The sequence below is a fragment of the Chaetodon auriga genome, chromosome 13 (assembly GCF_051107435.1).
Source record: "Chaetodon auriga isolate fChaAug3 chromosome 13, fChaAug3.hap1, whole genome shotgun sequence".
Lineage (NCBI taxonomy): Eukaryota > Metazoa > Chordata > Actinopteri > Chaetodontiformes > Chaetodontidae > Chaetodon > Chaetodon auriga.
In genome coordinates, this window is record NC_135086.1 from 23021859 (window position 1) to 23092653 (window position 70795).

The following is a 70795-nucleotide window of genomic DNA, read 5'->3' on the forward strand; positions in this document are numbered from 1 at the left end:
AAAGCCCATGCATGCCAGCAGAACCTCTGCCTCCACCATCTTGAGGTGGGGCCCTGTCTTTTCTGTTCACATAATAAACATCTCAGATTTTTCAAATGATCACATATGTCTCGGGGTCCTGCAATGGGTTCTCTTTGTGTGGCCTCCCAACCATCAAACAGAATAAGAGAAAAAATGGCAGTAGTGTCATTCCAGCCCAATAACAAGTTCAGACACTGATACTAGAAAAAAAATGTCACCAGAGGGAAAGAGGGAGGAGGATGTGGAGAGAGAAAAGAGATAAATCATGACACATGACAGAGAGCTTCAGGCAGAAAACTGAAAGACCTCAGCAGCTTTTTGTCTCCTCCTCCTGATGATGAAAACCCTTGAAGAAGCTGAACTCTGCTTTCCACAACTCCTCAACTCCTCCTGCAGGAAGACTATGCATCCTCACTCTTTATCCATGCTCACTTACATCATACTGTCCTCCATCTCTCTCCTCACTGCGTCTCTCAACCTGCTGGTCATCATCTCCATCTCACACTTCAAGTAGGCAAACATTTTATCAATTCTTGACAGTGGTAGCAGGACAGAAAGATGTGGTGGAATCTCAGAATGTGAAGAAAGTGTCATGTTTCTTAATAATGTATTTGTGTTTCAGTGATGGCTTTTATCTGCTGTAATAAATAACACTCCAAATAGTGATAAATATATTGCCCTCTTATCACTCCAGGCAGCTCCAAACACCCACCAACCTCCTCCTCCTCTCTCTGGCTGTCTCTGATTTCTTCGTGGGCCTCCTCATGTTGTTTCAAATTGTCCTTATTGATGGCTGCTGGTTTTTGGGTGACCTCATGTGTGCTGTGTATAATGTTTTTAACTATATTATTACCTCTGCCTCAATAGGAACTATGGTGCTCATCTCAGTTGACCGCTATGTGGCTATTTGTGATCCTCTACATTACCCGACCAAAGTCAATCAAAAAAGAGTTCAAATCTGTGTTTCTCTGTGTTGGATGTGTTCTACTCTCTGTCACAGTTTGCTGTTGAAGAATAACCTGGAACAACCAGGCAAGTATAACTCCTGCGTTGGAGAGTGTGTGATTGTTATCGATTATGTTGCAGGACTTGCTGATCTGTTTTTGTCCTTTATTGGTCCTGTCACTGTCATTGTAGTTCTGTACATGAGAGTATTTGTGGTGGCTGTGTCTCAGGCTCGTGCCATGCGGTCCCACATTGCAACTGTCACTGTCCAATGTTCAGTGAAAGTAACCGCTAAGAAATCTGAGCTGAAAGCAGCTACTACTCTTGGTGTTGTTGTCGTTGTGTTTCTGATATGTGTCTGCCCATATTTTTGTGTTACACTTACAGGCCAGGACACCATGCTCAATGCTTCATCTGCTGCCTTTGTAATGTGTCTGTTCTATTTTAACTCCTGTCTAAATCCTGTGATCTATGCCTTTTTTTACCCCTGGTTCAGAAAATCTATCAAAGTCATTGTCACACTGAAGATACTGGAGGCTGACTCCTGTGATTCCAACATTCTGTAAAGAAAGAATGTGGTGTGAAGAAATTCTTTTGGCACTTTTGTGGCCAACAATGTTCTTAGGTAACTAACAAGACATTTTCAATGCAGAGAAAATATTTCTTCATGGTTGGTTCTTGTGGTTCAATGGTTCTTCAATGCAATCAACTTTCTAAAATGACACTTAATGTTAACTGTCAAAATAAAATAGCAATGTTAGTCAGCAAGGTCAGTAATGAATGCAATGTGTGGATGAAAGAAGTATATGTTGTGCGTGCAAACAAAACAAGAAATCCTATACTGTTTAGGTAGTGGAGGCCTGGGAGGAGGAGAGGACAAAGATGTTCACAAGAAAGTAGTTTCCCACTGACTACTGGCTCCTGAGCCAGGAAGCCAAACCAACGCAAGCTGAAGGCAGAGACAGAAAGATGTCCCAAAATTGAAAAGAAAAAAACAAACAAAAAACAAAAAGTCAGCAATTTAACTATTGGGGATACAATTCAGGAAAAAAAAAACAAAAAAAAAAAAACCCAGCAACCTGTAGTAATTGAAGCTTGTATAATGTCTGCAGATCAAATGCTCAGGAGAGAACAGGAGTTTCACATGTCACAGTGTCAAAGAAATCATGCACTCCACACCATACTCCAGACTATTTTCATACACTGTAAATCATTTTATTTAAGGAGTTGCCTTCCTTTATTGTGGTCTGTGTCTATGTCCCACCTCAGGCATTAATTAGTGAAGTATGATTAGACCTGGCTGACCAGATAACTAATATGGAGCAGAAGCACCATGGCTCCCTGCTCAATGTTCATGGGGACTTTAATAGAGTAAAGCTCAGCCATGAACTTCCAAAATACTTAGACTTAGAGTTAGACTGTTACTTCATTGATCCCAATTTGGAAAATTATTCCATTGCAGCAGCAGTTTAAATGTACAGAGAAACAAAATATGTACAACAAGAAGAATAAGATTTGAGAACGAAAAACTAAGAGAAAAAGAATGTTCTCAAAAAATATAACTACGTGTATAAACATGGAATAACAGCAATTCTTAAAATATAACCAAGCATATAAACAAGAATAACAGCATTTGTTGAAAATACAAATTAGTAGAATGAAATATATTGTTATATAATAGGTATTATAATATATAATACCTATTATATAATAGGTATTATACAATATAACCAAGTATAAAAACAAGTATTAGCAGCATATTGTAAGAGAGACAGTGAGCCAGCGCTATAAATTATGTACCAGTTAAAAAAAAATATGTGCAAGTTGCAGATGATAAATAAATGTAAACAATAAACAGTATGTGCAATATTGCAGTGGTGCAAATAATATGTAACATTGAAATATTGGGGTTTGTGAGGTTGGTAGTGATTAAGTTACTGTTGTACAGTGTGATGGCTCATGGCAGGAATGATTTCCTGAAGCGGTCCTTGTGACAGCGGAGCTGGAGCAGTCTATTGGAGAAGGAACTCCGCTGTCTGTCCATGAGGTGGTGAAGAGGATGATCAGGGTTATCCATGATGGATAACAGCCTGTCCAGTGTCCTCCTCTCCACCACCTCCTCAAAGGTGTCTAATTTGCAGCCAATAATGGAGCTGGCCTTCCTGATCAGTTTGTTCAGTCTGTTGGTGTTGACGGCTCCAATGCTGCTCCCCTAGTACACTGTGGCAAAGAAGAGTGCACTGGCAACAACAGACTGGTGGAGGATCTCTAACATCTTGCTGGCCCCGTTAAGCATCAGGTGATTTCTACCAGACCATTCCACAAATCTTCCACCACTGCCACTTGCTGTTTTCCTCCTCTCATCCATCCTTCATAAACCCCACCACCGTTGAGTCGTCGGAAAATTTCTGTAGGTGGCACAATGAGGAGTTCTACTGGAAAAATACAGCCAGAACATTAAATGTTCCACCAGGTATAAACACACTCTGGATCATTGCTATACCATGTTAAATTATGCCTTCTGCATTGTCCCCTGTGCAGCTTTGTGGTTCTCGTTCATTGTCTCCCCTTTTACAGGTGGAAAATAAAATGTGTTAAACCTGTGACCAAGACTGTGATCAAGACTATGAAAACATGGACCATCAAGGCAAAGCTAGAAATACAGGTCTGCTTTGCCTGCATTGATTAGGATGTTTTTGAGGCTGCTGCTACAAACCTGTGTAAGCTACTTGACACTGTGACAACTTAAATCAGCTTTTGTGAGGCCATGTATGACTAAAACCCTCTACAGATACAAACAACAATAAGAAACCCTGGTTTTCAACAATGCTTGAGAAAGGGCCTACAGAAGTGGGGACAGAAGCCTGTACAACTAAGCCAGACAAAAGGACAAAGGAGATCAGAGTAAGAAAGAGGTGCTGTACTGAAAGGTTGAAAAACAGGTTTTCAGAATGACCCTGCCTCAGTGTGAAGAGGCCTGCAGAATATCACCAGTGACAGGAAAACATTCCCCACACTGTGGAAAACCATTACCTTTGTGACGACCTGACTGTGTTTTACTGCAGGTCTGACAAGCCATCACTCATGCCTCCACTTCCACTCAGGATCTTTAAACTGGATGTGTTTCAACTCTTTCAGAGACAGAATGTCGAGAAAGAGTTGAAACGCTCAGATCATCACACAAATTAGACAAACATAACCCAAGTAATTACAAAATGCAGTTTTTAAATAATGATTTTATTTATTAAGGAAAAAAAGCTATCCAAACCTACATGACCCTGTGTGAAAAATAAACTGCCCCCTAAACATAATAACTGGTTGTGCCACCTGCAGCAGCAATAACTGCAATCAAGCGTTTGCAATAATTGGCAATGAGTCTTTCGCATCGCTGTGGAGGAATTTTGGCCCACTCTTCTTCACAGAATTGTTTTAACTCAGCCACATTGGAGGGTTTTCGGGCATGAACTGCCCGTTTAAGGTCACACCACAGCATTTGGATTTAAGTCTCGACTTTGACTCAGCCACTCCAAAGCCTTAATTTTGTGGGGGTTTTTTAAGCCATTCAGAGGTGGACTTGCTGGTGTGTTTCGGGTCATTGTCCTGTTGCATAACCCAAGTGCACTTGAGCTTGAGGTCACGAACTGATGGCCGAACGTTCTCCTTCAAGATTTTCTGGTAGACAGCAGAATTCATGGTTCCATCAATCACAGCAAGTCATCCAGGTCCTGAAGCAGCAAAGCAGCCCCAGACCATAACACTACCACCACCATGTTTGACTGTTGGTATGATGTTCTTTTTATCAAATGTTGTGTTCTTTTTACACCAGATGTAATGGGATGCACACCTTCCAAAAAGCTCAACTTTTGTCTCGTCAGTCCAAAAACTTTTTTTTTTCCAAAAGTCTTGGGGATCATCAAGATGTTTTTGGGCAAATGTGAGATGAGCCTTTGTGTTCTTTTTGGTCAGTAGTGGTATTCACATTGGAACTTTCCCATGGATGCCATTTTTGTCCAGTCTCTTTCTTTCAGTCTCTATTGTTGAATCATGAACACTAACCTTAACAGGGGCAAGCGAGGCCTTCTTTCGATGTTGTTCTGGGTTCTTTTGTGACCTCCTGGATGAGTCGTCGTTGCGTTCTTAATAAGTAATTTTGGTAGGCCGACCACTCCTGGGAAGGTTCACCACTGTTCCCAGTTTTCTCCATTCGTGGATAATGGCTCTGACTGTGGTTCGCTGCAGTCCTAAAGCCTTAGAAAAGGCTTTGTAACCCTTTCCAGAATGATAGATTTCTATTACTTTGTTTCTCATTTGTTCTTGAATTTCTTTAGTTCGCAGTGTGGTAACTTCCACATGAAAAAGAAGCATGCGACACGTACTGGTGTTTGATCGGCTTTATATTGAACCTGCTCAATCAATACATTATATACGAACTTCAGTCTACAACTAGTAACTATGCAGAGAGCACGGCTACACATATGCACACTCTGTCTGAGGTGCCTGAGAAAAACTCATAAACATGTCATCCCTGGAGCAACAGTGTCCTTTAGTGGGTACATGGATATACCATCAATATATTCCCCAGTATTAACAAATGGAAAAGCTGTTGACGTTACAACACTTCCCCCCCTTTAAGTTTCAGTGCCGCCCAACCTAAATCAGCACCAAACAATAACAGTGGTAACTCAGCCTGTACGTATCACTAAACTTAAAGAAGCATCACAACCACAGATTGCCAGTACAACATGTGAACAACATGGCATTTCCACACTTGGCTAACAATAACTGTCACATCAAATATTCAGTCTGTCAGGGGGTTTGCTAGTGCGCTGCGACCTGTGCAGCACCTCTTGTGACTCAGAGGGCACCACAGGTGAGGACAGTTTGGGAGAGGCCAATGTTGTGGGCATGAGCGGGGCATGTGTGTCCATGTGAGGAGCACCTTCCTCAACAGGGGTATCTGATGTCTCTCTCACTGGCATTGTCACTGGTGAACATGCTCCCACAGTGGTCTGTGTCACCTAGGGGTAATCAGTGGAACTGCCCATCTCTGAGCATGCTGTGTGACGCAGGCGTACGTGATCCTGATGTCTGCAGAACAGACGGCCATCAGTCAGCTTAGCAACATATGAGACAGGGCCACTCTGTCTGAGGGCCACTCTGTCTGAGGACAACTCCAGGCAGCCATTGCTGGGTGGTGTTACTGCTGAAGCTCCCGACATAGACACAGTCATCAAGCTTCAACTGTCTCTCACGTGCATGATGATCATGTCTCTCGTTCTGTTTTCCTTGCTTGCTCTCCAATTGTGAATGTATATCTCGGCACAGCAGATCCAACCATGATTTGGGTCTGCGTCCCATTAACATCTCAGCTGTGGTGCGTGCAGTCGTTATCTGAGGCGTGAGACGGTATTTGAACAGGAAACTTGATAGCCTCATTCAGGGAATCTCCTGTCATCCGCTTCAGGCACTCCTTCACTGTCTGTACAGCTCGCTCCGCCAACCCATTTGAGGCTGGATGGAAAGGGGCCATCCTGATCTGGTGAATGCCATTCTGTTGCCTGAACTCACCAAACAGATCACTTGTAAACGTCGGGCCATTATCCGTGACCAGACTGTCAGGCAACCCATGGACTGCAAACACCTGTCTGAGCTTGTCATCGGTTGTGGGGGCTGTGATGTTGCTCATGATATGGGCTTCGATCCATTTGGAATGGGCATCCACCATAATCGGCAACATTTGTCCCATGAAGGGGCCGGCAAAGTCCAAGCGTAACCTAGACCAGGGTCGGCCTGGCCAGTACCATGGTGTAAGGGGGCTGGTGGTGGCATGTTCTGATTGATCTGACACTGTGTGCATGACCTTGTTCTCTAGATCCTGATCCATGTTTGGCCACCAGACGTAGGATCTTACCAGGCTTTTCATTCTAGATACACCTGGATGTGCCTCATGTATTTCCTCCACAGCCTGTTTCTGTCCAGGGGGAGGCACAACAACCCTCGACCCCCAAAAAATGCATCCATCCTGCAGACTCAGTTCTGTTTTACACCTTGCATATGGCCGCAGCTCCTCCCTTTCTGCAACACTGGGCCAGCCCTGTAAAAGGAAGGTCTTGACTTGAGACAGGGTTGGGTCCTTCTCTGTCCACTGCCTGATGTGGCATGCCTTAATAGTTGTGTCTGCTCACCTTTCCAAGGAAAACACAGTCTCTGGGGGCACATATGTAGAAGCGGGGGTCTCCGGCAAAGGCAATAGTAACAATATACACAATAGTAAACGGTCAACCATAGAGGTATTGGTGCAGCAGCTTGTATAGTGGGGCCCAAACTCTTGAGAGGTCAGGCAGAAACTTTCCATAATAACTGACCATGCCCAGAAATGATCTGAACTCTTGGAGGCTTTTGGGACTTGTGGCCTCCTGGCCCTCACTTTGTCCTCCACTGGGAAGAGCCCCTCAGCTCTGATTTTGTGCCCTAGGTAGGTCACACTTGATGCCATGAACACACACTTGCTCCATTTCAGCCTTAGGCTCGCCTCTGAGAGCCTCCTGAGCACCTGCCAGGTTAGCCAGATGCTCCTCCTCTGTGGCACCTGTGACCAAAATATCATCCAGATACACAGCCACATGCGGGATCGCCTGCAACAAAGTGTTCATTGTCCTTTGGAAGATGGCAGGGCTTGATGCCACTCCAAAAACCAGCCCGTTGTATTTGAAAAGGCCCTTGTGAGTGTTGATGGTAACATACTCCTTTGAATCCTCATCCAGGAGCAGTTGTTGGTAGGCCCATCTCATGTCGAGTTTTGTGAAATGCTTCAGACAGGTTATATATATATACTGAAAGACAGCACAGAGACACTAATCATGCCTACGCAAGAACAGGCCCTCAGTCCATCATTAAAAGGGGCAGGGGTCTACCACACCAGACAGGACCCCAGGTGCAGGCTGTGCAAAGGTGCCCCTGAGACAGGTCAGTACATAGTAGCACGATGTAAGACACTGGCAGGAAAAGTGTGCATAGAGCACCATAACCAAGTGACAGGCACAGTGTACAGGAACATCTGTACTGAGCATGGGCTGAAAGCCCCAAGGTCAAAATGGGAGACTCCTCCTAAGGTGGTGGCAGTGCTGTCATTCCAAACCAATAACAATTTCAGACACTGATAGACACTGAAAAAAAACAAAACAAAAATGTCACCAAAGGGAAAGGGGAGGAGGATGTGGAGAGAGAAAAGAGATAAATCACCTAAATGACAGAGAACTTCAGGCAGAAAACTGAAAGAGCTCAGCAGCTTTTCGTCTCCTCTTCCTGATGATGAAAACCCTTGAAGAAGCTGAACTCTGCTTTCCACAACTCTTCAACTCCTCCTGCAGGAAGACTATGCATCCTCACTCTTTATCCATGCTCACTTACATCATACTGTCCTCCATCTCTCTCCTCACTGCGTCTCTCAACCTGCTGGTCATCATCTCCATCTCACACTTCAAGTAGGCAAACATTTTATCAATTCTTGACAGTGGTAGCAGGACAGAAAGATGTGGTGGAATCTCAGAATGTGAAGAAAGTGTCATGTTTCTAAATAATGTATTTGTGTTTTTGATGGCTTTTATCTGCTGTAATAAATAACAGTCCAAATAGTGATAAATATATTGCCCTCTTATCTCTTCAGGGAGCTCCAAACACCCACCAACCTCCTCCTCCTCTCTCTGGCTGTGTCTGATTTCTTCGTGGGCCTCCTCATGTTGTTTCAAATTGTCCTTATTGATGGTTGCTGGTTTTTGGGTGACCTCATGTGTGCTGGGTATAATGTTTTCGACTATATTATTACCTCTGCCTCAGTAGGAACTATGGTGCTCATATCAGTTGACCGCTATGTGGCTATTTGTGATCCTCTACATTACCCCACCAAAGTCACTCAAGAAAGAGTTCAAATCTGTGTTTCTCTGTGTTGGATGTGTTCTGCTCTCTGTCACAGTTTGCTGTTGAAGGATAACCTGGAACAACCAGGCAAGTATAACTCCTGCGTTGGAGAGTGTGTGATTGTTATTGATTATGTTGCAGGACTTGTTGATCTGTTATTGTCCTTTATTGGTCCTGTCACTGTCATTGTAGTTCTGTACATGAGAGTATTTGTGGTGGCTGTGTCTCAGGCTCGTGCCATGCGGTCCCACATTGCAACTGTCACTGTCCAATGTTCAGTGAAAGTAACTGCTAAGAAATCTGAGCTGAAAGCAGCCAGGACTCTTGGTGTTGTTGTCGTTGTGTTTCTGATATGTGTCTGCCCATACTTTTGTGTTGCACTTACAGGCCAGGACACCATGCTCAATGCTTCATCTGCTGCCTTTGTAATATGTCTGTTCTATTTTAACTCCTGTCTAAATCCTGTGATCTATGCCTTTTTTTACCCCTGGTTCAGAAAATCTATCAAACTCATTGTCACACTTAAGATACTGGAGGCTGACTCCTGTGATTCCAACATTCTGTAAAGAAAGAATGTGGTGTGAAGAAATTCTTTTGGCATTTTTGTGGCCAACAATGTTCTTAGGTGAAGACATTTTCAATGCAGAGAAAATGTTTCTTCATGGTGTTGAATCAGTGATTTACAAAATCCAACGAAGTGAGAAACTGAAGAAAAAGGATACCTTTCGTGTTTTGTTAAAGAAATATGTAGAAATAGTGCTTGAATGAGTCAGCCTCTATGAGTCTCTGCTGTTCATTGTTGTTTTTAGTCACAAACCCTGCTTCACATTTGGAGCGAATTAAACTTTACATGTATATTTTTTTAAAACCCAAAACACTGTCAGTATCCTAACTAAAAATTACATATCCACATCCTTTTCTCCAGTGTATTCTCAAATATTTTTGGTGAATAATTTTAAAAATGAAATGAAATAGAAAATGTTGTCCATACAGTACAAACTATAAGGCCAGTGAAGAGAAGCTAAAATCAGTGTGATGTCTGGCTGCTGCATTTTCCATGTGGTATGGTTTTGGGCAAATTAAAACACAAAATAAATATTTGCATTACAAAAGAGTGGTGAATGGTGAAGCTGATGAATTTGATAATGAAGTGTTAAATTTTGAATCTGTGTTTCCTGGAAGGGGATATCACTGTCAAAGCTGATGGTAACCATCCCCTGGGAATGGAAGTCTTCTGTCAACAGCTGTGGCCCAGAGTTCTCCTCTATGTCATTCCTCCAGCTCCCCTTATTCTTCCAGTACCTCATGTACAGGGGTGACTCGGGATCTTAACAATTTTTTAATCAAGGTGATATTGAAACCTTTAAGAAAAACATTTTTTCTGTGTTGACTGATCTAAACTACTTAGAGTAAGCCAACTCCGCCAAGCACGTATGGATTCAAGAGCTCAGCAAAGTAAGGAGGTGCCACATGACAAAAAGTTATCAGTAGAATCCTAGTATAACTAAACTGAATGAGCACTTAACTCAAAATCACATATATTATCTAGTGCATTGAAGCATGCAAAAAATGGTTTACAATTGTCACCCATGACTATCATAGTGAAAATATCAGATGTCATTTTGTCATTATAATTGAAATATCTAAAATCTCGACTAAACATATTTAGAGTCTTCAATGCTGGGTAGAAGGGTGGGATTATCACATTCAAGGAGCAAACCCGAATAACAAGCAAAAGCATTGTATGATGTGGTTCAATTTCCTTTTATTGAATATCACATTCAGGTAGTTATGAAACTGTTCAGCAGCTGTACTTACAAACACCAGTTCATTGGGAATAAACCCTGATCTCTTTCATGCAACCTCTCAGTTTGCTAATAAAAGCTGAGCCAACATATATGAAGTCACTGTAGTGTACCTTTGATTCATTATGTTTGACCTGAAGCTGTTGAAGGAAAATTGCATATAAAAATATATCTTTAAGCACTGAATTATTTTCTGAACTTGATATTCAGTAAATGAGGGAAAAGAGTTGATTGAAAACATTTTATGGAAACAAACAATTAAAAAAGCTTTTAGAAAGGTGTGGAACAATAGTATTGCTTTTTTGTTGATAAATAAATAAATAAATAAATATTTGTTAAGACAGTGTTTCCCAACCTTTTGGAGCCACGGCACATATTTTACATTGGAAAATTCACAAGGCACACCACCAAACAAAAATGTCACAAAAAGTATATTTATTGAAATATAATGAAAATCTATTGTCAATCTACTTACTCAGTGTGAAACCTGGGTCTGTTTAGTTGAACACAAAGCTGATATTCTTGCAGTAGTTGAAGAAAGACACATAGGAAGATTTCACCTGATTGGTGCTCTAAGCCTTAGAGCACCAATCAGGTGAAATTGGATAATCTTCCACGGCACACTTAATGATGTCTCACGGCACACTTATGTGCCACGGCACAGTGGTTGGGAAACACTGTGTTAAGGGACTATTACAAGGCTGGACTCCAAAGGCTGGACACACATATTGATGGCTTGAATGATAAAAAGGATTTATTGTCTTAAAAAGGAATATGATCACTGGGAGATGTTCTGTGTAGATCCACAGTGGAGCAGGCAGGTAGGTGAGGTGAGTCAGCAGGTTTTCTGGAGGCGGGCTGGAGCTGGAAAGACTTGGCAGATTGAGACATGAGGAGATTATTACGAGGCACCACAGACTAATTAACTTGGAAAAAGTAGGCAAGGCAAACAATACTTCAGCAAGAACTAAGCACAAGGAGAGCTGAACATGTTACCAGGCTAGTGGCTACAACAATCTGGCAAAGATGGGTGACAAGACCTGGGTATGGATTGGCGGCAGCTGTGGCAGCTGATTGGCATGGGGAGCAGATGTAGATGAGCCATCATTTTAAAAATTTGTCTTGTCCAAAATTAATGATTTGTTTATATCTGTGTAAGATGTATGACATTTGGTTCCAACTTACTACACAGCTTGAGAACCAATAGTATAATGACTTTGGAATCACATGGTATCTCTGTGTCGTCAGCGATCAAGTATCGTAGTAGTGCGGAAAAAATATCTGATAAAAAGCGCCCAGCTTCGCACCTGTATGAATCCCAAGTGCTCACCAACAAAAGGAGGAGCAAAACCAGATCCAACACTAGTTCAGTGTTTGCATCACAGTCAATGAAAAGAGTCCCAAGAGCTGAAAAGCTGGGCCAAGGTGGTCACTTTTCTTCTTGACTGGTAAGCTAAAGCTAATGCTTGCTTGTTGACAATAACGTTAACCAACTGGGAATCTACATAGACAGATCAAGGTACACAACATAAATGCACATAATACTGTTTTCTGTCGAGTCATTTATTATCACTATTTGGAATAATAAATAAAGAACAAGTTTGTTTATCCCAAATCATGTAGGCCCTGTGTGCCATTGCATCATAATGTATGGCAAAACATGTCTCATAATGAGAATAACGTTATTATGGCTGGTACCAGAAATCAGGGGTTAAAAGTTTTCGCAATAGCACCAGCATCCGAAAACAAGTGCATGTTCACCACCTGGGGAAGCGTGAACGAGCCTACAGAGATATAATTATATGTTCTACCTGGGAGTCAGACGTTAGTGCATTACAGAAAAACTGAAAGAGTATGGCGTTTTGTGTTTATGTAAAGCCTAAATGTGTGGAATGTTGTTAAGTCGTAAAGTGTGCACCTGGCACGTTACTTGCCACTAGGGGTGGGCTATATGACCTAAAATTTATATCACAGTATTTTTTGTTTGTTTGTTTTTTACAGTGACAGTATTATAACACAGTACCACAAAAATAAAAGGGATACTCCACTCAAAATATTATTCTACATCGTTTCATTCTGTTAACAATGTAAGGGAACACATCTTGTAAAAAAAAAAAAAAAAAAAAAAAAGGATTAGAAAATGGATGTGTTCATTGGCTCCAAATTTGGATGAAAAATTAGGCACACATGTTTTTGGTGGAAGATTGTGCCCCATAATGCAGGCTAATAATTAAATGTAATGTCATTAAATTTCAGACAAGAAGTAGGATTAAGCATCTCAACAGCACTTATTTGAAAATCCAAAGTATATTAGAAAAGTACAACAGTCAGTGAACCTCTGGGAATGTCTATCAAATACATTTACACACGACAATGCAAGTCAGACCTGCAGCGCAACCAGCATGATGCAAGTTGCTCATTCAGAGCAGTACAGAGATTGGAAAGATATAAGATTACTCCTTTAGGTGGAGGACGGTATCGAATTACAATTTTTCCATTTTGTGTCAATTTTGATGAATTAAAAAATGGCACGCGGAAAACCAACAAAAAATCACCGTAACGGGAAAAACACTCTTCGAGGGAAAAAACAACTGAAAATCACCTCAACGGGAAAAGTAGCAAATAAGAGTCACAAAGGAACAAAAGACGAAAACACTTACAAAAAAGAACAGAAAGCGTCCAGGAGAAGGGTCAAACTGGAGATAATCAAAGTGCAAAGGAAATATATATCTATATGTCGATCACAGGAAACGGGAGGCAGGAGGTTGGCTCGAGAGCGAGGCACACGAGAAGCTAACGCAATACTCCGGCGCAGGAGCAGGTTTGGAGCCGGCTTAAGTAGCCGGCTTGATTACATGATGAGAGGCAGGTGGGTGTGATCAGCCTTTCTGCCGAGCCGATCACCCCGCCTCCGTGCGCTCCGTCTAGGAGCAGAGGGAGAGAGAGAAAAGAATTATTGCTGGGACAAGTGCACAGGAATGACAACATGACAATTGAGGCTCCATTAACAAGAACAGAATTCTCTGAAGGTCTGTTACATAACATTGAAGGTCGAGATGTACACATAAAATACCTTAAACATGATGACAAGTTGTTGGATGCTGACATTATTTGTATTACAGAAAAATGGTCTCAACACAACGCACCGCATAATAATACTGCAATGTCAGGATGAACATTTCACCTTAAAGTCAGGTTTCCGTCACAGTGGCACGGCAAATTTCTCACATTTTTGCTGCACAAATGCTCTAAGCAGAGAAAAACAATCATAACAAAACAAGAATATTTACCTTATATTTTAAAATGGCAGATTGGGAATTTGAGTTTGCAATTTCCGAAGCAGCACAGGATATGGAAGGTCAACTTTTAAACCACAAGAATTAACACCAGGTGGATAGCAACATGCATTTTGCATAAATGAAGTCAGCGAAACAGAAACTGTATGTGAAGGACAGACATGTTGAATGCATGTTTCATTTTTTGTAGGAATCATCATGGGGCCAGGGGCCACCATTATGACAAATTTCTGGGGGTACCACTGCTGCACACATCTAGACCAGGCATTAGACCAGAAATATTAGACCAATTAAAACAATGATCATTATTAGAGAGTGAGACTTTGTTTTAAGCCCTATTTGTGTGGGACTAGTATTACATGTGATTAAGAAATTAGAAACGTCTGCTCACACATTTAAAATAAAGCTTACTGAAAACACTTATGGCCACGTTAAGCAGCAGGTGATTTCTACCAGACCATCCCACAAAATCTTCCACCACTGAATCAGAATCAGAATCAGAAAAAGCTTTAATGCCAAGTACGATTTTACACATACAAGGAATTTGTTTTGGTGAGGTTGGTGCATGACAAATCTTCTAAAAATAAACTATTAAAAAGTCAACAATATAACAATATAAATATATGTACACAGTCTGTTTTTTCAGGCACAAAACAAAACAAAACAACGTCCGTCTGCGGCGCCATCTTGGATCAAGTAATGCTGCTCTGTATTCCTCCTCTCGTCCATCCTTTATACATCCCACCACTGTCGGTCCGAAAACTTCTGTAGGTGGCACAATGAGGAGTTGTACTAGAAAAATACAGCCAGAACATTAAATGTTCCACCAGGTATAAACACACTCTGGATCATTGCTACACCATGTTAAATTATGCCTTCGACTTTGTCCCCTGTGCAGCTTTGTGGTTCTCGTTCATCTCCTCCACCTTTACAGGCAGAAATTTAAATGTGTTAAGCCTGTGACCAAGACTGTGATCAAGACTCTGAAAACATGGACCATCAAGGCAAAGCTAGAAATACAAGTCTGCTTTGCCTGCATTGATTAGGATGTTTTTGAGGCTGCTGCTACAAACCTGTGTGAGCTACATGACACTGTGACATCTTAAATCAGCTATTGTGAGACCATGTATGACTAAAACCCTCTGCAGATACAAACAACAATAAGGAACCCTGGTTTTCAACAATGCTTGGGAAGGGGCCTCCAGAAGTGGGGACAGAAGCCTGTACAACTAAGCCAGACAAAAGGACAAAGGAGATCAGAGTAAGAAAGAGGTGCTGTACTGAGAGGTTGAAAAACAGGTTTTCAGATAATGACCCTGCCTCAGTGTGGAGAGGCCTGCAGAATATCACCAGCGACAGGAAAACATTCCCCCTCATCCAGTTCACTGTGCCAGCCACCATCATGGAAGGACAAGCCCCTTCACAGCATGTACCACCGCCAGATAAAGGAAGTGGCTGATATCAAGAAACCCTACCAGTGGCTGGAAAAGGCTGGACTGAAAGACAGCACAGAGGCACTAATCATGCCCACATAAGAGCAGGCCCTCAGTCCATGATTAAAAGGGGCAGGGGTCTACCACACCAGACAGGACCCCAGGTGCAGGCTGTGCAAAGATGCCCCTGAGACAGGTCAGTACATAGTAGCAGGATGTAAGATACTGGCAGGAAAAGCGTACATAGAGCGCCATAACCAAGTGGCAGGCACAGTGTACAGGAACATCTATACTGAGCATGGACTGAAAGCCCCAAGGTCAAAATGGGAGACTCCTCCTAAGGTGGTGGCAGTGCTGTCATTCCAGCCCAATAACAAGTTCAGACACTGATAGTGAAAAAAAAAACAAAACAAAAATGTCACCAAAGGGAAAGGGGAGGAGGGTGTGGAGAGAGAAAAGAGATAATCACTTAAATGACAGAGAACTTCAGGCAGAAAACTGAAAGACCTCAGCAGCTTTTCGTCTCCTCCTCCTGATGATGAAAACCCTTGAAGAAGCTGAACTCTGCTTTCCACAACTCCTCAACTCCTCCTGCAGGAAGACTATGCATCCTCACTCTTTATCCGTGCTCACTTACATCATACTGTCCTCCATCTCTCTCCTCACTGCGTCTCTCAACCTGCTGGTCATCATCTCCATCTCATTCTTCAAGTAGGCAAACATTTGATCAATTCTTGACAGTGGTAGCAGGACAGAAAGAAATGGACTTTCAGAATGTGGAGAAAACTGTCATGTTTCTTAATAATGTATTTGTGTTTTTGATGGCTTTTGTCTGCTGTAATAACAGTCCAAATAGTGATAAATATATTGTCCTCTTATCTCTCCAGGCAGCTCCAAACACCCACCAACCTCCTCCTCCTCTCTCTGGCTGTGTCTGATTTCTTCGTGGGCCTCCTCATGTTGCTTCAAATTGTCCTTATTGATGGCTGCTGGTTTTTGGGTGACCTCATGTGTGCTGGGTATAATGTTTTCAGCTATATTATTGTCTCTGCCTCAGTAGGAACTATGGTGCTCATATCAGTTGACCGCTATGTGGCTATTTGTGATCCTCTACATTACCCCACCAAAGTCACTCAAGAAAGAGTTCAAATCTGTGTTTCTCTGTGTTGGATGTGTTCTGCTCTCTGTCACAGTTTGCTGCTGAGAGAAAACCTGAAACAACCAGGCAAGTATAACTCCTGCGTTGGAGAGTGTGTGATTGTTGTTGATTATGTTGCAGGACTTGTTGATCTGTTATTGTCTTTTATTGGTCCTGTCACTGTCATTGTAGTTCTGTACATGAGAGTATTTGTGGTGGCTGTGTCTCAGGCTCGTGCCATGCGGTCCCACATTGCAGCTGTTACTGTCCAATGTTCAGTGAAAGCTACTGCAATGAAATCTGAGCTGAAAGCAGCTACTGCTCTTGGTGTTGTTGTCGTTGTGTTTCTGATATGTGTCTGCCCATACTTTTGTGTTGCACTTACAGGCCAGGACACCATACTCAATACTTCATCTGCTGCCTTTGTATTATGTCTGTTCTATTTTAACTCCTGTCTAAACCCTGTGATCTATGCCTTTTTTTACCGCTGGTTCAGAAAATCTATCAAACTCATTGTCACACTTAAGATACTGGAGGCTGACTCCTGTGATTCCAACTTGCTGTAAAGAAAGAATGTGGTGTGAAGAAATTCTTCTGGCATTTTTGTGGCCAGCAATGTTCTTAGGTGAAGACATTTTCAGTGCAGAGAAAATATTTCTTCATGGTGTTGAATCAGTGATTTACAAAATCCAACGAAGTGAGAAACTGAAGAAAAAGGATACCTTTCGTGTTTTGTTAAAGAAATATGTAGAAATAGTGATTGAATGAGTCAGTCTCTATGAGTCTCTGCTGTTCATTGTTGTTTTTAGTCACAAACCCTGCTTCACATTTGGAGCGAATTAAACTTTACATGTATATTTCTTAAAACCAAAAACATTGTCAGTATCCTAACTAAAAATTACATATCCACATCCTTTTCTCCAGTGTATTCTCAAATATTTTGCTGAATGATTTTAAAAATGAAATGAAATAGAAAATGTTGTCCATACAGTACAAACTATAAGGCCAGTGAAGAGAAGCTAAAATCAGTGTGATGTCTGGCTGCTGCATTTTCCATGTGGTATGGTTTTGGGCAAATTAAACACAAAATAAATATTTGCATTACAAAAGGGTGGTGAATGGTGAAGTTGATGAATTTTGATAACGAAGTATCAAATCAAATATTATCTAGTACACTGAAGCATGCAAAAAATGGTTTATAATTGTCACCCATGACTATCACAGTGAAAATATCAGATGTCATTTTGTCATTATAATTGAAATATCTAAAATCTTATGTCGGAATAGATTTGAACTCGACTAAAAATATGTAGAGTCTTAACTATATATATATATATGTTAAGGGACTATTACAAATATATATATTTGTTAAGGGACTATTACAAGGCTGGACTCCAAAGGCTGGACACATATTAATGGCTTGAATAATAAAAGGGATTTATTTTCTTAAAAAGGAATATGATCACTGGGAGATGTTCTGTGTAGATTCACAGTGGAGCAGGCAGGTAGGTGAGGTGAGTCAGCAGGTTTTCTGGAGGCGGGCTGGAGCTGAAAAGACTTGGCAGATTGAGACACGAGGAGATTATGATGAGGCAAAACAGACTAATTAACTTGGAAAAAAATCAATTCAATTCAATATTCCTTTATTAGTCCTGCAAGGGGAAATTCCAAATTACAACAATATCAATAAAGCGGATAGAGTAATGTAACAAGTGTATGCAAATTAAAAACAACAAGTATATACAAAAGAGTGGGATAAAAAGAAACATCATCCTAAAAAAATTGTAAATAGCATTTGCAGACTGTCATGTACAGGTTGTATTGCACAGATTATTGCACAGATTATTGCACTGATTACTTGGAGCAGTTTTTATTGTACAGTCTGACAGCTGCAGGGAGGAATGACCTGCGATACCGCTCCTTCACACACTTTGGATGTAGCATCCTGTTGCTGATGGAGCTCCTCAGTGCAGTGTGTGTGTGTTGTAGGGGGTGGGAGTCATCCTCCTCTCCCCCACCTCCTCCACCAGTTCCAGAGGGCATCCCAGGACAGAGCTGGCCCTCCTAATGAGTTTGTCCAGCCTCTTCCTGTCAGCTGTTGTGATGCTGCTTCCCCAGCAGACTACACCATAGAAAATGGCAGAGGCCACAACAGAGTCATAGAAGGTCTTCAGGAGTGCCCCATGCACCCCAAAAGACCTCAGCCTCCTGAGCAGATAGAGTCTGCTCTGTCCTTTTTTGTAAAGTGCAGTGGTGTTATGAGTCCAGTCCAGTTGTTCAGATGAACACCCAGGTACTTATAAGATGTCACCATCTCAATGTCCCTTCCCTGGATGTTCACCGGTGATGGTGAAGAGTACAGGCGCTGGCGGAAGTCCACAATCAGCTCCTTGGTTTTACCCGCATTAATCAGGAGGTGGTTCTGCTGGCACCAGTCCACAAAATCCTGGATGAGTCCTCTGTATGACCTGTTGTCCCTATCTGCGATCTGCAACAATGGCAGAGTCATCAGAGAACTTCTGCAAGTGGCAGGTGGGTGACAGGTGGGAAAAGTCAGCTGTACAGAGGGTGAAGAGGAACAGTGCCAGCACCGTTCCCTGGGGGGCCCCTACACTGCAGAGGACAGTCCCTGACACACAGTCCCGTGTCCTCACATACTGTGGGCAGTTGGAAAGGTAGTCCACAATCCAGCATGTGAGGTGTTGGTCCACCCCCGGAAGCTCCAGCTTGTTTCTCAGGATGGCTGACCTAATGGTGTTGAAAGCACTGCTGAGGTCCAGGAAAAGGACCCGAACAGAGCTCCCAGGTGATTCCAGCTGAGACAGAGCTCGATGGAGGAGGAAGATGAGGGCATCGTCCACTCTGATGCCAGGCTGGTACACGAACTGCAGCGGGTCCACGGACCAGCTCACCAGGGGGCGCAGGTGGGCAAGGACCAGCCGCTCCAGGGCCTTTATGAGGTGGGATGTTAGGGCCACCGGCCTGTAGCAGCTAGGGTCCTTAGGATGTGGGATCTTTGGCACAGGTACCACGCAGGACGTCTTCCAGAGGCGTGGCACCCTTCCCAGTCTCAGGCTCAGGTTGAACAGATGTCCAATGATCCCGCTCAGCTGATCAGAGCAGGATCTGAGGAGCCTGGGACTGAGGCCATCCAGTCCTGTGGCCTTCCTGGTCTTTAACCTCCTGAGTTGATTCCTCACCTGGAGAGGTGTGAGGGACAAGTTGGAGCAGGGGTGCTGAGTGTCTTGTGAAGTGGATGGGGGGCTGGGAGGAGCAGTGGGGGGTGGCGTTGATGGCGGTGAGCTGGATACTCTTTCTGTATCTGTCCTTCCCCTCCCTGATATTCCTTCTTAGCTCCCTCTGAACAGTTTTCAGCTCCTCTTTGTTTCTTGACTTGAAGGCCCTCTTCTCCTCCTTTAAAAGAGCCTTAATGTCAGGATTAATCCAGGGTTTGTTGTTTGAGTGACACCGTATAGCCTTGGTGGGTACAGTGTTCTCCACACAGAAGTTTATGTAGTCCGTGATGCTGTCTGTCAAACGGTCAATGTCCTCTTAATGAGAGTCACTGAATATATCCCACACTGTTGTATCAAGCAGTCCTTCAGAGCCTCTTCAGCCTCATCAGACCACCTCTTCACTGTGCGGGACACAGTTGGTTGCCTGTTAACAAGGGGCTTGTATACAGGCAGGAGATGAACTAGATTGTGATCAGCTCTTCCCAGAGGGGGGAGGCGTGATGATTTGTATGCCTCCTTGGTGTTGGCATAGAATAAGTCCAGTGTTTTATTGTCGCTGGTGGCACATGTGACATACTGGATGAATTTGGGCAGAGTGGAGGACAGAGAGGCATGATCAAAATCCCCAGATGTCAGTAAGAGGGCCTGTGGTTTCTGAGTCTGCAGCCTGCTGATCATGGTGTTGATGACGTCACAGGCTGCATCGGCATCAGCAGAGGGAGGAATATACACAGTGTGGAAAAAATATCTGATGAAAAGCGCCCAGCTTCGCACTTGTATGAATCCCAAGTGCTCACCAACAAAGAGTCCCAAGAGCTGAAAAGCTGGGCCAAGGGGTCACTTTTCTTCTTGACTGGTAAGCTAAAGCTAATGCTTGCTTGTTAACAATAACGTTAACCAACTTGGAATCTACATAGACAGATCAAGGTGCACAACATAAATGCACATAATACTGTTTTCTGTCGAGTCATTTATTATCACTATTTGGAATAATAAATAAAGAACAAGTTTGTTTATCCCAAATGTAGGCCCTGTGTGCCATTTCACCATAATGTATGGCAAAACATGTCTCATAATGAGAATAACGTTATTATGGCTGGTACCAGAAATCAGGGGTTAAAAGTTTTCGCAATACCACCAGCATCCGAAAACAAGTGCATGTTCAACACCTGGGGAAGCGTGAACGAGCCTACAGAGATATAATTATATGTTCTACCTGGGAGTCAGAACTTAGTGCATTACAGAAAAACTGAAAGAGTATGGCGTTTTGTGTTTATGTAAAGCCTAAATGTGTGGAATGTTGTTAAGTCGTAAAGTGTGCACCTGGCACGTTACTTGCCACTAGGGGTGGGCTATATGACCTAAAATTTATATCACAGTATTTTTTGTTTGTTTGTTTTTTACAGTGACAGTATTATATCACAGTATCACAAAAATAAAAGGGATACTCCACTCAAAATATTATTCTACATCGTTTCATTCTATTAACAATGTAAGGGAACACATCTTGTGAAAAAAAAAAAAAGGATTAGAAAATGGATGTGTTCATTGGCTCCAAATTTGGATGAAAAATTAGGTACACATGTTTTCGGTGGAAGATTGTGCCCCATAATGCAGGTTAATAATTAAATGTAATGTCATTAAATTTCAGACAAGTAGGATTAAGCATCTCAACAGCATTTATTTGAAAATCCAAAGTATATTAGAAAAGTACAACAGTCAGTGAACCTGTCAAATACATTTACACACGACAATGCAAGTCAGACCTGCAGCGCAACCAGCATGATGCAAGTTGCTCATTTAGAGCAGTACAGAGATTGGAAAGTTATAAGATTACTCCTTTAGGTGGAGGACGGTATTGAATTACAGCTTTTCCATTTTGTGTCAATTTTGATGAATAAAAAAATGGCACAAAATTTAGGATTAAATTTCCATGTTAAGTGCTGTCAAGGACAAAGTGACAAAGAGTGGTGGAGTTAGATGATAGCTAAGTGTCATTAAAGCATTATTTTTTAGCTGACCAAGCACATGTAACCTTAAATGAAGTGACATCTTCACTCTTATTCAAGATTCAAAAACCATTGTCATATATTCTTATGAAGATATTGACATCCACAGGAAATGGAAAAACATATTGAGGCTCCATTAACAAGAACAGAATTCTCTGAAGGTCTGTTACATAACATTGAAGGTCGAGATGTACACATAAAATACCTTAAACATGATGACAAGTTGTTGGATGCTGATATTATTTGTATTACAGAAAAATGGTCTCAACACAACGCACCGCATAATAATACTGCAATGCCAGGATGAACATTTCACCTTAAAGTCAGGTTTCCGTCACAGTGGCACGGCAAATTTCTCACATTTTTGCTGCACAAATGCTCTAAGCAGAGAAAAACAATCATAACAAAACAAGAATATTTACCTTATATTTTTTAATGGCAGATTGGGAATTTGAGTTTGCAATTTGCGAAGCAGCACAGGATATGGAAGGTCAACTTTTAAACCACAATAATTAACACCAGCTGGATAGCAACATGCATTTTGCATAAATGAAGTCAGCGAAACAGAAACTGTATGTGAAGGACAGACATGTTGAATGCATAGGTGTGTCCCAATTCAGGGGCTGCATCCTTCGGAGGATGGATTTGAAGGCCGCTTACGTCATAACGCTGCGGGAAGGCTGTCCCAATTCGTCCAAATTCGAAGGATCCTCCAAATGCAGCCGACAAATGCGTCCTCCTTTTCCCTGTATTTGGAGGATGCGTCGCTACTGTCCTTCACGGCCTCCCATATCCCAAGATGCTTTGCGCACCGATTGTTTTTTTGAATAATGGCGACCTGTTGATATGAGGAGCTCAGTTAACTGTTAGCCTTATTAAAACTCTTCACTTACAAATGTTACAAGCTCGCATGTCAACTAATATCTTATTGTGGGTGAATACTCGATTGTGATTGGCTGCAGGGTCTCCGTTTAAAAGTGTTGTAGGACAACTATAAAAAAGTTCCGGTCAAATAGCCTGATTGTTCTAAATTATTGCGCTGGCTCAAACGCTAGTTGGTAACCGTGGCAACAGAAACTCAGAACATACGTTATTTCACAGTTTATTTAACACAACGGCAAGACAGTAGACAACATGAGTGATTTTATAGTTTCCTTTAACCACATTTAATGATCAGAGTGAATGGTGGATAATATTTCTTGCCATAAAAATGATTTAGGAAACTATCTGTGGACTTTGAGTCTTTGAAACAAAATTTGGCATCATCCTCTGGACACAGACAAGCGGTAAGAGGTGCACTTGCCCTCTGAAACGATACTTTGTATCATGTAACATAACGTTAAGCAATCATGTCACTTCCCTCCACTGATTAGGTCTAATATAACAGTTGCGCCGACCGAGCTGCAGGTTCTGTGGCCAGAGCCGGTTACCTTGGCAACGCGTCACAACGAGCGATATTAAATAGTCCACTCAGCGGCCTCTTGTGAAAAACTTACAATGTTAACGGTAAAAAAACAACATTAACGTATTAATAATTGATTTAATATTTAAGTGACCATGGTAAAAGCGGGATAATGCCCTTCGAGGTGTCCATTATCAGAAATGAATGTACGACACGGAGGCATGAACCGTCCGACGCGAAGCTGTGAAGATATTCACATCAGGTGAATTTGTAAGTTGTATAATAGGCTACATTTCGCGCCTCTTACAAGCGATAGGAGCTGTACGGGCGCACCTCTGCACCCCCTACGTGTGTTTTTCCCGGGTTAGGAGGGAAGAAGTTATGACGTCGTGACGCAATCAGGAAATACTCCGAAGGCTAGACCGTCCCATTTACCGATAGTTGATGCGGCCGACGGAGGATCCTCCGCAGGACCCAGCCTCCAGAGACCGCGTAGGCTGGGTCCTCCGAAGGATGCAGCCCCTGAATTGGGACACACCTCGCGTTTCATTTTTTGTAGGAATCATCATGGGGCCAGGGGCCACCATTATGAAAAATTTCTGGGGGTACCACTGCTGCACACATCTCATGACTCCTTGCAGAGCCAAAAAGGGGACACTGTAGCCTGTGTATTAGGCATTAGACCAGAAATATTAGACCAATTAAAACAATGGTCATTATTAGAGAGTGAGACTTTGTTTTAAGCCCTATTTGTGTGGGACTAGTATTACATGCGATTAAGAAATTAGAAACGTCTGCTCACACATTTAAAATAAAGCTTACTGAAAACACTTATGGCCACGTTAAGCAGCAGGTGATTTCTACCAGACCATCCCACAAAATCTTCCACCACTGAATCAGAATCAGAATCAGAAAAAGCTTTAATGCCAAGTACGATTTTACACATACAAGGAATTTGTTTTGGTGATGTTGGTGCATGACAAATCTTCTAAAAATAAACTATTAAAAAGTCAACAATATAACAATATAAATATATGTACACAGTCTGTTTTTTCAGGCACAAAACAAAACAAAACAACGTCCGTCCGCGGCGCCATCTTGGATCAAGTAATGCTGCTCTGTATTCCTCCTCTCGTCCATCCTTTATACATCCCACCACTGTCGGTCCGAAAACTTCTGTAGGTGGCACGATGAGGAGTTGTACTAGAAAAATACAGCCAGAACATTAAATGTTCCACCAGGTATAAACACACTCTGGATCATTGCTACACCATGTTAAATTATGCCTTCGACTTTGTCCCCTGTGCAGCTTTGTGGTTCTCGTTCATCTCCTCCACCTTTACAGGCAGAAATTTAAATGTGTTAAGCCTGTGACCAAGACTGTGATCAAGACTCTGAAAACATGGACCATCAAGGCAAAGCTAGAAATACAAGTCTGCTTTGCCTGCATTGATTAGGATGTTTTTGAGGCTGCTGCTACAAACCTGTGTGAGCTACATGACACTGTGACATCTTAAATCAGCTATTGTGAGACCATGTATGACTAAAACCCTCTGCAGATACAAACAACAATAAGGAACCCTGGTTTTCAACAATGCTTGGGAAGGGGCCTCCAGAAGTGGGGACAGAAGCCTGTACAACTAAGCCAGACAAAAGGACAAAGGAGATCAGAAGAAAGAGGTGCTGTACTGAGAGGTTGAAAAACAGGTTTTCAGATAATGACCCTGCCTCAGTGTGGAGAGGCCTGCAGAACATCACCAGCGACAGGAAAACATTCCCCCTCATCCAGTTCACTGTGCCAGCCACCATCATGGAAGGACAAGCCCCTTCACAGCATGTACCACCGCCAGATAAAGGAAGTGGCTGATATCAAGAAACCCTAGCAGTGGCTGGAAAAGGCTGGACTGAAAGACAGCACAGAGGCACTAATCATGCCCACACAAGAACAAGCCCTCAGTCCATCATTAAAAGGGGCAGGGGTCTACCACACCAGACAGGACCCCAGGTGCAGGCTGTGCAAAAATGCCCCTGAGACAGGTCAGTACATAGTAGCAGGATGTAAGATACTGGCAGGAAAAGTGTGCATAGAGCACCATAACCAAGTGGCAGGCATAGTGTACAGGAACATCTATACTGAGCATGGACTGAAAGCCCCAAGGTCAAAATGGGAGACTCCTCCTAAGGTGGTGGCAGTGCTGTCATTCCAGCCCAATAACAAGTTCAGACACTGATACTGAAAAAAAAATGTCACCAGAGGGAAAGGGGAGGAGGATGTGGAGAGAGAAAAGAGATAAATCACTGACATGACAGAGAACCTCAGGCAGAAAACTGAAAGAGCTCAGCAGCTTCTCGTCTCCTCTTCCTGATGATGAAAACCCTTGAAGAAGCTGAACTCTGCTTTCCACAACTCCTCAACTCCTCCTGCAGGAAGACTATGCATCCTCACTCTTTATCCATGCTCACTTACATCATACTGTCCTCCATCTCTCTCCTCACTGTGACTCTCAACCTGCTGGTCATCATCTCCATCTCATTCTTCAAGTAGGCAAACATTTGATCAATTCTTGACAGTGGTAGCAGGACAGAAAGAAATGGACTTTCAGAATGTGGAGAAAACTGTCATGTTTCTTAATAATGTATTTGTGTTTTTGATGGCTTTTATCTGCTGTAATAAATAACAGTCCAAATAGTGATAAATATATTGTCCTCTTATCTCTCCAGGCAGCTCCAAACACCCACCAACCTCCTCCTCCTCTCTCTGGCTGTCTCCGATTTCTTCGTGGGCCTCCTCATGTTGTTTCAAATTGTCCTTATTGATGGCTGCTGGTTTTTGGGTGACCTCATGTGTGCTGGGTATAATGTTTTCAGCTATATTATTACCTCTGCCTCAGTAGGAACTATGGTGCTCATATCAGTTGACCGCTATGTGGCTATTTGTGATCCTCTACATTACCCTACCAAAGTCACTCAAGAAAGAGTTCAAATCTGTGTTTCTCTGTGTTGGATGTGTTCTGCTCTCTGTCACAGTTTGCTGCTCAAGGGTAACCTGAAACAACCAGGCAAGTATAACTCCTGCGTTGGAGAGTGTGTGATTGTTATTGATTATGTTGCAGGACTTGTTGATCTGTTTTTGTCCTTTATTGGTCCTGTCACTGTCATTGTAGTTCTGTACATGAGAGTATTTGTGGTGGCTGTGTCTCAGGCTCGTGCCATGCGGTCCCACATTACAGCTGTTACTGTCCAATGTTCAGTGAAAGCTACTGCAATGAAATCTGAGCTGAAAGCAGCTACTGCTCTTGGTGTTGTTGTCGTTGTGTTTCTAATATGTGTCTGCCCATACTTTTGTGTTGCACTTACAGGCCAGGACTCCATGCTCAATGCTTCATCTGCTGCCTTTGTATTATGTCTGTTCTATTTTAACTCCTGTCTAAATCCTGTGATCTATGCCTTTTTTTACCGCTGGTTCAGAAAATCTATCAAACTCATTGTCACACTTAAGATACTGGAGGCTGACTCCTGTGATTCCAACTTGCTGTAAAGAAAGAATGTGGTGTGAAGAAATTCTTCTGGCATTTTTGTGGCCAGCAATGTTCTTAGGTGAAGACATTTTCAATGCAGAGAAAATATTTCTTCATGGTGTTGAATCAGTGATTTACAAAATCCAACGAAGTGAGAAACTGAAGAAAAAGGATACCTTTCAAGTTTTGTTAAAGAAATATGTAGAAATGGTGATTGAATGAGTCAGTCTCTATAGGTCTCTGCTGTTCATTGTTGTTTTTAGTCACAAACCCTGCTTCACATTTGGAGCGAATTAAACTTTACATGTATATTTTTTTAAAACCCAAAACACTGTCAGTATCCTAACTAAAAATTACATATCCACATCCTTTTCTCCAGTGTATTCTCAAATATTTTGCTGAGTGATTTTAAAAATGAAATGAAATAGAAAATGTTGTCCATACAGTACAAACTATAAGGCCAGTGAAGAGAAGCTAAAATCAGCGTGATGTCTGGCTGCTGCATTTTCCATGTGGTATGGTTTTGGGCAAATTAAACACAAAATAAATATTTGCATTACAAAAGGGTGGTGAATGGTGAAGTTGATGAATTTTGATAACGAAGTATCAAATCAAATATTATCTAGTACTTTGAAGCATGCAAAAAATGGTTTATAATTGTCACCCATGACTATCACAGTGAAAATATCAGATGTCATTTTGTCATTATAATTGAAATATCTAAAATCTTATGTAGGAATAGATTTGAACTCGACTAAAAATATGCAGAGTCTTAACTATATATATATATATGTTAAGGGACTATTACAAATATATATATTTGTTAAGGGACTATTACAAGGCTGGACTCCAAAGGCTGGACACATATTAATGGCTTGAATAATAAAAAGGATTTATTTTCTTAAAAAGGAATATGATCACTGGGAGATGTTCTGTGTAGATTCACAGTGGAGCAGGCAGGTAGGTGAGGTGAGTCAGCAGGTTTTCTGGAGGCGGGCTGGAGCTGAAAAGACTTGGCAGATTGAGACACGAGGAGATTATGACGAGGCAAAACAGACTAATTAACTTGGAAAAAATTCAATTCAATTCAATATTCCTTTATTAGTCCTGCGAGGGGAAATTCCAAATTACAGCAACATCAATAAAGCGGATAGAGTAATGTAACAAGTGCATGCAAATTAAAAACAACAAGTATATACAAAAGAGTGGGATAAAAAGAAACATCATCCTAAAAAAATTGTAAATAGTCTTTGCAGACTGTTATGTACAGGTTGTATTGCACAGATTATTGCACTGATTACTTGGAGCAGTTTTTATTGTACAGTCTGACAGCTGCAGGGAGGAATGACCTGCAATACCGCTCCTTCACACACTTGTAGCATCCTGTCGCTGATGGAGCTCCTCAGTGCAGTGAGTGTGTGTTGTAGGGGGTGGGAGTCATTGACTGTCATGGAGGACAGCTTGGCTGTCATCCTCCTCTCCCCCACCTCCTCCACCAGTTCCAGAGGGCATCCCAGGACAGAGCTGGCCTTCCTAATGAGTTTGTCCAGCCTCTTCCTCTCAGCTGTTGTGATGCTGCTCCCCCAGCAGACTACACCATAGAAAATGGCAGAGGCCAACAGAGTCATAGAGTCTTCAGGAGTGCCCCACGCACCCCAAAAGACCTCAGCCTCCTGAGCAGATAGAGTCTGCTCTGTCTTTTTTTGTAAAGTGCAGTGGTGTTATGATTCCAGTCCAGTTTTTTGTTCAGATGAACACCCAGGTACTTATAAGATGTCACCATCTCAATGTCCCTTCTCTGGATGTTCACCGGTGATGGTGAAGAGTACAGACGCTGGCAGAAGTCCACAACCAGCTCCTTGGTTTTACCTGCATTAATCAGGAGGTGGTTCTGCTGGCACCAGTCTACAAAATCCTGGATCCTGGATGAGTCCTCTGTATGACCTGTTGTCCCCATCTGCGATGAGGCCAACAATGGCAGAGTCATCAGAGAACTTCTGCAAGTGGCAGGTGGGTGACAGGTGGGAAAAGTCAGCTGTACAGAGGGTGAAGAGGAACAGTGCCAGCACCGTTCCCTGGGGGGCCCCTACACTGCAGAGGACAGTCCCTGACACACAGTCCCGTGTCCTCACATACTGTGGGCAGTTGGAAAGGTAGTCCACAATCCAGCATGTGAGGTGTTGGTCCACCCCCGGAAGCTCCAGCTTGTTTCTCAGGATGGCTGACCTAATGGTGTTGAAAGCACTGCTGAGGTCCAGGAAAAGGACCCGAACAGAGCTCCCAGGTGATTCCAGCTGAGACAGAGCTCGATGGAGGAGGAAGATGAGGGCATCGTCCACTCTGATGCCAGGCTGGTACACGAACTGCAGCGGGTCCACGGACCAGCTCACCAGGGGGCGCAGGTGGGCAAGGACCAGCCGCTCCAGGGCCTTTATGAGGTGGGATGTTAGGGCCACCGGCCTGTAGCAGCTAGGGTCCTTAGGATGTGGGATCTTTGGCACAGGTACCACGCAGGACGTCTTCCAGAGGCGTGGCACCCTTCCCAGTCTCAGGCTCAGGTTGAACAGATGTCCAATGATCCCGCTCAGCTGATCAGAGCAGGATCTGAGGAGCCTGGGACTGAGGCCATCCAGTCCTGTGGCCTTCCTGGTCTTTAACCTCCTGAGTTGATTCCTCACCTGGAGAGGTGTGAGGGACAAGTTGGAGCAGGGGTGCTGAGTGTCTTGTGAAGTGGATGGGGGGCTGGGAGGAGCAGTGGGGGGTGGCGTTGATGGCGGTGAGCTGGATACTCTTTCTGTATCTGTCCTTCCCCTCCCTGATATTCCTTCTTAGCTCCCTCTGAACAGTTTTCAGCTCCTCTTTGTTTCTTGACTTGAAGGCCCTCTTCTCCTCCTTTAAAAGAGCCTTAATGTCAGGATTAATCCAGGGTTTGTTGTTTGAGTGACACCGTATAGCCTTGGTGGGTACAGTGTTCTCCACACAGAAGTTTATGTAGTCCGTGATGCTGTCTGTCAAACGGTCAATGTCCTCTTAATGAGAGTCACTGAATATATCCCACACTGTTGTATCAAGCAGTCCTTCAGAGCCTCTTCAGCCTCATCAGACCACCTCTTCACTGTGCGGGACACAGTTGGTTGCCTGTTAACAAGGGGCTTGTATACAGGCAGGAGATGAACTAGATTGTGATCAGCTCTTCCCAGAGGGGGGAGGGGTGATGATTTGTATGCCTCCTTGGCGTTGGCATAGAATAAGTCCAGTGTTTTATTGTCTCTGGTGGCACATGTGACATACTGGATGAATTTGGGCAGAGTGGAGAGGCATGATCAAAATCCCCAGAGATCAGTAAGAGGGCCTGTGGTTTCTGAGTCTGCAGCCTACTGATCACCGTGTGGATGACGTCACAGGCTGCATCGGCATCAGCAGAGGGAGGAATATACACAGTGTGGAAAAAATATCTGATGAAAAGCGCCCAGCTTCGCACCTGTTTGAATCCCAAGTGCTCACCAACAAAGAGTCCCAAGAGCTGAAAAGCTGGGCCAAAGGATCACTTTTCTTCTTGACTGGTAAGCTAAAGCTAATGGTTGCTTGTTAACAATAACGTTAACCAACTGGGAATCTACATAGACAGATCAAGGTGCACAACATAAATGCACATAATACCGTTTTCTGTCGAGTCATTTATTATCACCATTTGTAATAATAAATAAAGAACAAGTTTGTTCGACCAGCATGATGCAAGTTGCTCATTCAGAGCAGTACAGAGATTGGAAAGATATAAGATTACTCCTTTAGGTGGAGGACGGTATTGAATTACAACTTTTCCATTTTGTGTCAATTTTGATGAATTAAAAAATGGCACAAAATTTAGGATTAAATTTCCATGTGCTCTAAGCAGAGAAAAACAATCATAACAAAACAAGAATATTTACCTTATATTTTTTAATGGCAGATTGGGAATTTGAGTTTGCAATTTGCGAAGCAGCACAGGATATGGAAGGTCAACTTTTAAACCACAAGAATTAACACCAGGTGGATAGCAACATGCATTTTGTGTAAATGGCGAAGTCAGTGAAACAGAAACTGTATGTGAAGGATAAACGGTGGCACAGTGGCACGGTGGTAATACTGTCGCCTCACAGCTAAAAGTCCCGGGTTCGAATCTCTTGTGGGCACCGGGGGCATGTCCTCTACTATGCCTTCGGTGCCTGCTGCTCGAGGAAAAGGGCCTTTCTGTGTGGAGTTTGCATGTTCTCCCCGTGTTCACCATCCTCCATAAAAAAAATACCCCCACTAAATCCATGAAGAAGATCACCACCTGACCAATGGTGACAAAAAGAACTGGGTCAGATGGCAGCCCACCGCTCCTGGTGGGTTAAAGGCATGGCGTGTGGTGTGGATGTTACTGTGTGACAAATAAAGGGGATTGTCCCTCTGATTCTTCTTCTTCAAACATGTTGAACGCATGTTTCATTTTTTGTAGGAATCATCATGGGGCCAGGGGCCACCACTATGGCAAATTTCTGGGAGCACGACTACGGAACACATCTCATGAGGCCTTGCAGAGCCAAAAAGGGGACACTGTAGCCTGTGTATTAGGCATCAGACCAGAAATATTAAACCAATAAAAACAATGATCAAATCGATTAAAAAGTGAGACTTTGCCTTACACCCTATTTGTGTGGGACTAGTATTACATGTGATTAAGAAATTAGAAATGTCTGCTCTCACATTTAAAATTAAGCTTACTGAAAACACTAATAAACATGTTGTTAACATTATGAAACGGCCACTCTTTGGCTAGGTTTAGGGACCAGAAACACTTGGTCATGTTTATGCAACAAAACTACTTGATTAGGATTACAAGAACATTGTTTGTCATTAAAATAATCACTGTATGTAAGTCACTAATGTACATTAAGTGGCTTCATTTACAAAAGGAAACAAAACTTCACTTTTTGCTTCACATGGGACACCAATCCCAGTCTCCTGGGAGAAAATACTGTGCTTGATCCATCCAACCACCCCACCTTTCCACAAACACAGATTTTTCTTGTTCTTTATGTTAGGTCATTTGATGCATTGGGAGTGAGAATGGGGTATCTATCAAAGCCCATTGGACTACCATTCACATTGATGCTAAAGGGGTAGCCAGTGCCTTCAAAACAAGGAACAAGGGGTCCTGACCAAGTTTTCGTATGTGACAAGGTGGGTGTGAGAAAAGGCTGTTTTTATTCTTGCGCTTCTGAAAGTTTATTAAAGTTTATTCAGTCAAGCAAGCTTTAATTGTGGGCAGGCAACATTACCTTTAGATTATTCAACAAACTACCAAATACTTCAGAAAGTAACCTGACACACACCTAATTGCTTGTTAGCTGCAGTCACAACCGACAAATTAAGCTTCTTACTGACTGAAACTTTTTTGGGAAAAAAAAAAGTCTATTGGACTTGCGCTTCCTTCTTGTCCGTCCTGGCTCTTCCATGGTTATCAGCCATGATCAACTGGTTCTTTTTTAATTTTATTGCAGATTGCAACCATTTCTTTTGAGGTTGCTGTTAAGGCTTAGCCTTTAAATATGATTATTTCAGGACTTGATAAAGCAGAATGATACCAGGGCAACTGCAAAGAATGAATTAATTTACAAGGAACAAAACTACTAACAAAAATCTCACAGAGTGGAAAAGGAAAACCAAAAACACACTCAAACTGAGTGGAATTTGCGAAAGAAACTACACTGGAGAAGAGTCCAAAGCTCAACACAAAAGATCCACAAGAATAACTCTCAGACAAAATCTTTGAAGGAAGGAATTTACAACGGTTCTTCTAGTATACTCATACAGAGGATTGGGTAAACACACAGTTAAGATCAGGATGAACCGGCAGCCATGTGTCCAGAAAGTCTAGTCTAAATGCTTCTGGCATGATGACCCACGCTGCAGGTGTGCAGGTAAAAAGACAGGGCCAGTAGTGAGTGTGGAAGACACGCCCAGTCTCAGACAGACAGGGGAAACAAACAGACAAATAACACTAAGGAAAAGGGGAATGAGAAAAACACTGGGAGAGACAAAAAGCATATCCTAACAGTTGCATACAGCCACCACCTTCTCTGTCAGAGGCATTCTTCTTCTCTGTGAGTCATATTCTAGTGGTGAATGAAAGTAAATAAACGTAAAATAAACATTTTATTGAGAGAGGGAAAATGCATGTGTTCTAAATATTGAGGTGGACTGAAATCTCTCTATACAGTCAGGTATTATTTCATTTGTGCACAACAGCTTTCAGCATTTTGATGCCCTTATGGCCAACATTTTACTCTGAGCTGTTCTTTCACACTTAAAATGAACAATGCCAAGAACACATTTAGTTAATTTGTAGTCTTCCAAGGTGAAAAACTTTGATTTAATGGGAAATATTTGTGAAATATTAGCCATTTTATTAGGAGGATATGTCTGACAATGCAGAAAACTTTGCTTTTCTTCAGGGACAGTGAACAGCCATTTCTTATCACACAATTCTGTGTGCCTTTTTCAAATAATTACAATAAATGAAATCACCCAAATGGCGTGGATCAAAAGTTTAAATACCCTTGAAATTTTGGCCTGAAAATATACACGCAAGTTGATACACATGATTAAATGGCTATTGAGGGTAAGTTTCCATATGTGTGACTTGTTTGATTGTAATTAGTGTCTGTGTATAAATAGTGAATGAGTTCCTCAGCTCTTGAGAGGCTGCATATATTTAATTCTACATTTATGTTGCTCGGGAAAAAAAAAAATTACAGCACCCTATTAGGAAGCTTCCACTTAGCTCCCAATGCACAAATATCCACTGTTACTGCTGCAGCCTAACATAGTGATATTGATATCACTGCTACAATATTTTTTGAAATTACAGAAGCATGTTGGTTTATAGTTTCAGATGCAGTAATGACAATGAAAACAACTGACTGGCAGATAGAGAACATGACTCATAATATTTGACAAAATAAAGATACTGTGCAAGAAAAATTCTCTTTTCTACACCTTTTCATTTTATTTCAGTGACTAGATAACAAGAGCAAATACATTTCTATATTCATAGAACATTTTATTAGTGTTACTCACCAGCCTGTCTCTACAGTATTTTAAGATCACAAGAGTCAGGCTGCAGCATCTTAAGTGTAACAATGACTTTAATAGACTTTCTAAACCAGGGGTAGAAAAAGGCATAGATCACAGGGTTTAGACAAGAGTTAAAATTCAGCAGCCAGTCTACAAAAGTCGAGGATGAGCGACTGTCTTCAATATCCTGGCCGACAAGGGCTGGAACGTAATATGGACAGAAACATATTAGAAATACAAATACTACGACACCAAGCGTCCTGGCAGCTTTAATCTCAGACTTCTTAGCTGTTGCTGTCTTTGCACGCTGTAGTGTGACAGCTGCAACATGTGACCGCATAGCTTGAGCCTGAGACACAGCCACAACAAACACTCTCATATACAGAAATATGATGACAGTAATGGGGCCAGTGAAGGTAAAGACAAAGTCAATTGCTCCTGTGATGTAGTTAAGGACAACTACACACTCTCCATAGCAGGAATTCTGTGAATCAGGTTGTCTCAGAAAGTCCTTGAAAATCATACTATTATAGAGAACAGAGCCAATCCAACACAGACAAACACAGATCTTTGTTCTGTCCAGAGTAACTCTGGTGGTGTAACGTAGAGGTTCACAAATAGCCAAATAACGATCAATTGATATGAGCACCATATTTCCAACCGAAGAAGAGGTAATGATAAAAACTACAACATAATACAGAGCACACATGAGGTCACCCAGGAACCAGCAAGCCTCTGTTAAGAGAATTTCTATCGGCATCAGCAGGAGGCCCACGAGGAAGTCTGAGACAGCCAGGGAGAGGATGAGCAGGTTGGTTGGGCTGTGGAGCTGCCTGGGGAGGAATCATCATTTATGACATTATCAACAATGGTAGAATTTTAGAAACAGCAGTAGTAGCAAAGGCATTCTTTAATTATTTTGTCACAACATTATGTTTGAATATCTTGTGTTTTCTAATGAGGAACACAGCATTAGTATCAACTGGGACATTGGCATTGAAAGGAAGACATGTAATGGTTGTAAATTTTCATTATGAAAATATATGAGCTTATGCTGAAAGTTTATCTCTGCCTGAAGTGGGAGATAGAGATGATAACCAGCAGGTTGAGAGCTGCAGTGAGCACAGAGATGACGGACAGCAGAATGTAGATGAGCATGGCATCGGACTGAGGCAGCATGGGTTTCTTGCAGGAAATGTTGACTAGATGAGGGAAGCAGAGTTCAGCTCCACCTGGAGACTCCATCTTCAGAGAGAGAAGAGAAGGCACTTTCTCTTGTAGAGCTGATTTTTTTCTCCATTCATCTCTCCTCATCTCTTTCGCTGTACTCCTGCTAATTTAGTCCCTCCTCTCTACTATCTGTGGTCATCTTCATCTCAGATTTCACCACCTCTTTCCACATCTCACTTTGCTTATTCTGTCTGTCTCTCTTTCATCATCCATGGCTTTGACAACTAACTTTCTTGATGATGGTTGCCATAATCAAAAAGTGGGCTAGTTGTAATACGAAAAAAAGTTGAGAAACCTTTTTGTTTCTTAGGCAACATACTTAAATATTCTTTGTAGCTTCCTTCAAGGGCCATACTCAGGGACGCTCAAAGAAATTTCTCTTTCCTTATCCTTTGCACTGACAACTACCTCAAAGCCCAAAGAATTTATTTCATAGGGGTGGCACACAAGGTTGTTCCTCCTTCAGAACCTGCACTCTGACAGTCTCCAGTAGGGGCATTCGTCCAAACTCACCTGTCATCCAGGAATCCAACAGACCTGAGATGTCCTCCAGCAATGGTTCTGGTGGCCCACCTTGGAATAAGATGAACAGCCCAGCCGGCCTCCTCCAGCCCCTTCCTATCCCGCATCGTCCCTGGTCTCACATCTCCTTGGACTTCTTCACTGGTCTCCCTCCATCCCAAGGGAACACGGTCATTCTGACAATAGTGGACAGGTTCAGTAAGATGGCTCACTTTGTCATTCACCCCAAGATTCTTTCTGCCAAAGATACCACAGAGCTGATGTTACACCTCGTCTTCTGTCTCCGTGGCCTCCCGGTTGACGTGGTGTCAGATCAGGGACCCCAGTTTGCATCTGTATTCTGGAGGGAGTTCTGCAGCCTACTGGGAGCTACTGCCTATCATCCAGGTTCCAGCCCCAGTCAGAAAATGGAGATCATGCTTTGCGGCATTGCATCCCAAAACCCCATGCTGGCTCATAAAAATTGCTTGCCTTTGGGCCAGATATGGTCAGGCAGCTGTGTCCAACATTTAGTTCAAAAACCCTCTGGCTTGATTATTGGTGTCTTCATGAAGGTTTCAAAAAAGGCTGCACAAGGTCTTCAAAGTATGATGTGAGGTTGTTTATTCAGTTGAGTGGACACTGGGATCCTGCAAAAACACTCAAAAGCAAAAGCTCTCTCTATGCTCTACTCTACCCTGTCACTGTTCTGATCTCTTACAGCTCTTTATATACTCCAAAAACTGCTGACAGTATTCTCAAAAACTTAGAGACCACAACCCATCCCTTTTTAAAAACCCACTAGATGCAGTTGTGCCAACACTAGGTTCTTATCTCTGGAGGCCAAGGCTGTATCATTTCTAGCCGTGGTGGACAGTTTTTAGCTTTTTTTTTTTTTTTCAAGATGGACAGTGGTTCTTTACCCATGGTAGGTAGAGGGATAGTGCTCTTCCAGCCACCTGTGGATAGGGTTGCTTTTTTTTTTTTAATTGCAGCAAACTGCAGCTGCTTTGCTTTTTTAAAAGGCCAGGCATGCTGAGGCATGCCTAGAGTTTGTCTTTATTTTACTGCTTTTACATTTTACAAAATTTGTGGCTTCATGGACTGTGATGCCACTGTCGATGAACTTGGGTTCGAGCCACAGCCTCACTCCCCCACGCTGTGGGTCACTACACCGTTGCCGCCAACTGTTGCTGCATGCAGGAACCAGAATACCATGAGGGTAGAGGGTGTGGCTGTCTACTCAAGACCTTTCACTAGAGTGGAATCGGGGAAAATGACTCCCAGGTTCATCAGACCCTTCCCCATCCAGAGAATCATCAGCCCCATGGTGATAAGGTTGAGCCTCCCCGGCTCCATGACAGTTTATCCCACGTTCCACATTTCCCGGGTCAAGCCAGTGAAGGAGGGCCCTCTCATGCCTGCAGAGCCACCACCTCTACCTCCTTGGATCATGGAGGACCCACCTATTCCATAGGTCACTTGCTGTGCTCACACTGACAGGGCCGGGGCCTTCAGTATTTGGTCGATTGGGAGGGTTACAGCCCTGAAGAGAGATCATGGGTTCCGGCTCGACACATCCTGGACTGTGGACTCATGGCAGGGCCACGGCAGGAGACATAGCTATAATCCACAATCCAGGTTCAGCAACTACCCATGTGAACCTGTGAGACGACAAAGCACAAAGTTAGTGACATACCTTGGTTGGACATGAAAATGTGCAGATGAAGAGGGAGAGAAGAACAGGGGAGTTCAGTGTATCTTTGGAAATCCCCTGACAGTTTAATTCTATAGCAACATAACTAGGGGCTGGTCCGAGGCAAGCCTGAGCCAGTCCTAATTATAAGCTTTGTCAAAAAGGTTTAAGCCTACTCTTAAATGTAAAGACAGTGTCTGCCTCCCAGACAAAGACTGGAAGATGGTTCCACAGGAGAGGATCTTGATAGCTAGATAGAGCTTGATAGTAACTGATTTTTGCAATGTTACGTAGGTGAAGAAAAGCGGTCCTTGAAATTTGTTTTACATGAGCGTCAAAGGATATATCCTGATGAAAGATAAATCCCAGTGGTGCTGGAGGCCAGCGCAATGCTATCCATACTGTGATATCCTCATAAAGGAAGTTTCTAAGGTGTTTAGGGCCTAGTACTATAACTCAGATTTGTCCGAGTTTAGCAATAGAAAATTGCCCGTCATCCAGGTCCTGAAGACACACTTGTAGTCTAGTTAACTGATTGGTTTCTTCTGGCCTCATTGCAGTGTCAATGCAGTGTCGATTGATAAATGTGGCTGGGTATCATCTGCATAGCAATGAAAATTTATTGAGTGTTTGCTGATAATGTTTCCTGAAGGAAGCATATAAAGGGTGAACAGAATTGGTCGAACCCTGCAGAACTCCGTAGCTGGTTTTAGTGTAGAGGAGTCATCATTAGCATGTACAAGCTCTGAAACGTAGGATTTAAACCAGCTTAGTGTAGTTCCCTTAATGCCAATAAAGTGTCTCTGCAGTCTCTGCAATCGGATACCATGGTCAATGGTGTCAAATGCAGCATTAAGATCTAATAAGACTAGTACAGAGACAAGTCCTTTGTCTGATGCAATTAGAGGGTCATTTGTAACTTTAACCAGTACAGTCTCTGTGGTATGATGCACTCTAAATCCTGACTGGAAATCCTCAAATAAATTATTGTTGTGTAGAAAGTCACACAGCTGATGAGCAACTGCTTTGTCAATATTTTTTGAGATAAAGGGGTGGTTGGATATAGGTCTTGTTCTGGCAATTTTGTGTTAAAAAGCACAAAGTCATTCATTGTCTTTCTGGAATTTTGACCTGTTTACCTGTTTTGCTTGGGCCACTCCCACATGTGATCAAACAGCTCAGACCACAGTAAAAGCCCTCTGGACTCATGTAATTCAGCCCCTTCCAGTCAGACCAGGGACCCAATTTTGAGTCAGCACCGATGGAACAACTGTGTGATACCTATGGTATAACAAAAAGCCGCACTACCCTGTATCACCCTGCAGGTAATGGCAGTGTGGAGCGCTTTAATGAAACTTTGCTTAACATGCTCCATTCCTCAGGGACATCTAAGCAGAACTGCTGGCCAGAATACTTGCCTGAACTAGTACATGCAAGAACACCACGCATAGTGCAACCAGTTATACCTCCTCCTTAGCGTATAGTTTGGCTCAGCAAAGGATGGATAGTGCAGCCTTCCAAAACAAACAGCACTATCACAGGAAGGCCAGAGCTCAACCACTGTTGCCAGGGAAGAGGGTGTGGTTATGGGATAGGAACAGACAAGGGAGGGGAAAGCTGTGTACTTGTTGGGATCCAAATCCATATGTGATTTTGGAACAGGTGAGCGACACAGGGGTGTTGTACAAGGTTCAACCAGAGAAAGGGGTGTGTCCTCCACCATGCCTTCGGTGCCTGCTGCTTGAGGAAAAAAGGAAAAAAGGCCTTTCTGTGTTGTCTCCTCATGTTCTCCCCCCGTGTTCACCTGGGGCATCCTCCATAAAAATATACGCCGCAAGAAGATCACCACCTGACCAATGGTGACAACAAGATGGGTCCCCGGGCGCCGGTCTGGCTGCCCACCGCTCCTGGTCTGCCGCGGAGGAGGGACGACCAGGATGGGTGAAAAGCAGAGGATAAATTTCATCTCGTGTGCAGTGTCCTGCATGTACATGTGTGTGACGAATAAAGGGGAATGTCTCCCCCCGATTCTTCTTCTTCTTCTATATAGAGACTGAGACTGATATGTTGCAGGGACTGCTAACATTAAAGTGTGGGGAGATGTCACAGGGCAGAGGAGATTTTATTGTGATTATTTGTGATTTATTGTTTCATGCATGTTTTTAATAGATAATTTATGGCATGTTTTATGCTTTTATTTGATGTGTGTTCATCCTTCTTTTTATTTTTTGATCCTGGTTTTATTGCATCTTTTTAAGTAATGTCGTAGAGTTCACTTCAGCTCTTGAATGTGACTTGATGTAAGATCACTTGCACCTGTGGAGTTGTTGATTGGTGGCACAGTTAGCCAATCACAAGAGAGGCGGAAAGACGCAGAGTGTGTAGAAGAGAGGCAGAGGCCCCTGCGGAGAGACAGCGTATGTAGACGAGAGGCACGCACCACGAGGACGGCGAGAATAGCGCCAAACGCCAGCCAACAGCAAGGGAAATCCAGAGTGTTGCGACATGATACACACGCAGCGGCAGAGCGAGAAGCTCTGCCTCCAGTGTAAATATCCCTAAGGGCAAGTGGTAACACTCTGGTAAATGAGAACGGTGTGTTGGTTTAGTTGATGTGCACATGATAGTGCCAATAGCTCTGTGTGTGGCAGGTGGACAGCCCCAGCGTGAGGGTGGACAGAAGGAGCCAGCGCAGCCGAGGAGGAGACACAGGACTGCCACTGTCAAGCCACACACAGCGACAGGTCACATACCACCATCTTTCCCCCCTCATGGACAGCTGAGTGGCTTTTAGCCTTTTTAGCCCCTTAGTTTTAAGATTTGGACTTTTAGCCTTCTCCTTCACAGTTAATTAGATGTTATTGTTCTTTGCTCATTGCTTAATTGCCCCATTTTCAAATTATTTTAACTGTTTTTAGGGTTTAGGCTGTGTATTTTAATTATTTAGCCAAGACCACAATAAATTATTTTAACCCAGTCTGCTGTTGTGTGCTCCTTGTTCACGGTCAGAGCTGCTCTCACTGTCTCTCACTGTTCAAAACAAACTACGGTACCACAGACAACACAATAGGTTGTTTGAATATGACGTCACATCACAAATTTGTTGTGGTGCAAGGTGCAGGTAGAGGGCAAGGAAGTGAATTTCTGCATTTGAATCACAAATGCCTATGTTTTGCCTTGTTTAAGGTTGCTCAAATCGATCAAACCGAGAACCCACAAGGAGCTTTTATTGAATACAAAAAAATGTCTTGTTAACCATCTGCGATCAGGAGGAGCCAAGTCGGGTTATTGAGGAAATGGTGTAATGTTAGCTATTGTTTTAAATCTATGGTGATAGATTTAAAGTAATAGCTACAACCAACAGGACTAACACTTGTCAAATCACCATTAACAGTTTCACATAAGACAGGTGAACATATTTAACATACCCTGTCTTGTTTCATCCACATCTTCAGTGCCGTTTCACCGGACCTGTGCCAGTGGTTAACACACAGCACCGCAGCGCTGAACGTTTGTTGCAAAGTTTGGTTGTTGTTTATCATGCCGTTCTGCAGATTTAACTTCAAAAGGCAGTGTGGTAGTTGTCATGGACCTTCAGCAATACCTGTGGGAGGGAAATAGACAATTGAGTGACACCAGATATTATTCCAAATTGGAGAAACCTATATTTTTAGAGACATTCACCTCAGTCATCCAAATCTTTCATAAAATCTATGAGAAAAAATTAGTAACCTCTAAACAACATAATTATCTTATTGGTGATTCTCAACCCAGAGCTAGACGCGTCTATTTACTTCCTAAGATTCACAAAGACCCTGCTACTTGGAGCAAACCCTTTTTAATCCCCCCGGGATGCCCTATTGTTTCTGATTGTAGCAGCGAAACATACAGGTCAGCTGAGTTCATTGAATACTATCTAAACCCTCTAGCCAAAAAACACGAGAGCTATATCAAGGACACATATGACTTTATAAACAAAGTTAAAAATTTAGTCATCCCGACCGATTCTATACTATTTACAATAGATGTAAACAGCCTGTACACTAATATAGATATACAGGAGGGTATCCAAGCCGTAAGAAACATCTTACGTCAAAATTATGACAAAAAAAGACCAGATAAGGAGTTATTACAATTATTAGAAATTAATTTAACACGGAACGACTTCGAATTTGATGGTAATTATTATTTACAGATAAAGGGTACAGCGATGGGGAAGAAATTTGCACCTGCTTATGCCGACATCTTCATGGCCTCCTGGGAGACGGCTGCTCTGGAAAAATGTAAAAAGAAAGCATTACATTATTTCAGATACTGAGATGATATTTGGAGAATCTGGACTCATTCACAGGAGGATTTTGCCATTTTTCTGGATACTTTGAATAACCACAATTCCTCTATTAAACTTAAATCCACTACTAGCCAAAACTCTGTTGATTTTTTGGACACAACATCTTTCAAAGGCCCCAAATTCAATTCAGATAACCAATTAGACATTAAAGTTTATTTTAAAGAAACTGATACACATGCACTTTTGCATAGAAGCAGCCACCATCCTAAACATACTTTTGCGGGCCTAATTAAATCCCAACTACTACGTTTTAATAGAATTTGTACACAGCCGGAGGACTTTAAGCAAGCCACCAAAACATTATTCTCGGCTTTGTCCACTAGAGGGTACTCTAGGACATTCCTAAGAAGCTGTTTCAACTCTTTTCAGCAGGTTAAACCAATACAGGTCTCCACAGCTCTTCCCCTCGTCATGACTTACTCATCATCCACGGTTAAGCTGGTCAGAAAAATTAAAAACAATTTTTAGATTAACATGCAATCAAATCCTAATGATGACATTAGAATTATTGCTGCCTTTAGGAAGAATAAAAACCTTCAGGATTACCTGGTGAGATCAAGGGTGAAATCCAGACCACAACGATCAGCCGGGCCTCACAGGGACTATTTTAAACAACAAAAATGGGTTTATGATGTCCACAATCGTATGGTCTTTGTAACAGATACACATGGGAGTGTTTTTTCTAAAAATTGTGTTTATTTAATAATATACAAACTATGTGGAAAGAAATATGTGGGTGAGACCAAACTTCCCTTACACATACGTTTTACCTGTCATAAACATAATATTATAAGAAAGAAAAATACTTACCGTCATGTGGTGCAGCACTTCATCCTCCACGGGTGGAATGCTGTACAAGCCCTAATCCTGGAGTCTAATCCTCACTGGTCCACGGCACATAGGGGAAGGACAGAGAGAGACTGGATAAACAAATTAGGCACAACATATCCACAGGGCTTAAATGAGAGAGTGTATTTTCGTACCTAAACTCAACCAATCTTACCCCCTCTTTTTTTCTTTCAAATCTGGCCCTCAACCTAACCATTCACAATTTCATTTAGCCCCTTCCCAGACAGTTACCCTTACCCTAACCCCTGGGAAGTGTGCCCTAACCCCAACCAATTTAACCCTTTTCAATTTTAACCCTATCTGGCCCTAACCCTAATTAATAAAACTTTCTTTATTTTCTTTTTTCTAGCCCTAAATTATTATAACCCCATCTGGCACCTACCTTTAGGGACACTGAGAGTGGGGCTGTTCCTCTTTGGAGCGGCCTGGATGGAGTGTGCACTGGTGAGTGTGGAAGCCTAAACTACAGAAGCGCAAGGGGGGTGCAGAGAAGCTGCAAAAAAAGAGGCTGAAAAGCGAAATGTGCCACAATCACAAACATGCGTGTGGCCACAAGTTCCACTGCAGCAGCGGGGCCGTCGACATCAAGTGCAGAAGCAGTCCCTAGTCCAATGGCTGTCGGAGAGGCACACAACAGGAGAAGTAGCTACACTGATTCGGAGGAGGATGCAAGAGACATGGCCCAGCAGGGACAGATTGAGGAGGTCAGAATAGCTACTGTCAGCCCGGTAAGAAGTAGCCGAAATGTTAGCAGAATGAAGAGGGACTTTTCATGTAGGGAGGGCGGAGGGCTGTTTGTGTGTGTGTGTGTGTGTGTGTGTGTGTGTGTGTGTGTGTGTGTGTGTGTGTGTGTGTGTGTGTGTGCATGTCACTCTCGATTGGCATGCATTTGAGCGTTTGTCTGCAACCTGCACCAGTAGCAAATATAAGCCACCTGCATTTTATATTGCACGTTGCGATTGTTGTCGGTGCGGAGAGGAGACAACTTCAAATAAGTTATCCACAACAAATTAACGAGTGGTCGGCATCAGAACGCCCTCAACTTTCTGAGATCTGAAGTCAGTCACAGTTGGTCGAATTTGTTGTCAATCTTGACGCAGAACAACAAACAAACCTATCAAATTTCTTTGCGCAGACAGGCAGGTACACACACGTAGGCTACACACACATGCAGTCAGAAAGATAATGACTGGAATGAAACAGAAATGATGTGGAATTAACAATGAACATGTTTTGGGATGTGTGTACATCTTCACTAAATAGTATCTGGGGAAATTGTAGGCTACAAGTGTGCAAATGCTCATTTTGACTCATTTTATTCAGTTAGACTTAAAACATTTAATAGTAGCCTATAGAGTTCTGTGCACAACCTGGTCCCTGCTGGTTTGGAGGTGGTCACCCTAGCAGTGTTTCTTTGACAACCACTTTCACTTCAAGATGGGAATTGTGGCATCTCTCCCAAGATGAAAGTCTCTGTGAGTAATGAAAGAACATATATATTTTTTAGCATGGTTACGCTCTTCCATGTAGGCTACTGTGTTTTATTTTAATTTTTGAAACAACACAATATGCGCATATATCCTCTGGTATGTCGTGTGCCTCCGCATATCTAAATAATAAATAATCATGGTGGGCCGCCATGGCCAAAAATGCCAGGGCCATTTTTTGGTCCCAGTCCAGCCCTGGCCATGGCCGATACCAAAGAGTGGACAGGACAGCCTGATACAATTGCTGGCACCTCCAAATCAGCCTCCTCCACTCCCTCAATGCATATATATAACAAGCTTCTCAGGTGCTGCCCAGAATCAGTGTCACCCCTATGAAAATTTTTTTTTAGAGCAACTGAGTATGGCCCTTGAAGGATGCTACAAAGAAGATTTAAGTATGTTGCCTAAGAAAAAAAAAAAGGTTTTTCAACTTTTTTTGCATTTACAATGAACCCACTTTTTGATTATGGCAACCATCATCAAGTGATATGTGGAAGGAGGTGATGAAATCTGAGATGAAGATGACTGCAGATAGTAGAGAGGAGGGACTAAATTAGCAGGAGTACAGCAAGAGAAATGAGGAGAGATGAATGGGGAAAAAAAAAATCAGCTCTACAAGAGAAAGTGCCTTCTCTTCTCTCTCTGAAGATGGAGTTTCCAGGTGGAGCTGAACTCTGCTTCCCTCATCTAGTCAACATTTCCTGCAAGAAACCCATGCTGCCTCAGTCCGATGCCACACTCATCTACATTCTGCTGTCTGTCATCTCCGTGCTCACTGCAGCTCTCAACCTGCTGGTTATCATCTCTATCTCCCACTTCAGGCAGAGATAAACTTTCAGCATAGCTCATATATTTTCATAATGAAAATTTACAACCATTACATGTCTTCCTTTCAATGCCAATGTCCCAGTTGATACAAATGCTGTGTTTCTCATTAGAAAACATAAGATTTTCAAACATAATGTTGTGACAAAATAATTAAAGAATGCCTTTGCTACTACTGCTGTTTCTAAAATTCTAACATTGTTGATAAGTCAAAAATGATGATTTCTCCCCAGGCAGCTCCACAGCCCAACCAACCTGCTCATCCTCTCCCTGGCTGTCTCAGACTTCCTCGTGGGCCTCCTGCTGATGCCAGTACAAATTCTCTTAACAGAGGCTTGCTGGTTCCTGGGTGACCTCATGTGTGCTCTGTATTATGTTGTAGATTTTATCGTTACCTCATCCTCAGTTGGAAATATGGTGCTCATATCAATTGATCGTTATTTGGCTATTTGTGAACCTCTACGTTACACCACCAGAGTTACTCTGGACAGAACAATGATCTGTGTTTGTCTGTGTTGGATTGGCTCTGTTCTCTATAATAGTATAAATTTAAAGGACTTTCTGAGACAACCTGATTCACAGAATTCCTGCTTTGGAGAGTGTGTAGTTGTCCTTAACTACATCACAGGAGCAATTGACTTTGTCTTTACCTTCACTGGCCCCATTACTGTCATCATATTTCTGTATATGAGAGTGTTTGTTGTGGCTGTGTCTCAGGCTCAAGCTATGAGGTCACATGTTGCAGCTGTCACACGACAGCATGCAAAGACAGCAACAGCTAAGAAGTCTGAGATTAAAGCTGCCAGGACGCTTGGTATTGTCGTATTTGTATTTCTAATATGTTTCTGTCCATATTACGCTCCAGCCCTTGTCGGCCAGGATATTGAAGACAATAGTTCATCCTCGACTTTTGTAGTCTGGCTGCTGTATTTTAACTCTTGTCTAAACCCTGTGATCTATGCCTTTTTCTACCCCTGGTTTAGAAAATCTATTAAAGTCATTGTTACACTTAAGATACTGCAGCCTGACTCTTGTGATCTTAAAATACTGTAGAGACAGGCTGGTGAGTAACACTAATAAAATGTTCTATGAATATAGAAATGTATTTGCTCTTGTTATCTAGTCACTGAAATAAAATGAAAAGGTGTAGAAAAGAGAATTTTTCTTGCACAGTATGTTTATTTTGTCAAACATTCTGAGTCATGTTCTCTATCTGCCAGTCAGTTGTTTTCATTGTCATTACTGTATCTGAAACTATAAACCAACATGCTTCTGTAATTTCAAAAAATATTGTAGCAGTGATATCAATATCACTATGTTAGGCTGCAGCAGTAACAGTGGATATTTGTGTATTGGGAGCTTAGTGGAAGCTTCCTAATAGGGTGCTGTAATTTCTTTTTTTCCCAAGCAACATAAATGTAGAATTAAATATACATGTAATAACAAAGACAGAGACATGTTTTTTGGTTTTTTTGTTTGTTTTTGCCTTATCGCTAGATTCTCAAACCAACATTATATTTGGGTGCTTCAGTTATTGAAGAATGATTGTGTATTCATCTGTTGTAATTACATGGCATGAGAGACACACAACACTGAGTCTAGTTAGCTTTATGCAGGCATTGACAAGGTTGCAGACTGCAAACCACTTGTTGAATCTATCAAATGCTACACAAAACAGTATGGTATCATTTAGTGAAATTTTCTTTTTGGGTAATTGACACACTATGAAGGGGAACGTGTTAGAAAATGTTTTTCATGTTTCACAGTGCTACATATAGTTTTACACATTAATTTACATACCCCTGACAGCATTTAAAAGATGTGTACCATTCTTGTAAAAACCATGAGTAATCAGTTAAATTACATTTCTTTCATTCTTAATTGGTTCAAAACAAACTATAAGGCACTACAGCACAGAACAGCACAATAGGTTGTGTTGGGAACTGCAGATGGAGGGCAAGGAAGTGATTTTCTGCATTGGAAGTACTAAAACACACACTCCAAATGCCGATGTTGTACGTTGTTTACGGTTGCTCAAATTGAACAAACTGAGTAATCAGGAAGAGCTTTTATTGAGTACAAAAAGTTGTTGTTTATAAGGGTGAAAAATGCAAGAAATTATCACGGAGGAGCCGAATTGGATAATTGCCGAAATGGTGTAGGTTTAGCTATTGTTTTAAGTCTTTGGTGACAGATTTAAAGCAATAGCCACAAGCAACACAACTAACACTTGTTAAATCGGCGTGAACAGTTACACATAAGACAGGTGAAAGTAAATAAAATACCCTGTCTTGTTTGGCAATGATCCATGTTTTGTTTTCGTTTCCTGCCTTTTCTCTTTCTTCCCCACCCCATAACTCCCATGTTCTCAGTGTTTCTCATCTCTCATTTAATGCACCTTTTCCTCCCACAGTTCTGCAAGTAGTAGACCATAGCGCCCTCCCCGTTTACCTCCCTGTACCTAAAGCTTGGTTTAGGCTTCGGCGTCGCGGCGACGCCGTACCTACGGCGTACACCCTATGCCGTCACTGAGCATTCGTAGTTCTGCGTCGACGGAACGCGTTGCTCCGCAATTCACCGCCAAGCCGCTAGGGGGGTGCGGCTGTGTCTTTGTATGGTTTCGGGGGCTCTTGCTGCCGCGAAGAGGAGTTGTAGAGGTGGTCGTACTTGCGTACCTCCTCGATAATTCTTTCTTCGGCTTGGTCCAGTTTTTCTTGTAGCTCTCACCACAGAAACTTTGAAAATGGCGGTGTTGTTGTGCTGCGACCATAGGGCTGCGACTGAACCGAAAATTACGTTCTGAACGGACCAATCACAGTCCTCGACGTTCACGTCACTACGCGTCGACGCGACGCGTAGTCAGGATTTTTTGGAGGTGCGCGTCAGGCTACGGCGTAGGGTCCGCGTAGGGGTCTGCGTCGACGGCGTAGGTACGGCGTCGCCGCGACGCAGAAGCCTAAACCAAGCTTAACAGTTTCTCCGTAGCCACTGCTCTACCTCCAGTACGCCCAGTCACATCAGTGCGACGATCATTCGTGTTGCCCATGCTAAGGCAACAGAGCCTCACTGGTAACTATGTTGACCTCGCTTTATTGATTTATCCATCCACATGTAATCCACATATTCCAAGGGAAATACAAATCGCTCCAGGCCTCTCCACCTCAAACAGCCAACCCCTACTTGTTCCAAACAGCTCACAATATCCGAATTTGCATTCTTTTTTCTCTATACCGTGACACTGTTCCTTCGACTGTGCCTTCACATGACACATGACAGTAGCGATCTGTTCGAAGATCAGCAGACTCCCAAAGTCCTCTCCATTGCCTAATGTTGTTTTCCGTACTCGGTTGCGCTCAGCAAACCATATTTCCCAACGCTCTAGGCCTTCAGCCTCCGACAACTCCGACATTATCAGTCTCTTGCCTACCAGAAACTCCAGAGTAACATCCCGTCCTGAGCTCTAAATGATTCTTTGGCGCTGCTCGAGGTCTAGTCTCCTCATCGACAGACGAACCTCAATGAACAGGTCTCAAGAGGCCTCAAGAATCAGATAACATTGACAAGTTATAAATCAGACATTCCTGTAGCAAACTGCTTTGTGTGTCTGTGTGTTTTCTTTTCTACCACATCAGGATAATGCAAACTATATGTTTGATTCAACTTGATGTTCCCACAGCACTAAACTCACAATTTGTATGTTATGAATGCTTTTCCTGTGTTTCTAGTTTGTAAAATGACAAAACCATGACCTTAACTCTCATAAACATTTTTGTCCGGGTTTCTACCATGGAACTGTACTGCCAACTAAGACTAGGAGCGGTTAGGTTTCAGATACGCGACATGAGACAGTTATAATTACTAGTGCTTAATTCACCAAATATAATCTGCCTTTCCTTGTTCCTTTGTTCCATTGATGAGTTATACATGAGTTATACTATTAGTTATCATATACGTTAGTATTAGTATTGAAGAATGTTGCCAATAATCAACAAAATGTGTCTGATGCATGTATATTGGTGTCAACGTTGATGTGTGATTGAAAATTGATCATTTAAACTCTGTGATTGAACATAGTGAGAAGCAGATGAGTCCATCACACGCAGTAGTTAGTTACTGTTTTCTCTCTGTAGGATGCAATAACAGCATTCTCCTGTAAGTCGGAGTCGCCGGAGATATATTCCCCTCAGCCCATGGCAAGCGCTCACTCTTTACTTTTTACTCACTCTTACCTTCACTTCTTCAATGCATTTTAGTTGCGTTTACTCACGTTTAGTTTTTTTCTGCTTCTCTTCAGCAAAACGTTTTTCACTAGTTTTTTTTCCCTAGTCTTCTTGTAATTTCAATTTTTGTTCCCCATGAATCACCTAATAATATTTTTGTAGATATTTTTGACCGGCCATCGAAAGTATTCTCAACTTTATTATTAACTGAGAAGTTTTGCCATACGGTTGTCAACCTCTTTGGACCAAGGTCCCACAGCCAGCCTCAACCTGTCTGTCTGGGTCCAATAGACACCAAAAGAACCACTCGGGACAGGCCATCATCGGAGTGCCGCTGGCACAGAAGTAGGCATTTTCCATGCTGCATTGAATAAGAGTTGGTGTCTTAGGCTATAACGATCTCAATTCTCATTAGACTCACCTTGCCATTAATTCAAGAAATTAGCATTACATTTGTGTCCTCATTTTTTTTTTCAAACTACTTCTCACTATGGCTAAACTCATCCATTTTATTATTCTGCTATAGCTTCTTCATCCAGTTGTTTGTGTTACATCACATAATCCATGTTATTCATCCAATCATTCATTATTCATATCCATTCTCATTATTGTGCCAAATAAATTATACTTTTCATTTAAGTCATTGTCAGACAGAGTCCTTTTGAGCTGGAAATAGACGATTACTGTATCAAGAGCTTTCACTTCAGATGATGGGACTGATTTACCATTAATTCATTAATTATTATTAAATCAGCATTAAAAGAAATGAATAAATAAAACCCTTCTGAGCTGATGAGGGTTGGTGCCCCTTTCGATATTAACAAATGCAAACATTATACCCAAAGGTTTAATGACCTAATTACCCTACACCAGTCCATCATTCATGCATCCCACATCCCAGGCCGCAAAGCTCAATCGTTGACTTACTTTCACTTCTCTTTCCAGAAATTCAGGCAATTGGCTCCAGCCTCCGACCCTCTTCCGACTCCAGTCCCACCATTTTCAGAGACATTCAACAAGCCCAGGCAAGGCAAGTTTCGAGGATGACTGAGCCATCCCCTCATCCAGAGGGGTGTCCCCCTGAAAGACTGTAGGGATGCTAGAATTTGCCAGGATGAACGAGTCATGTGCTGACCTGGGGAGATTGGCATACATGTTTGTCACCAGGCAATTTGAGTCACAGATCACCTGGATATTGATGGAATGGACCCTCCTTCAGTTCACATAAATGTGGGCTTGGGTCTCTGGGGCGCGCAACTGCACATGAGTGCAGTCGATTGCTCCCAGGACCCCGGGGAATCCAAATTTCAACAAGAACCCTTGCTTAGTTTCCAGCTGGCTCTCAGGTGTTGCAGGGAAAATGATGTGCTCATTTGCATGTCGGTCTAGACTGGAGGAAACTGCGTGTATAACCGAGCAGACAGCGGACTGACTGAGCCCCACCACTGAGGCCACGGTATGTTGAAAAGACCTGTTGGCGAAAAAGGTCAGAGCCACTGTCACCCTTACCGCAACCGGGAGAGCGTAGCTGGGGTATGCATCGGAGGCCACGATGCGCGCTACCACGTCAACAACCTCCCTTGGCAGTTGTAAGTTGTTCCTGTGACATGCAAAAGAGTAGATGATTAAAGAAAATTGCGTAGCCTACAGTGTTGAAGGCGTTATTCTCGTGGCCCACCTGCACTCCTGCTCACTCTTGTCTAAATATGAGGTCCTTCGATGGTAAATCTTTGGCCTCCTCCTCCTCCTCCCCATCCTCCTCAAAGCAGTGATATACTCCATTTTTGTAGATAACCAGAATCAGAATCAGAATCAGAAAAAGCTTTATTGCCAAGTACAATTTTACACATATGAGGAACTTGTTTTGGTGAAGTTGGTGAATGACACATCTACTAAAAATATAACAACATGTGATGGGATCTGGGAAAACCAGTCACATGTCAAAATTTTACCTTTTGGAGATTTTTGGAGATCACCTAGAAGCTTATTTCAAGCTCTTTTCAACGCTGTTTTTATTATTTTTATATCTGGTTTGCATCAAGTGTTATGATCACTCAAAGTCAGGTGATCAGTAGGATTTTTCAACATACTTAACAAGCGAAATATAATGAGATATTTTCAGAAATGATAGATAAGATGTTGTAAAATAATAATTTAATGAAAACCCAATTTCACCAATATTTTGACTTTCGACCTATTTTCCCGTTTTCCTTGAAAAGTGCCAGCGCGACATCCGACGGGTTTTCCCAGATTGCATCACATATAAATATATATACACAAATCTGTTTTTTTTTTTTGTTTGTTTGTTAGTTTGTTTGATTTGTCCGGAAACACAGTCTGTTTTTTCAGAAAGAAGTCCAGGCTGAGCGTTAATGTAACGTATAGAGTTGTGTCTATGTCAATGTGACAAGATGAGGCAGAGGTGGAGTGTGAAGAGTGTCGGGGGGGTTCCAGGCCTTGTTGATAAGGCTGACAGCAGACAGGAAAAAACTGTTTTTGTGGTGTGAGGTTTTGGTCCTGATGGACTGCAGCCTCCTGCCAGAGGGGAGTGACTCAAAGAGTTCGTGTCCGGGGTGAGAGGGATCAGCCACAATCTTTTCTGCACGCCTCAGAGTCCTGGAGACATACAGGTCCTGGAGAGATGGGACATTGCAGCCAATCACCCTCTCTGCAGACCGAATGACACGCTACAGTCTGCCCTTGTCCTTGGCGGTGGCAGCAGTGTACCAGATGGTGATGGAGGAGGTGAGGATGGACTCAATGATGGCTGTGTAGAAGTGCACCATCATTGTCTTTGGCAGACTGAATTTCTTCAGCTGCCGTAGGAAGTACATCCTCTGCTGTGCTTTCTTGATGAGGGAGCTGTTGTTCGGCTCCCACTTGAGGAGATAATAGTTCCCAGGAAGCGGAAAGACTCCAGAGTGTCAATAGTGGAGTCACAGAAGGTGATGGGGGCAGGTGAGGCTGAGTTCTTCCTGTTGTCCACAACCATCTCCACTGTCTTTAGAGCGTTCCAGGTTGTTCTGGTTGCACCAGGTCACCATATGGTCAACCTCCCACCTGAAGGGGGACTCATCACTATCAGAGATGAGTCCGATGAGGGTGGTGTCGTCTGCAAACTTCAGGAGCTTGACAGACTGGTGACTGGAGCTGCAACTTTAAGCTGGGCATTGGTGGAGGTGACTGGAGCTGGAGCTGTTGGGAGGTGTCGCGGGGGATGGTTGCTGGACTGTCCCTTTGTCTTTCAAAGCGGCAGTAGAACTCGTTCAGGTTGTTGACTAGGTGTCGATCGTTGATGGAGTAGGGGGCTTTAGGCTTGTAGTTGGTGATCTGCCTGAGCCCTTTCCAGACAGACGCAGAGTCCTTAGCTGAGAACTGGTGTTGGAGCTTCTCAGAGTACAGTTGTTTAGCCTCTTTCACCACCTTGCTGAACTTGTACTTCGACTCTTTGAATCTGTCTTTGTCCCCACTCCTGAAGGCCTCTTCCTTTGCCAACCTTAGCTGTCTGAGTTGGGCTGTGAACTAGGGTTTGTCGTTGTTGTAACTCACCCTGGTGCGTGATGGAACACAGCAGTCCTCACAGAAGCTGATGTAGGACATCACAGCCTCCGTGTACTCATCCAGACTGTTGGTAGCAGTCCTGAACACATCCCAGTCAGTATAGTCCAAACACACCTGGAGATCCTCTACAGCCTCACTGGTCCACTTCCTTGATGTCCTCACTACAGGTTTGCAGAGCTTTAGTTTCTGCCTGTACACAGGGATCAGGTGTACCATGACGTGGTCAGAGTGGCCCAGTGCAGCATGGCGGACGGCGTGATAAGCATCCCTGACTGTGGTGTAACAGTGATCCAGAATATTCTCCTCTCTGGTCGGCCATTTGATAAACTGTCTGTATTTAGGGAGTTCGTGGGTGAGGTTACCTTTGTTAAAGTTGCCAAGGACAATAACTAAAGAGTCCGGGTTGGTCCGCTCCACACACAGTATCTGGTCGGCGAGTATATGCTGTGCGTCCTGCACGTTGGCAGGATGTAAACGCCGACCAGAATGAATGAAGCGAACTCACGGGGTGAATAAAAAGGCTTACAGTTAATGATGAAAGATTCCAGGTCAGGAGAACAGTGCTGCTGGACCACTGTCACATCGTTGCACCAACCACTGTTGATGTAGAAACAGATTCCTCCACCTTTAGTTTTGCCGGAAAGTTCCGTATCTTGTTAACGATAACGTTAAGCATTACAATACTAATATTTGTATTTGGAATGAAATGATGTGGGTAATAGCGGACAACGATCATCACTTACGTTTTTTCCGTGTGCCTGTCTCTCTCTAGCTGTGTCCCAATTCAGCGACTGCATCCTTCGGAGGACCCAGCCTACGCGGTCTCCAGAGGCTGGGTCCTCCGAAGGCTCCTCCGTCGGCCGCATCAACTATCCGTAAATGGGGAGGTCTAGCCTTCGGAGCATTTCTTGACTGCGTCATGACATCATAACTTCTTCCCTCCTAACCCGGGAAAAACACACGTACGGGGTGCAGAGATGCGCCCGTACAGCTCCTATCGCTTGTAAGAGGAGCGAAATGTAGCCTATTATACAACTTACAAATTCACCTGATGTGAATATATTCACAGTTACAATAAGATATTAGTTGACATGCAAGCTTGTAACATTTGTAAGTGAAGGGTTTTAGTAAGGCTAACAGTTAACTGAGCTCCTCATATCAACAGGTCGCCATTATTAAAAAAACAATTAGTGCGCAAAGCATCTTGGGATATGGGAGGCCGCGAAGGATAGTAGCGATGCATCCTCCGAATACAGGGAAAGGAGGACGCATTTGTCGGCTGCATTTGGAGGATCCTTCGAATTTGGACGAATTGGGACAGCCTTCGCGCAGCGTTATGACGTAATCGGCCTTCAAATGCCAGACACTGGAAGCCTGTGAGGTATTGGTGACATGGGCGCACGACTCCGCCGGTTTCCGAAAATCCGCTTGCCCAGCGGCGCCCCGCTGGCGCACAGAGTTGACCAGGTCTGCGGGGGCGAGCTTTCAGCGCACTTTTACGCCGCCGACATGGACCGAAATGGACTGAAAATCCAAATCCGCCAGCTGATCACCTCATGCTGAATGCTGGCCACCCTATTGGCCACCCTGGCCTGACCCCAACCCGATGCAACCACCGCGTCACACACTACCGGACACTTTAGATGCGCGCACATCCTGTGTGCACACCCGGTTTTTTTGACGCGTGACCAGAATCACATCCAGTCACCACTGAGTGCTGGCGGGGCTGTCGAAATGCAAACGAACAAATGATAATTACAGGTAAGCTATAATATCAGTGGGGAGATTCGCGTTTCGACGCTAGCAAGCTAACTAACAGGAAAAGACAGCAAAAAGTCTAAGCATTGTCTAAGTTCTTTATGCATTGGTGAAGTCATCCTAACTGTTAAGTTACATGAGGCAAAAAACGATGCATTGTCACATTAGTCAAATCCAACTAAAGTCACATTACTTTTTGAATAATTTATTAGATAGGGAAATAGGGAAATTGACTAGCATCTTTGTCAGTACATGTTGTAATGTTAGATAAGTCCCCCACATAAGTTAAATCAAACATAATAAATATGTCATAGTTTGATAAGTGTAACTTATCAGTTAGTAACTTTAATGCAAACCACAACAATCACAGAATACAGCTGTTGTGAGATGAATGATAAGAGATATTTTATCTGTCAGAGAAAATCCTTCCAGTTGTGTAGTTTTAGGAGAAGGTTGCACTTAAGGGTTTCATATTTTCTGCATAAATATTTCACTGTTGTATGTACTTTGTAATACAATTTTGAACGTTTTGTATGTACTTTGTAATGTAATTTGTTACTGACTTGATTTGACTTTTCATCCTCTAGTCTATTGGATATGATGCAGGTGATTGTAACATAACTTCCAATGTATGCTGTCTGATTGACTGGTGTGTCTACCTGCCAGAGAGTTAAAATGTGACTGCGCATGAACAGCAGACTGAACTTTTGACTAAGGGATACTGTAGGGGTTCTTTTCCAGTGCCAGCTGAAATAGCCTGGTCAGAGGGTTTTGATACAGAGTTCAAATGTTTCTCAATGTAATTTTAAGCGGAGAACCAATAATTATTAGTTTTATTCTAACAGCATTCCAGACCATCAACAAAATCCAACAACATATACAACTGTTTTATGCATTTGTACAGTAGCCCTTAAGCCTTGTATGCCTATGACTGGAATTGAATCATTTTGTTTCCTGTTAGATCCTTATGTTGGCCCATTTTGCTGGCCATTATTCATTTGTGTGTGTGTATACCTTGATCAGGCTATAATAAAAACAACTGTTTTTCAAATTATGTCTGTGTATTCCCGATACACCAAGAGACTGAGCTCATAGTGATCACGACATGCTGAGCTGAACATCTCCGGAGTCCTCTCAGCACAGTACACAGTGCAGTTATCTGTATACTGTGCAACATATTGCCACCCCAAAATGATCACATAACCATCCTGGCCACCCCACAGAAAATTTCCTAGCTCCACCACTGTCACTAAGTCATTAAGATTAAATCTTCCACTATACAAGCACACATCAGTTGTATAAACTTCCTCATTAAATTATCAATGTGAGCACCTTGCCCTGCTTTATCCCACTCCCACATCAGCAACTATCAGCGTCTATCAGTGGTCTCTGCAAGACCGAACTGCACTCTGACCCTAAATGTTTGCGTCTCACCTCTGACCTTCAGGCGCATTGCATTGTTACCCTGCACTCAGGTTATCTGTCTTCATTCTGAGACAAGGTACTAGAAACCATATTTTTACTTGCTTTTTTCAGCTTCATACGGTGTTCTGAATTCACCGCCACTAATCTAGACTACCAACCATCCCGGCACGCAGCCATCTCTGATATTTCCATCCTCTGGTCTGACTCTCTCACCTTCCACCTCAAATGCAGTAAGACCAACCAGTTTGGTCTGCCTCAACCCATTCACGATTAAATTCATTTTTAAGTCCAATGAACCCACATGGGTATGAACCCATACATGACTATGTAGGCTTAAGACAAGTAGGGTTGGGAATCGAGAACCGGTTCCTGTAGAGAAGGGTTCCGTGTGTTTCAATTCCATGGAATCGTTTGGCAGTTTATCTAGCGATTCTCTTATCGATTCCAACCAGCACGAATCTCACGTAATTTACCCAAGTTACGCACACTCAATTCCAGAAAGCACTTACGTGATTAAGTTACACCAGTTTAGCACGTGTATTGCAGTTGTAAACAACAATGGCGCCCACCAGGTTCAAGCGCTCCAAAGTTTGGCTTCACTTCACGAAGAAAGATGGCAACAAGGCGACTTGCAGTCATTGCAAAGTGGAGATAACAGCGTCGGGAGGGAACACGACTAACATGCAGAAACATTTGCGCACACAACATGCAATAATGTTAAACGAGTGTCATGTTTTTGACGCGCTTCGGACTGATGGATCTCAACCCAGCAGCAGCGGCAGTAGCCAAGCTATGATCACCTCTGCGGTTACTACGGAAGGCACCTCTGGTAAGTAGCTATCCCACTGCCTATGTGCTTCTTTGTAAAACATGCTATAACATTAACGCTATGCTATTAAACAAATGCCTTCTGCATTACATTTAGAAGATGACCGTGACGAGAGAGTAAGGTCTTGACTTCTAAGTAAAAAAAATTGATGCTAATCAAACTGTTTGTTCTCCTTTTTCCCCAAATTATAATCGATAAGAGAATCGATAAAGAATCGAATCGTTAAGCAGTATCGATAATGGAATCGGAATCGTGAAAATCTTATCAATTCACATCCCTAAAGACAAGCCAATCAAGCTTCACCCCATGATCGTCCTTTTAATCCCGAAATGGGCCACATAGCCACACGCTTCTGGTTTCACCATCATTTCAGTCAAATCTTATTCAGACCCGGAATTCACTTACATACTCAGGTCACTCGTTTCGCATTGGCGCCTCTTCTACTGCTTCCCAGCAGGGAATTCACGACCACATCAATCGGAGAGATATCAGAAATGTCCATGCACAGTTGTCATCCGGAAGTTCCTTTGGGGCTTAACTGGAACCCAAGGACATCAGAAGAGACAGCTGCCCCACCCAGTCTCTACCTTCCCCAGTCCTACCCCCCTTTCATCCCCACATAATAGTGCATCCTTCTTCATCATCCCTGCTCAACTTCCACCCAAGACTGTAATTAGCCAGGCCCCCGTAGCTGGTGCAGACTGACCTAAATTAAAACAACCACTGCAATAGTACAAGATAGGAGAATTAAATGTGAACTAATTAACGTCAGATCTCTGTCCTCTAAAGCTGTGCTCGTAAATGAGTTAATATCAGACCATAATATTGAATTATATCTCAATACAACAGAGGACACCTAAATGTAATCCCTCTGAAATTGACTACCTGGTTGATGGTGCAACAGGTTCATTGCGTTTGACGCTTGAATCTGTTGCCCCTCTGAAAGAGCAAAAAAGAAAACAGAGGAGGTTAGCTCCATGGTATTCCACCCAAACTTGGAAACTCAAGCAAACTGCAATAGAAAGGAAATGGCGTTCCATCAATTTTGAAGAATTTTGTTTCCCTGGCAAGAGCAGTCTTAAAACATACAGGAAAACCCTTCGCAGTGCAAGGGTAGCCTAATACTCTTCGCTAATAGAACAAAATAAGAACAATCCCAGGTTTCTCTTCAGCATTGTGGCCAGGCTGACAGAGAGCCATAATTCCATTGAATCATGTATTCCTTTAGCCTTCTAGTAATAACTTCAAGAGCTTTTTTAAAGTAATGTAGCTGTAACAAAACCTCTGATTAAAAAGCCTACTCTTGATCCAGGGTTTTAGTCAACTATACACTGTAATGGGATTTCTTATTATTCATCTTCTCTGTTCCTCAATCGTGAACCATATGATTTCAACTTCAATTTACATTGTAAGCATTCACTACCTTAAGTCAGCCTTGGACCCTCTAAACTTTGGCACCCACAGGGCACCAGGACATACAGGCATCATCATTTTTGTAGTGTTCCTTGATCACTGCAGGTGCTCTCAAAAACCCGATCCTGCCGACAATGGCAAAATATATGTCAAGGGGGTTATGGGTGTGGAATGATGGTTAGGCAAAATCCGATAATTTAATTTATTGTAATTTAGCAGATTCTTATGAGGATTTATTTGGGGTGAGAGCAGCTCTGACTGTGATCAAGGAGCACACAACAACAGACTAGGTTAAAATAATTTATTGTGGTCTTGGCTAATAATTAAAATACAGGGGCTAAAAAGGCTAAAAGCAAAAAAGATATAATAATTAAATGTGTGGCCTGTCACTGTGTGTGGCTCGACGGTGGCAGTCCTATGGCTCCTTCTCTCCACCCTCACACGCCCGGGGCTGTCCACCTGCCACACACAGAGCTATAAGCAGCATCATGTGCACATCAACTAAACCAACACACTGTTCTCATTTACCAGAGTGTTACTACTTGCCCTTAGGGATATTCACACTGGAGGCAGAGCTCACATTCAAGGGCCGAAGTGAACTCTATAACGTTACTTAAAAGCATCCAATAAAACCAGGATCAAAACACATCAAAGCATTCATTCATTCATTCATCTTCTATACCCGCGCATCCCATTTCGGGGTTGCAGGGGGCTGGAGCCTATCCCAGCTAGCAATGGGCGAGAGGCGGGGTACACCCTGCCAGCCGATCGCAGGGCTACATACACAGACACACAGACATACAACTCACACACTCACACTCACACCTACGGACAATTTAGAGTCACCAATTAACCTAATGAGCATGTTTTTGGTCTGTGGGAGGAAGCCGGAGTGCCCGGAGAGAACCCACGCATGCACGGGAAGAACATGCAAATTTCACACAGAAAGGCCCTGCCCGATCCAGGGATCGAACTAGCAACCTTCTTGCTGTAAGGCACGCGCACTACCTGCTGCGCCACCGTGCCGCCCTACATCAAAGCATAAAACATGGAAAAAAAATAAGTATTAAAAACATGCATTCAATCCATGAATTACAAATAATCACAATAAAATCCCTTCCTCCCTGTGACATAAACATCTTTTAAATTCTGCGAGGGGTATGTAAATTTATGTGTAAAACTGTGTGTAGCACTGTGAAACATGAAAAAAAAATTCTAATCCCTTTATCGTGTATCATTTACCCAAAGAGAAAATTTCACTAAATGATACCATACTGTTTTGTGTAGCTTTTGATAGATTCAACAAGTCTGCAACTTTGTCAATGCCTGCATAAAGCTAACTAGACTCATTGTTGTGTGTCTCTCATGCCGTTTAATGATAAGAGATGAATGTACAATCATTCTTCAATAACTGAAGCACTCAAATATAATGTTGGTTTGAGAATCTAACGCCAAGGACAGAAAAAAAAGAAGGAAAAAAAAACAGTCACTGTCTTTATAGTATGATAATTCATAAAGTATTATTAAAATTATAGTTGTTATATTTAATTCTACATTTATGTTGCTAAAGAACAACTTTACAGCACCCTATTAGGAAGCTTCCACTAAGCTCCCAATACACAAATATCCACTGTTACTGCTGCAGTCAGTTAAAGGTCGAACATAGTGATATTGATATCACTGCCGGAATGTTTTTAGAATTACAGAAGCATGTTGGTTTATAGTTTCAAATGCAGTAATGAAACAATGAAAACAACTGACTGGCAGATAGAGAACATGACTCATAATGTTTGACAAAATAAAGATACTGTGCAAGAAAAATTCTCTTTTCTACACCTTTTCATTTTATTTCAGTGACTAGATAACAAGAGCAAATACATTTCTATATTCATAGAACATTTTATTAGTGTTACTCACCAGCCTGTCTCTACGGTATTTTAAGATCACAAGAGTCAGGCTGTAGTATCTTAAGTGTAACAATGACTTTAATAGATTTTCTAAACCAGGGGTAGAAAAAGGCATAGATCACAGGGTTTAGACAAGAGTTAAAATACAGCAGCCAGACTACAAAAGTCGAGGATGAACTACTGTCTTCAATATCCTGGCCGACAAGGGCTGGAGCATAATATGGACAGAAACATATTAGAAATACAAACACGACAATACCAAGTGTCCTGGCAGCTTTAATCTCAGACTTCTTAGCTGTTACTGTCTTTGCACACTGTAGTGTGACAGCTGCAACATGTGACCGCATAGCTTGAGCCTGAGACACAGCCACAACAAACACTCTCATATACAGAAGTATGATGACAGTAATGGGGCCAGTGAAGGTAAAGACAAAGTCAATTGCTCCTGTGATGTAGTTAAGGACAACTACACACTCTCCATAGCAGGAATTCTGTGAATCAGGTTGTCTCAGAAAGTCCTTTAAATTTATACTATTATAGAGAACAGAGCCAATCCAACACAGACAAACACAGATCTTTGTTCTGTCCAGAGTAACTCTGGTGGTGTAACGTAGAGGTTCACAAATAGCCAAATAACGATCAACTGATATGAGCACCATATTTCCAACCGAAGAAGAGGTAATGATAAAAGCTACAACATAATACAGAGCACACATGAGGTCACCCAGGAACCAGCAAGCCTCTGTTAAGAGAATTTGTATTGGCATCAGCAGGAGGCCCACGAGGAAGTCCGAGACAGCCAGGGAGAGGATGAGCAGGTTGGTTGGGCTGTGGAGCTGCCTGGGGAGAAATCATCATTTATGACATTATCAACAATGGTAGCATTTTAATAGCAGCAGTAGTAGCAAAGGCATTCTTTAATTTAATTATATATCTTATATGTTATGTTTTCTAATGAGGAACACAGCATTAGTATCAACTGTGACACTGGCATTGAAAGGAAGACATGTAATTGTTGTAAATTTTCATTATGAAAATATATGAGCTTATGCTGAAAGTTTATCTCTGCCTGAAGTGGGAGATAGAGATGATAACGAGCAGGTTGAGAGCTGCAGTGAGCACGGAGATGACGGACAGCAGAATGTAGATGAGCATGGCATCGGACTGAGGCAGCATGGGTTTCTTGCAGGAAATGTTGACTAGAAGAGGGAAGCAAAGTTCAGCTCCACTTGGAGACTCCATCTTCAGGGAGAGAAGAGAAGGCACTTTCTCTTGTAGAGCTGATTTGTTTTTTATTCATCTCTCCTCATCTCTTTCGCTGTACTCCTGCTAATTTAGTCCCTCCTCTCTACTATCTGCGGTCATCTTCATCTCAGATTTCATCACCTCTTTCCACATCTCACTTTGCTTATTCTGTCTTTCTCTCTTTCATCATCCATTGCTTTGACAACTAACTTTCTTGATGATGGTTGCCATAATCACAAAATGGACTGGGTGTAATGCGAAAAAAAGTTGAGAAACCTTTTTGTTTCTTAGGCAACATACTTAAATATTCTTTGTAGCATCCTTCAAGGGCCATACTCAGGGGCACTCAAAGAAATTTCTCTTTCCTCATCCTTTGCTCTGACCACTACCTCAAAGCCCAAAGAATTTATTTCATAGGGGTGGCACACAAGGTGGGGGTGTGGGGCCGTTGGTGGGAGGGTCACTGTTTATTGGGAAGTCGACAATTAGGGGTTCCATCCAGGTTTGGGCTGACCATAATTATCTGGAATATATCCTGACAGCTCTGAGGCTCCATCCAGACAGTCATTGGTCCCTTTTGTTCACCTGCTTCAACTTCGTCCTCTCCTACCGACCGGCTCTTGGAACGCCAATCCCGATGCTCTATCATGCCAGTTTCAGGACAGGGAGGAAAGAGTGACTAAGGCCATCTCCATCACCTGGAAGATTGAAGAGAGAGTGAGAGCTGCCACAGAGAACCAGCCCGGGCCCAGCACCTGCCCTCTGGATTGGTTGTTCTGCCCTCAGAACCTGCACTCTGACAGTCTCCAGTAGGAGCATTCGTCCAAACTCACCTGTCATCCAGGAATCCAACAGACCTGAGATGTCCTCCGGCAATGGTTCTGGTGGCCCACCTTGGAATAAGATGAACAACCCAGCCGGCCTCCTCCAGCCCCTTCCTATCCTGCATCGTCCCTGGTCTCACATCTCCTTGGACTTCTTCACTGGTCTCCCTCCATCCCAAGGGAACACGGTCATTCTGACAATAGTGGACAGGTTCAGTAAGATGGCTCACTTTGTCATTCACCTCAAGGTTCCTTCTGCCAAATGTGGTGGTAGCTGGAACAACAGCAGTTGAACTGCAAGTCGCAGATCTCCTGAACCTTTACAACACCGATAACGCCACCTTCGGACTTGCACCTAAAGAGTATACTCATTTTAACTTGAATTTCTCTGAGAGGGTTTCCCAACACAGCCCATGCACAGGTAAGTGCATAAATGAATACAGGCACGATGTAAGCACATTTTCACAATCTTTATTTATTATTCACATTAAAATATTTCCTTTAATGAATTATGTTTCTTTTTTTAAAAAAAAAACAAAAAAAACATTGATGTAGTTCCCTTTATTTCTACAGCGGATGATGTTCAGCTAGTGCACTAACCCACTGATTTAGCTAGGAGGAAAAGGCAGGCCACAGCTAGTTGTGGCAGAGGTCCCTGCACCCTCAACTAATCACACAAAAAAAATGAAAGAAACCAAACAAGATATCTATATACAAATTAACTAGTAACCCAAATCAAACCGAAAGAAAAACAAAACAATAGACATGCACCCATGCAGGAGTTCGGCAGGCCCCTACTTACAACTGCTGTAACAAATACCCCAATTCTGAAGTCACCACCCGAATGGGCTGAGCACACTTGGACCACACCACGGCATTAAAAAGAGACATCTGCACAACAATAGAATGCCAGAGCGGCTACTCGACCACGAGGCAACACAAGGCACAAAAAAAACAAGAGAGGAAAAGAGGCAAGGCAGGGCAACAGCAGCCTAACGCTGGGCAAGTTTTAAAAGAAACAAAACCAGCAGTTAGTGACAATACATGCTCTGCGGATAAGTATAGCACCTAACTTGCAGCACCGGTTATCTGTGTTAGCGGTAGCCTGCACACAACAATACTGTAGCCGCTAACAGCTACGGTAGCAGCGGCAGCGAACCGGAAGGGACACACACACACACCTTTCAGGTTTAAGATACCAACCTGGAGAATAGACACACGGACATACCGTGCTGGAATACCACGGCTCAGTTGCACAACGGTCACCACTTGCTTTGGAGGAGAGAGAGTGACTAACCACACAGTGGGGGTATATGAATAGGCCCGCATTAGCAGCCAATGACACGGCGGCACTACAGGTGCCGGTAAGGGGCGTGCCACACACCTGCCATGCGTGCTATAAAATAAACAGACGGAGGGACACAGAAGAGAAATGCAACAAATATTGTACAATATTACACAAAGATACCACAGAGCTGATGTTACACCTCGTCTTCTGTCTCCGTGGCCTCCCGGTTCCCGATCAAACTGAGAACTCACAAGGAGCTTTTATCGAATACAAAAAAATGTCTTGTTAAACATCTGTGATCAGGAGGAGCCAAGTTAGGTTATTGAGGAAATGGTGTAACGTTAGCTATTGTTTTAAATCTCTGGTGATAGATTTAAAGTAAAAGCTACAACCAACAGGACTAACACAAATCACCGTTAACAGTTTCACATAAGACAGGTGAACGTAATTAACATACCCTGTCTTGTTTCATTCACATCTTTAATGCCGTTTCACCGGACCTGTGCCAGTGGTTAACACATAGCACCGCATCGCTGAACGTTTGTTGCAATGTTTGGTTGTTGTTTATCATGCCGTTCTGCAGATTTAACTTCAAAATGCTCCCGTTCGGAATAATGAGCACGATAAGGAAGATGATGGAGAATCTGGACGGGCTAGATGGCGTTGAGGTCTTTATAGACAATATTCTTGTCGGTGGGGCCTCAGTGGAGCAACATGACTGGTGCCTGGAGAAAGTCATGCTGCGTGTCGAGAGGGCTAGACTGAAGCTCAACCACGGAAAGTACTTTTGTCAGGCAAAGCCAGTTGCGGTTCCTTGTGCACCTCAAGTCCGGGATCCAACCTGACCCTGATAAAATCGAAGCTATCCAGCATTTGCTGCCACCAACAAACGTACAAGAGGTGAAAAGGATTTTAGGAATGGTGAATTATCTGGTAAGATACATTCCCAATCTCTCCATGGAAGGGGCAGCCGTTGTATGAGCTTTTGAAAAACAAGAACGCGTGGACATGGAGTCAACAACAGACAGCTTTTGAGCACATCAAGGAGCTGCAGAGGACAATGCCAGTTCTTGCTATCTACAACCTGACCAAGCCTAAGGCTGTGTCGTCAGATGCCAGTATTTTCGGACTTGGCGGTGCATTCCTTCAACTCCATGGGCAGCAATGGAAACCTGTGGTGTACTGCTCCAGACCCCTCACAGAGGCACACAAACGTGATACGTCCAGATTGAGAAGGATTGTCTGGCCGGCGTGTGGCCGTGTGAAAAATTTGGCCACCACCCACAGGGCAATGGACATGCAGGTAGTGTACGTGCCTCACAGCAAGAAGGTCACCGGTTCGATCCCTGGGTCGGGCAGGGCCTTTGTGTGTGAAGTTAGCATGTTCTTCCCGTGCATGCGTGGGTTCTCTGTGGGAACTCCGGCTTCCTCCCACAGACCAAAAAACATGCCCATGTTAATTGGTGGCTCTAAATTATCCTTCTATCTAATCTAATCTATATGTTGCCCTGCAATCGACTGGTGACCGGTTCAGGGTGTACCCTGCCTCTTGCCCGTTGACAGCTGGGTTAGGCTCCAGCCACCCCGCAACCCGGTCTGAAAGATGAATGAAGATGGATAGGCAGTGTGAAAGATGAATGAATGAATGATTTACAGATCGACTCTGTGCTTAACCACTGGCTTCAGCCCAGTGGAGCTGTTGATGAGGAGAAAGATCAAAACAACCCTCCCCACCTAAGAGAAAAATCTTTGACCAGCAGGGCTACAGTGAAAGAAAAGAATGGGAGAGAGAAGGCTAAGCAGGCCTATTACTATAACCTATAATAAGGTTTATTTGTGTTACCTGTACACATGTAGAGCATTACCGGAGTTTTCAGTAAATGAAACAAAACATTAAACTGCATCCATTGCCATCATTACAGTGAGTGTGTTAAAAAATTCAGTATGGCCATGGCCGATACCAAAGAGTGGACAGGACACCCTGATACAATTGCTGGCACCTCCAAATCAGCCTCCTCCACTCCCTCAATGCATATATATAATAAGCTTCTCAGGTGCTGCCCAGAATCAGTGCCACCCCTATGAAAAATTTTTTGAGAGCAACTGAGTATGGCCCTTGAAGGATGCTACAAAGAACATTTAAGTATGTTGCCTGGGGAAAAAAATTTATTTACAATGAACCCACTTTTTGATTATGGCAACCATCATCAAGAAAGTTAGTTGTCAAAGCAATGGATGATGAAAGAGAGAGAGACAGACAGACAGAATAAGCAAAGTGACATGTGGAAGGAGGTGATGAAATCTGAGATGAAGATGACTGCAGATAGTAGAGAGGAGGGACTAAATTAGCAGGAGTACAGCGAAAGAGATGAGGAGAGATGAGTGGAGAAAAAAATCAGCTCTACAAGAGAAAGTGCCTTCTCTTCTCTCTGTGAAGATGGAGTCTCCAGGTGGAGCTGAACTCTGCTTCCCTCAACTAGTCAACATTTCCTGCAAGAAACCCATGCTGCCTCAGTCCGATGCCACACTCATCTACATTCTGCTGTCTGTCATCTCCGTGCTCACTGCAGCTCTCAACCTGCTGGTTATCATCTCTATCTCCCACTTCAGGCAGAGATAAACTTTCAGCATAAGCTCATATATTTTCATAATGAAAATTTACAACCATTACATGTCTTCCTTTCAATGCCAATGTCCCAGTTGATACTAATGCTGTGTTCCTCATTAGAAAACATAAGATATTCAAACATAATGTTGTGACAAAATAATTAAAGAATGCCTTTGCTACTACTGCTGCTATTAAAATTCTACCATTGTTGATAATGTCATAAATGATGATTTCTCCCCAGGCAGCTCCACAGCCCAACCAACCTGCTCATCCTCTCCCTGGCTGTCTCAGACTTCCTTGTGGGCCTCCTGCTGATGCCAGTACAAATTCTCTTAACAGAGGCTTGCTGGTTCCTGGGTGACCTCATGTGTGCTCTGTATTATGTTGTAGTTTTTATCATTACCTCTTCTTCAGTTGGAAATATGGTGCTCATATCAATTGATCGTTATTTGGCTATTTGTGAACCTCTACGTTACACCACCAGAGTTACTCTGGACAGAACAAAGATCTGTGTTTGTCTGTGTTGGATTGGCTCTGTTCTCTATAATAGTATGATTTTAAAGGACTTTCTGAGACAACCTGATTCACAGAATTCCTGCTTTGGAGAGTGTGTAGTTGTCCTTAACTACATCACAGGAGCAGTTGACTTTGTCTTTACCTTCACTGGCCCCATTACTGTCATCATATTTCTGTATTTGAGAGTGTTTGTTGTGGCTGTGTCTCAGGCTCAAGCTATGAGGTCACATGTTGCAGCTGTCACACGACAGCATGCAAAGACAGTAACAGCTAAGAAGTCTGAGATGAAAGCTGCCAGGACACTTGGTGTCGTAGTATTTGTATTTCTAATATGTTTCTGTCCATATTATGCTCCAGCCCTTGTCGGCCAGGATATTGAAGACAATAGTTCATCCTCGACTTTTGTAGTCTGGCTGCTGAATTTTAACTCTTGTCTAAACCCTGTGATCTATGCCTTTTTCTACCCCTGGTTTAGAAAATCTATTAAAGTCATTGTTACACTTAAGATACTGCAGCCTGACTCTTGTGATCTTAAAATACTGTAGAGACAGGCTGGTGAGTAACACTAATAAAATGTTCTATGAATATAGAAATGTATTTGCTCTTGTTATCTCGTCACTGAAATAAAATGAAAAGGTGTAGAAAAGAGAATTTTTCTTGCACAGTATGTTTATTTTGTCAAACATCATGAGTCATGTTCTCTATCTGCCAGTCAGTTGTTTTCATTGTCATTACTGCATCTGAAACTATAAACCAACATGCTTCTGTAATTTCAAAAAAATATTGTAGCAGTGATATCAATATCACTATGTTCGGCTGCAGCAGTAACAGTGGATATTTGTGTATTGGGAGCTTAGTGGAAGCTTCCTAATAGGATGCTGTACTTTCTTTTTTTCCCAAGCAACATAAATGTAGAATTAAATATACATGTAATAACAAAGACAGAGACATGTTTTTTTGTTTTTTTGTTTGTTTTTGCCTTATTGCTAGATTCTCAAACCAACATTATATTTGGGTGCTTCAGTTATTGAAGAATGATTGTGTATTTATCTGTTGTAATTAAATGGCATGAGAGACACACAACACTGAGTCTAGTTAGCTTCATGCAGGCATTGACAAAGTTGCAGACTGCAAAACCCTTGTTGAATCTATCAAAAGCTACACAAAACAGTATGGTATCATTTAGTGAAATTTTCTCTTTGGGTAAATGACACACTATGAAGGGGAACGTGTTAGAAAATGTTTTCATGTTTCACAGTGCTACATACAGTTTTACACATAAATTTACATACCCCTGACAGCATTTAAAAGATGTGTACCATTCTTGTAAAAAACATGAGTAATCAGTTAAATTACATTTCTTTAATTCTTAATTGGTTCAAAACAAACTATGAGGCACCACAGCACAGAACAGCACAATAGGTCATTTGCATATGACGTCACATCACAAAACACACACTCCAAATGCTGATGTTTTACGTTATTTACGGTTGCTCAAATTGAACAAACTGAGTAACCAGGAAGAGCTTTTATTGAGTACAAAAAGTTGTTGTTTATAAGGGTGAAAAATGCAAGAAATTGGCACGGAGGAGCCGAATTGGATAATTGCAATAATTGCAATCCACACCGACATCAGCATCAGCACCGTCATTGACATAGTTCACTGAGGACGGTCACACTGTCTAGACATTACGCAATTCGTGGGGAAGTTCACCTCAGTTTCAGCCAAACAGCAGTGTAGGAGAACTACCTATCACTTAAACTGTTTTTCATGGAGACACTAATTCTGTCTTACAGCTCCGTACCAGATGAAGGCATTAAAACTGTCGGGATGGACAATGAACAGTTCTCAAGAGGCCTCAAGAATCAGATAACATTGACAAGTTATATATCAGACATTCCTGTAGCAAACTGCTTTGTGTGTCTGTATGTTTTCTTTTCTACCACATCAGGATAATGCAAACTATATGTTTGATTCAACTTGATGTTCCCACAGCACTAAACTCACAATTTGTATGGTATGAATGCTTTTCCCGTGTTTCTAGTTTGTAAAATGACAAAACCATGACCTTAACTCTCATAAAAATTTTTGTCCGGGTTTCTACCATGGAACTGTACTGCCAACTAGAGACTAGAAGTGGTTAGGCAAGGCAAGGCAAGGCAAGGCAAGGCAAATTTATTTGTATAGCACAATTCATACACCAGGCAATTCAAAGTGCTTTACAGAAGCATAAAAGTACATTAAAATCATACATTTCAAAGAAAGAAAGAAAGAAAGAGATTAGAAGAGATTGAAAAAATAAAAATAAAATACAGCTAAAGGAAAATTAAAAACAGGTGCCAGTAAAAGACAATAATTTAGCATTTAGAATGATTAAAGTCATTGAGCAAATACATTTACTTTAAGTAAAAGCTGTAGCAAATAATAATGTTTTCAACCCTGATTTAAATCAGCTGACAGTTGGTGTAGACCTCAGGTGTGCAGGGAGAGTGTTCCACAGGTGAGGAGCATAATAACTGAAAGCTGCTTCACTTTGTTTGGTTCTCATTCTGGGAACACACAATAGACCTGTCCCTGATGACCTGAGAGGTCTGGATACTTCATATGGAGTTAATAAATCTACAATATATTTCGGTCCTAGACCATTTAATGCTTTGTAGACCAACAGTAAGATTTTAAAGTCTATTCTTTGACTCACAGGAAGCCATTGTAGTGATCTGAGGACTGGTGTGATATGGTCCATTTTTCTGGTGTTTGTAAGGACTCGTGCAACAGCATTTTGAATCAGCTGTAGTTGCCTAATTGATTTTTTGTTTAGACCAGTAAAGACCCCATTGCAATAGTCCAACCTACTGAAAATAAATGCATGAACCAGTTTTTCCATGTCTTCTTTGGACAGACATCCCTTAATTCTGGTTATATTTTTCAGGTGGTAGTAGGCTGATTTGGTAATGAGCTTTAACTGGCTGTTAAAATTCAGGTCAGAATCAATAATTACACCAAGATTTCTGGCTTTATCTGTTGTTGTCAGTGACATGGCATTAAGGTGAGCACTGATCTTTGACCTTTCATTTTTGGGGCCAAATACAATCACTTCTGTCTTATCTGCATTAAGCTGAAGAAAATTCTGGCACATCCACTCATTGATTTGATGAATACATTCACTCAGTGAAAGTAAGGGACTGTAGTCATGTGATGACCAGGGTTCTAAATTAACTTCTTTGATCACCAGCCAATGTGGCTGGTGACCTTCTAAAGTTACCAGCCAATCAGAATTTCCACTAGCCAAATTTTTTCCCGGTGAAAATAAGAGAGATTATGAGTGCCACTGAATGCATTTGATCATTTTATTTACATTGTTGGCATGAAAAATGCACAGAAAGTACAACACATGAAACAAAATATACACAGAAAGTGCAAACATTTAATTTATACAAACAAAAAATGCTGTCAGATTTATTATTTTATAAAAGACATTTTTCCAGTATTTAGTATCATTACATTCCTAATAAAATGTATTTTTCCTTTCAACTTAAAGTGTTTCTGCTTTCCTTCTTTAATAAGAAATATATATAAGTAACAGCCATGACTTAAACACTTGCAAAAAATTGCATTGGTAATAAATTGAATTATGTATGTACAACTAGAAAACACAAATAGTGCAGCAGTCAGTATTGCAGACTCCTTAGGCTTTCCTGATGACTTCGGGCACTCTCATGGTCCTTTACTGCCTCGACTTTAAAATTATTAGTCCCCACCACAAAATTATTCGTCTTGTTTTTTTCTTTCGTCTACATGCGGCAATCCTTACAAAACATGACGGCATTTTCGTGATCAAACACAAGCCATTCACGACCTGTCAGCCATTTAGCGTTAAACTTTCTTGTCTTCGTTTCGCATGCTTTGTCAACATTCTCATCCCCTGCCTCCTTCCTCTTCTCGCCCCCGGACGTCTGTCCCAACCACGCATTTAGTTTAACTTTACTTTTTACTTTTAGCTAGCTCAGTCTCCTTTTTTACAGTTTATACGCCACCGTTCATTCTTCTTCTTCTTCTTTGTGTTTGCGTTTCCGTGGTTTCTCGCGCCGGTCGCACTACAAACTGTAGTTTGCCTGCGCACAGCCAATGGGCGTCTTGTACGTCATCACGTAGCATTACGACAGTGTTCATGGGAAATGTAGGACGGACTGTCCGGGGGACAAATGACCAAGAACTGTAGAGCGGCTCTGACTGACATGATTGCCTAATGCATTACCGGCCAAATTGGCTAGTAAGTTTTTATTTACAACTGCCAATATGAATTTTAACCCGCATTTGGCGGGTGTTAATTTAGAACCCTGGTGATGACACAGAAATATAAAGTTGTGTATCATCTGCGTAAGTATGATAAGAAGTATTATGATGCTCCATAATCTGAGCTAGGGGCAACATGTAGATATT

General features: G+C 42.5%; 8 protein-coding genes across 8 annotated transcripts; 6 read left to right on the plus strand and 2 right to left on the minus strand.

The window, feature by feature from the left end:
• Window positions 1–358: 358 nt before the first annotated feature.
• On the plus strand, window positions 359–1532 carry LOC143330750 (trace amine-associated receptor 13c-like). The gene is made up of 2 exons (XM_076747507.1): window positions 359–531; window positions 716–1532. The coding sequence occupies exons 1-2, from the start codon at window positions 359–361 to the stop codon at window positions 1530–1532; spliced, it is 990 nt and encodes a 329-aa protein (XP_076603622.1).
• A 6745-nt stretch (window positions 1533–8277) lies between these two features.
• Window positions 8278–9449, plus strand: LOC143330752 (trace amine-associated receptor 13c-like). Its single transcript, XM_076747510.1, has 2 exons — window positions 8278–8450; window positions 8633–9449. Exons 1-2 carry the CDS (start codon window positions 8278–8280, stop codon window positions 9447–9449), a joined length of 990 nt encoding a protein of 329 aa, XP_076603625.1.
• Window positions 9450–15955: 6506 nt separating this feature from the next.
• Window positions 15956–17121, plus strand: LOC143330770 (trace amine-associated receptor 13c-like). The gene is made up of 2 exons (XM_076747531.1): window positions 15956–16128; window positions 16305–17121. Exons 1-2 carry the CDS (start codon window positions 15956–15958, stop codon window positions 17119–17121), a joined length of 990 nt encoding a protein of 329 aa, XP_076603646.1.
• Window positions 17122–25570: 8449 nt separating this feature from the next.
• LOC143330753 (trace amine-associated receptor 13c-like) lies at window positions 25571–26740 on the plus strand. The gene is made up of 2 exons (XM_076747511.1): window positions 25571–25743; window positions 25924–26740. Exons 1-2 carry the CDS (start codon window positions 25571–25573, stop codon window positions 26738–26740), a joined length of 990 nt encoding a protein of 329 aa, XP_076603626.1.
• A 7094-nt stretch (window positions 26741–33834) lies between these two features.
• LOC143330512 (trace amine-associated receptor 13c-like) lies at window positions 33835–35066 on the minus strand. The gene is made up of 2 exons (XM_076747158.1): window positions 34894–35066; window positions 33835–34654 (listed from the first exon to the last, which is right to left on the minus strand). Exons 1-2 carry the CDS (start codon window positions 35064–35066, stop codon window positions 33835–33837), a joined length of 993 nt encoding a protein of 330 aa, XP_076603273.1.
• A 9517-nt stretch (window positions 35067–44583) lies between these two features.
• LOC143330480 (trace amine-associated receptor 13c-like) lies at window positions 44584–45813 on the plus strand. The gene is made up of 2 exons (XM_076747108.1): window positions 44584–44756; window positions 44994–45813. The coding sequence occupies exons 1-2, from the start codon at window positions 44584–44586 to the stop codon at window positions 45811–45813; spliced, it is 993 nt and encodes a 330-aa protein (XP_076603223.1).
• Window positions 45814–59893: 14080 nt separating this feature from the next.
• Window positions 59894–61115, minus strand: LOC143330847 (trace amine-associated receptor 13c-like). Its single transcript, XM_076747606.1, has 2 exons — window positions 60943–61115; window positions 59894–60713 (listed from the first exon to the last, which is right to left on the minus strand). The coding sequence occupies exons 1-2, from the start codon at window positions 61113–61115 to the stop codon at window positions 59894–59896; spliced, it is 993 nt and encodes a 330-aa protein (XP_076603721.1).
• Window positions 61116–65667: 4552 nt separating this feature from the next.
• Window positions 65668–66899, plus strand: LOC143330495 (trace amine-associated receptor 13c-like). The gene is made up of 2 exons (XM_076747130.1): window positions 65668–65840; window positions 66080–66899. The coding sequence occupies exons 1-2, from the start codon at window positions 65668–65670 to the stop codon at window positions 66897–66899; spliced, it is 993 nt and encodes a 330-aa protein (XP_076603245.1).
• Window positions 66900–70795: the final 3896 nt, after the last annotated feature.

Bases quoted from the DNA above. Each gene is read 5' to 3' on its own strand.
- LOC143330752 (XM_076747510.1), top strand. From the start codon at position 8,278: ATGAAAACCCTTGAAGAAGCTGAACTCTGCTTTCCACAACTCTTCAAC. The intron at 8,451-8,632 runs GTAGGCAAACAT...TTATCTCTTCAG, and splicing joins ATCTCCATCTCACACTTCAA to GGAGCTCCAAACACCCACCA.
- LOC143330753 (XM_076747511.1), top strand. From the start codon at position 25,571: ATGAAAACCCTTGAAGAAGCTGAACTCTGCTTTCCACAACTCCTCAAC. The intron at 25,744-25,923 runs GTAGGCAAACAT...TTATCTCTCCAG, and splicing joins ATCTCCATCTCATTCTTCAA to GCAGCTCCAAACACCCACCA.
- LOC143330480 (XM_076747108.1), top strand. From the start codon at position 44,584: ATGGAGTTTCCAGGTGGAGCTGAACTCTGCTTCCCTCATCTAGTCAAC. The intron at 44,757-44,993 runs GCAGAGATAAAC...ATTTCTCCCCAG, and splicing joins ATCTCTATCTCCCACTTCAG to GCAGCTCCACAGCCCAACCA.
- LOC143330847 (XM_076747606.1), bottom strand. From the start codon at position 61,115: ATGGAGTCTCCAAGTGGAGCTGAACTTTGCTTCCCTCTTCTAGTCAAC. The intron at 60,714-60,942 runs GCAGAGATAAAC...ATTTCTCCCCAG, and splicing joins ATCTCTATCTCCCACTTCAG to GCAGCTCCACAGCCCAACCA.
- LOC143330750 (XM_076747507.1), top strand. From the start codon at position 359: ATGAAAACCCTTGAAGAAGCTGAACTCTGCTTTCCACAACTCCTCAAC. The intron at 532-715 runs GTAGGCAAACAT...TTATCACTCCAG, and splicing joins ATCTCCATCTCACACTTCAA to GCAGCTCCAAACACCCACCA.
- LOC143330512 (XM_076747158.1), bottom strand. From the start codon at position 35,066: ATGGAGTCTCCAGGTGGAGCTGAACTCTGCTTCCCTCATCTAGTCAAC. The intron at 34,655-34,893 runs GCAGAGATAAAC...ATTCCTCCCCAG, and splicing joins ATCTCTATCTCCCACTTCAG to GCAGCTCCACAGCCCAACCA.
- LOC143330495 (XM_076747130.1), top strand. From the start codon at position 65,668: ATGGAGTCTCCAGGTGGAGCTGAACTCTGCTTCCCTCAACTAGTCAAC. The intron at 65,841-66,079 runs GCAGAGATAAAC...ATTTCTCCCCAG, and splicing joins ATCTCTATCTCCCACTTCAG to GCAGCTCCACAGCCCAACCA.
- LOC143330770 (XM_076747531.1), top strand. From the start codon at position 15,956: ATGAAAACCCTTGAAGAAGCTGAACTCTGCTTTCCACAACTCCTCAAC. The intron at 16,129-16,304 runs GTAGGCAAACAT...TTATCTCTCCAG, and splicing joins ATCTCCATCTCATTCTTCAA to GCAGCTCCAAACACCCACCA.